General features: G+C 36.7%; 2 protein-coding genes and 1 non-coding gene across 3 annotated transcripts; 1 reads left to right on the forward strand and 2 right to left on the reverse strand.

Moving 5' to 3' along the window:
• Positions 1-20,428: 20,428 nt before the first annotated feature.
• LOC131640452 (DEAD-box ATP-dependent RNA helicase 22-like) lies at positions 20,429-25,474 on the forward strand. Its single transcript, XM_058910844.1, has 8 exons — positions 20,429-20,888; positions 22,007-22,297; positions 22,408-22,521; positions 22,629-23,071; positions 23,561-23,888; positions 24,543-24,695; positions 24,917-24,968; positions 25,106-25,474. The coding sequence occupies exons 1-8, from the start codon at positions 20,550-20,552 to the stop codon at positions 25,159-25,161; spliced, it is 1,776 nt and encodes a 591-aa protein (XP_058766827.1). The 5' UTR covers positions 20,429-20,549; the 3' UTR covers positions 25,162-25,474.
• A 3,835-nt stretch (positions 25,475-29,309) lies between these two features.
• On the reverse strand, positions 29,310-29,382 carry TRNAR-ACG (transfer RNA arginine (anticodon ACG)). The gene has a single exon. It is a non-coding gene; the product is annotated as a tRNA-Arg (tRNA).
• Positions 29,383-62,583: 33,201 nt separating this feature from the next.
• On the reverse strand, positions 62,584-63,645 carry LOC131640453 (gibberellin-regulated protein 14-like). The gene is made up of 4 exons (XM_058910845.1): positions 63,541-63,645; positions 63,397-63,450; positions 63,119-63,158; positions 62,584-63,026 (listed from the first exon to the last, which is right to left on the reverse strand). Exons 1-4 carry the CDS (start codon positions 63,610-63,612, stop codon positions 62,842-62,844), a joined length of 351 nt encoding a protein of 116 aa, XP_058766828.1. The 5' UTR covers positions 63,613-63,645; the 3' UTR covers positions 62,584-62,841.
• Between the last annotated feature and the right edge of the window lie 8,444 nt (positions 63,646-72,089).

Below are 72,089 nucleotides of genomic sequence, written 5' to 3' on the forward strand. Positions count from 1 at the left end.
AACTGCATGGCCCTACAAATGATTCACTACGCCTTGGGCAGAGCATAGGAATTATGTCATGATAAGAAAAGTAAAAACAAGGAATTTACTCCTGAGCTTGTGTAACTTGGATGACATCTTCGATTGTCCAGTTGCTAGGCATCTCTCCAGGAATACTTGGACGAATCCAGCTATCAAAGTCACAATCACTATCCACTTCTTCACCATTGACAATGGCATGAACCTGACCGTCTTGAATGACACCACCACTCACAAACTTGATCGGGCTAAGGACACTAGACTTGGGCGATGCATTCTGCCTTCCAGGATTGAAACCGAGACCATTCTTGTCAAATTTGGGATGCACGTCAATTACTTGCCCCCAGCCTTCCACTCTTCCAGTCTCAACGACAACCTGAGCATCTTTCAAAGAGGACATAACCGTTTCTGGTTTCGTTATCTCATAAGGAGGAGTTCTCACAGCGTTCACAGCCTCAAACGCTTGGAACGGCGTCTCATGTATTTCACCTTCGATCTCTACATATCGGAAAGAGGACAAGTGACTCACGATATAATCTTCCTCACCACAAATTGTCATCACTTTACCGTCAACCGGATACTTCAATTTCTGATGAAGAGTGGATGTTACAGCCCCGGCTTTATGAATCCACGGTCGTCCCAACAAACAACAGTAAGCAGGTTGAATGTCCATCACATAGAAGGTTGTAGTAAAGATCTGAGGACCCACTTGGATTGGTAGATCTACCTCTCCGAACACAGACCTCCTTGAACCGTCAAAGGCGCGCACCACCAACTCACTAGGCCTTAACTCCACACCAGCATAGTCAATTCGCATGAGAGCAGATTTGGGAAGTACATTCAAAGAAGACCCAGTATCAACCAAAACACGGGACAAAGTCGTCCCCTTACACTCAATCGAAATATGCAAAGCCTTGTTATGGTTTCTTCCTTCTGGAGGAAGGTCACGATCAGTAAATCCCAAACCATTTCCAGCGGAGATATTATTGGCTACCGCCTCTAACTGATTCACAGATATTTCATGCGGAACGTAAGCACCATTCAGAATTCTCAAGAGAGCATCCCTATGACCTTCTGAACACATTAACAGTTGCAGGATGGAAATCTTTGACTAGGTCTGACCCAACTGCTCAATAACTTTGTAATCAGATTTCCTGATGATTCTCAACAATTCTTCCACATCCTTGGAAGATACAGCATTATCAGGTACCCCATTCTGAATCAGAGGATTCTGGCGAGGTCACATGGAATTTTGTAAGTGCTTTAGGGATTCGAGCAATGCAAATGATGCAATGCTCAAGATAGACAATGTCTTGCTTATCCCTCGTGCGGGAGCCCCAAGCAATTTCAAAGACTTGTAGATACTAACATCACGACCAGGTGCCCAGAATAGAACTCACACCTAGTGTCATCTTTATCAAGCATAGAATTTGTAGACATCCACACAGTATGGAGCTTAACCAGTTGCAAATAAAGCAAGCATGGAAGCAAATGAGCATAAGACATGAGAATCATATTAATTTTTCTTTCGGTCCTCTTTTGTCTTTGATAAGAACATGCCCCTTGAATTCATGAGAGAAAAAGAAGATTAGCCGCTGAAAAGGAGCTTCAGAAATCGCAAAATTGTGGAAGAGATCCACGAATTTCTCCCTGAGTCTTTCTTACTAAGAGTCCTTGAGCATGGGTCATAACTTGCATGTCTTCATAAACAACCCCAACTGAGCTTTCCTCTTGGCAAATCCCCACAAAGTTGTTTCATGACTGATCTTTGAACACACAGTAAGAACAAATCAAGTCTCTGAGTCTAGTGAGAATACCAAGTCTGAATAAGAAACCCTTGATCTTGAACACCTGTTATGCATGAGATGTATGAGATGCATGATATGAATGCAATGCCATGTTCATTCAATTTCCAAGGAATCCTCGTGTTTTGATTTTTTGACAAGCAAGAGATGGAAAAGCTCGACACGAGGCTTAAAGATATGATTCCTTTGAAATGGAAGGAACATGTATGCTAGTTAGTTATTTTTTGTACATCATATTTTGGAAAGTAAATATGCAATGATGCAAAGTGGTGGGACTTGTTGCCGCCCACCAGGCATTCTGGACTGACGGTGATACACATAGTACAGAGCCAAAGGTTCGGCCCCCAAATGGTATACCACACGGAACACGGAATGTCAATCCACAGAACCAAAGCCCGTAGTCAACAACACACTGGAACAGAACACAGACTACCACTCGAACAAGAACCATAGTACCCCACGAACAGGAACAATAGTACACTCGAACGAGAACAGCGGTAACCCACGAACAAGAACAGCGGTAACCCACGAATGAGAACAGCGGTAACCCACGAACAAGAACCAAAGTCACCATCAGTGTACCTGTTAAGCAATGATTGATTCCCGCCCCACTCACGGGTAAATCTAGGCCAAGGTAGGTCAAAAAGCCAACAGAGGATCGAATGTAGGCGCTATCATACGATATTGCCTCATTCCACCAAGCTCTGTCCGTGGATACGTGATCAGATCAATCAGGCATACGCCTTCTGTCCGTCACGGCCACTCTAGTCCTAGTTCCTATGGTATCACTCATAGCCTGGGTATTGGGCCTTTTACCTCTTGAAACACCCACCCACAGATAGAAATCCAGACAGTCCAGAATATGATGCAGAAAAGTAAAAGCGCACATAGAATGCAATGCAAATAGATAAATATGCAAAGCAGTAAAAACACCCAACGATAAACACACAAGCGCTAGGATCGACTCGCCGAGTCCGGACCCGCAATAGGTCGAGACGTCCCCAGCAGAGTCGCCAGCTGTCGCTACTGCGAAAATTAACAGAGTCGCCACTAACATATTTATCCTGAAAAGGAAGGGAATGCCAGCAAACCACAAAACAAAACAACGGTCTCACGACCAGAGAAAAAGGGTAAGGGAGTCGGTTACGCGAGGGGAAGGTATTAGCACCCCTCGCGCCCATCGTACTCGATGGTATCCACGCCTGTGTCTAAAACTATGGGTGTGTAACAAATCTACGCTAATCTGGACTAAAATGCATGCAAAATGTAGGGAAAAGAAAGAGTTATACTCGCACGGGCCCTACCCCGCTGCCTACGTATCCGTTTTGCGGAATCAGAGGTACCGTAGCTCGGCTAACTAATTTTTGTTTGTTTTGTGTTTTTTAGGTGAACGAGTTACATTCACACTCCGCTGCTCGACCTTTGGAGACTTATGCTTGGGAATGGAGCGGAAACAACAAGCTCTTAAGAAAAGAAAATCAAAGAGTGTGGTTTGTGTTTTAAAGAATGCATGAGGAAGACCTAAGCTAAGGGGGAAAGCTTGCTACCTAATGTTATCATACAAAGGGTACAAGTCTAAACTAAACTAACAACCTACGAGGAAAAGGGAAAGCACACAAGTATATCACACAAACGAGCTCCGCTCGTAAAGCAAACAAACCAACGGTACTGACCGAGTGGTAGAAAAGCGGTCCCGCCATAGCCAAGGGGAGCAGCTCAACCCAAGTCAACCAAGCATTAGACCTCGTGAAAATGATCGGGCCATAGACAAGAGGGCGGACCCCTCTCAGCAACCAAGCCGTCACGGATCGTAAAGGAAAACGGTGCGTGCGAACACCGAGCATCAACGTCGAGCGACGCGAGCTATAGGAAAGGCGGGGGTCCGATTGCATGAACCCTTTACCTAACATACTCGATAACAAGATCTTTTGCACGTTCGGAAGCAAGCAACGCGAGGCGTGCGCCTACCAAACAGACTCGATGAGACTAGGCGGGGGTTGATTACGAACCCTTGACCGCATGCCTTCCATGAGGACTTAACGGAGTGCCATATAGGACTTATTACACCGTGACTCCCTGCCGCAAAGCACAAATATAAACACATCGACAAAAACAGAGCCTCTTTCGAGGACTTGGCCAGATGCATGTCTAGGTCCCACTTCTCATGTTATTGGATGATGCGGTAAAGCGATAAAATGCGAGAAAAGTAAAATGAAACGAGATCAATACCAAACGGATGATGATCCGTAAACTAAGGCGAAGCAAAGCGAAGAAAGTGGAATCCCGCAAGCGAGCTAGCAAAGCAAAAGCAAATAGTCAGCACACCGATTAGCCATAAAGCGCACAAATGTCGACTCGCACGTCGAGCATAATCACGATACACCTGCAAGCGGAACAAGCAAACCAAACAAGCAGATATAAAGTAAAAGGATCGTGTCTCCAAGTCGAGAACACGATACAAGTGATATAGAATCGCCGCAAGTGAAGCGGAACACTCGAATGATAAGCGTCGATCGGTAACCATCCAAAAGCCTTGCATACTAGCACACAAGTTAGAGATAACAAACATCGCAATCGGAATTGCGTTATTGCATTATAAGCTAAAAGAAAATGAACAATTAACGCACGCACAAAAGGGGACAACAAATGTCAAGAGATAAACACACATGAATAACCTACAATCAATCAATATCAACCATTTCATGAGATAGTACGTTTCACTAGCTTTCCAACGATATAAAGAACATGCAAATCGGAGTTACGAGTAAAGAGATACGAAAGTTTGAAGTTAGAAAATAAAACACAAAAATAACACACAGGAACCGGTTCCCACCTAGGGACAACCCGGTTCCTGGTACAAAACACCAGAGAGGCAACATTTTGGAAAACTGGGAACCGGTTCCCACCTAGGGACAACCCGGTTCCCCATACAAAAACACAGAGAATGACCAAATTAGTAAGCTGGGAACCGGTTCCCACCTGGGACAACCCGGTTCCCCATACAAAAACACAGAGAATGACCAAATTAGCAAGCTGGGAACCGGTTCCCACCTGGGACAACCCGGTTCCCCATACAAAAACACAGAGAATGGCCATTTTGGATTGAGTGGGAACCGGTTCCCGCCTGGGACAACCCGGTTCCTGGCGTATAAAAACAGAATTTTGCACACTTTTGAAACCTTGGAGCCGTTCGCACTCAATCCAAAACGTACCAATTCGAGATTAATCACAAACTAACATCAAATATCATGGTACACATACATTCACACATCAAACAATTCACATATCAACAATTATGCCAAGTGCGACGCGTCAAACAAAACGAATATCAATCGAGAATATGGCACATGCATTTATACGAACACGTTGAGTACATCGCAAGCAACACAAATTATCAACAACAATTATACACACAAAATTACCAACAAATTACATATTCAACCACGAGTAACACAATTCATCATCAAATCCATATGAACACGATCAATTCGAGCAAAAAAATACGCAAATTCGCCGATCAATCATCATCAATCATCCATTAATCAAGAACAAGAGGTAGATCTAGATTTGAATTCACATATAGTCAACAATTAAGCACTTAATTCAAGGTTCAAGGCTTACCGGATGAAGATCCAAACCGAAGAGCGAACACGAACACGATCACGATACGAACGCGAACACGACACGAACTCGAAAACGAAATCCGAAGTGTGAGAGAGAGAGGGGCGCGCGAGTCTTGCAAGGGGGAGGAAGATAATTTCGAACTTCGATCCTTGAATCCTCAATCCATGTTCTTGATCTTGATCAAATTTGATGAATATTGATGAAAGTTTTATGTAATTTGTGGTTTTGATTCAAGAGAATTGAGAGAGAATTGAGAGAATGTGTTTATGAAGAAAATGGTGAATTGAAATTATGAGAGTTCCCCTTTGATTTGTGAAGAGAAAAATGTTTATATATTGTCAACGCGAAATGTCCAAATAGCCCTCGGCGCGTCTTACTTTAGCTCGTTTTTAAGGAAACTCGGTTCGGCTCCGAATTCCGGAACGAAACCAATGCCACTGTGAAGATGACCAAATTCGTGAGTCATCGCCGCAAGAATCACCTCAATCCGATAAGCGATGAAGAAAATACGCCCGTTTGAATGACGAGAAACGCCGATTCATCTGGTGCGACCGTGCAGAATTTTGTGAGTACCGCTCAAAGAACTCGATAAAACTCCATCTTCGGCTCAAAATCTGAACAAGCATGTGTGACGAAGAAACGAAGCTAACGAAATTTCCGAGAAGATGCCGCCGGAATGGACTTCATACGATAAAAATCGAAGAAGTTATGAATTTTCAAACTCGGCGCGACATACTCGAAAACACACTTTTTACCGAAACAACGCGACGATTCTTAAAATTCTGGGAATTTTCCGTGCATAATTGGCCTTCGGTCCGAACATATGAAATCTTGGTAATGATGGTACGGAGCTCCAGTTAAATTTTCAAGCGAATCCGACGAGCGGATTAGGAGATATGAATTTTCCGAGGTCCGAAACCCTACATTCAGCATTGTTTTTCACTACGAAACCTCAAGTAATTTGCAAATCTGGCGACCTTCCTCAAAGAATTGGCTTCCGAGCCGAACACAAAAGTTGTAGATATCGTCGAAACAGTCAAGACAACACGGGAATTAAGCTCATATCACCTTCCAAATATGACTTGCGAATTTTCTCGTATTTCCACTGTTTAAACCGTTTTTTCACGCCTTTCTTCTTAAACCCATGAAAGCTCTTTATTATTTTTCCATTTTTTGAATGACGAAATGAACGTCATTATTAACTTATAGCTCAAATAAAGAGGGCAAATTTTGGGGTGCAACAGATGAATGCCTTTGTTGCTTTTGATACTTTGGGTCTGCGCACCCGTGTTTGCTCGGCCTGCGTACCAAATTATTTTTCTTTCTGGATATTGGGCTTTGCCCGGTTTGTTTTAGGGGCCTGCGTGCCCGTCAATTTTTGTAACTTCTGAATACTACTGTCCATTTAGGTCGGGTTTTTAAAATATATTCCCGTTTCGCAATCTTTGTTCGTGTTTCGACTTTCTTTTATGCGTTTAGAATGTCCACGTTTCAGGAATATCTGTGATTGGACTATGCTCGGCGATCCGGGTAATTGATATTATACTTAGAATTATTTGTTACGGGATCGTGCTCGACAACTGATGGTCGTCAATATGTGCGAGGGTTACCTCACTTAGGAATATAATTCTTTAATGGGGTGTGCTCGACCTTGGTTGATTTTCCAGGCGTGTGGGGTACGAACCGGGTGCGCTGAGCAGGTGTGCGCTATGAACGAGTATGAGACCGCGGGTCGGGGCCAAGTGCTCGTGGCGTGAACGGTCCCATCACGAGGTAGGGTTCTTCCGTGCAGGTAATGCCATGGTAGATCTAGGTGTAGGGTTCCCTGTGTGGTCGGTTTTTTGCCTTGGTAAGGGATTCCGACTGTCGTTGTCATGGAGCGTTCGCATTCGTACCGTGACGCGCGTCCGTGCCCGATCACCTTCTTGTTTTTGAGGTTAGTGTTTTGGGAATGTTAGCTGTTTTTAGTTGTAATATCGTTTGAGTTTTTCAGCATTCCAGGGTCGAGCAAGTTTTTCACCGAGGAGGTTCTCGAGGTAGTAGGCGCCATTTTCGGTTTTATTGTAAACTCGGCATGGGCCTTCCCAGTTTGGGTCAAGTTTGCCCTCGCGCGAGTCTTTCATGTTCCTGCGCAGCACTAGAGCGCCGACTTCGAACTCACATTTGATGACTTTGGCGTTATGGCGCAGTGCTATCTGTTGCTTTAACTTTGCTTCACGAAGGGAAGACCCTGTTCGGATCTCCTCGACCATGTCGAGTTCTTCCCTCATAGCTTCGTCGTTGAGTTCTTCTTCGAGAGGTGACTCGGTCCGACGAGAAGGTTCTCGGATTTCCACGGGGATGACAGCTTCGGTGCCGTAGGTTAATCTAAACGGAGTTTCTCCAGCGCTCGAATACGGTGTCGTTCTGTACGCCCAGAGTACGCCGTGAAGCTCCTCGACCCAATCCCTTTTGGCTTCACCGAGCCTTCGTTTTAGTCCTTGGAGAATGACTCGGTTCGCGGCCTCGGCTTGTCCGTTGGTTTGGGGGTGTTCTACCGAAGTGAAGTGTTGCTTGGTGCCGAGCTTGGACACGAACTCTTGGAACTTTCTATCGGTGAATTGGGTGCCGTTGTCGGTTATTATCGCCTGAGGCACCCCAAACCGAGCGAGCACGTTTTGTTTATAAAAACGGAGCACGTTTTGAGCGGTGATCTTGGCGAGAGCTTCAGCCTCTATCCATTTAGTGAAGTAGTCTACAGCGACCACCAGGTATTTGTTTTGGTATGACCCTACCGGGAACGGTCCGAGGAGGTCCATTCCCCAAGTGGAGAATGGCCAGGGTGATGATAGGGATTTAAGCTCGTGCGGGGGAGCTAGGTGCATGTCCGCATGTCGTTGACACTTATCGCACTTCTAAACATGTTCTTTAGCATCTTGCTGCATGGTCGGCCAATAGTATCTGGCTCTGAGAGCCTTTCTCGCAAATAAGCGACCGCCGAGGTGTTGGTCGTTGATCCCCTCGTGAAGTTCCTGCAGTATCTCGAGCGCTTGGGAGGCGCCGACGCATTTGAGAAGGGGGATGGAAAATCCTCGTCAGTATAGTGTTTCTTCGACGATGACGTACGAACAGGCCCGTCTTTTGATTGTGGAGGCCTCCTTTGCGTCCGTCGGCAGTTCGTCCTTTGTGAGGAAATTATACATCGGGGTCATCCAGCAATAATCGTCGCCAATGGCGAGCACTTGCATCAGGGAAGCACTCTTATCCACACTTGGTTTTGAGAGGATTTCTTGGATCACTGACTTGTTCCCGCCTTTCTTCCTCGTGCTCGCGAGTTTGGAGAGGACGTCGGCCCGAGAATTATGCTCCCGGGGTATGTGCTCGACTTTTGCTCTTGCGAATTTTTTCTTTTTTTCTTTGACCAGCACGAGGTACTCGACGAGGATATCATTTTTGGCCTGGTAGTCGCCGTTAACTTGAGATGCAACGAGTTGGGAGTCAGTGTAAATCTTTACTTCCCGAGCGCCTACGTCCTCGGCAAGTCGCAGGCCGGCAAGGAAAGCCTCGTATTCGGCCTGGTTGTTTGAAGTGGTAAAGGATAAAACTAAGGACACCTCAATGATGAGTCCTTCATCGTTTTCCAAGATGACGCCGGCTCCGCTTCCAGAGCTGCTGGAAGCGCCATCTACGTAGATGGTCTATTTATTCTCGGCCGAAGGAGGGGAAGAGGTAATCGATGTCATCTCGGCCACGAAATCGGCCAGTGCCTGAGCTTTCAGTGCCTTCCTACTTTCGTACTGGATGTCGAATTCGGATAGCTCTAGGGACCATTTCAGCATTCTCCCAGCCATGTCAGGTCGGCCGACTGGTTGAGAAGAAAAAATATATATATAAAAAGTTGGCACCAGATGATGAAAAGGCGGTAAAAGGCAACCGGCTCGCTAAGTTGGGTAACCCTCACCCTGTTATTCCGTCCAAAGGAGGTTGATCCCCAAACGTCGTTCAAAAGGACAATAGATAACTGCGAAGTTTGAAAATTTCATTTGTAATAAAAAGGTAGCAAATGCTGCTCGTTTGGTGCCAGAAAAAGAAAATAAAAAGCCTTGATTTGTCTCATGCATGTGATGATTATTATAATAAATACAGTGCCTTAATGTGATTGTCCGAATGAAAGAGGAGGAAAATCGGAAAGAGACTTAAGTGCAAAGCATAGTTGGAGAGGTATCCGAAAAGGGAGCTTGAGGTTTAAATGTTGTAGCAGAAACTCGTCGCGTCATGTGAATGCCGGACCAACTGTTTCTTGATCAATACGAACGGATATCTCATGTATGAACACCAGTGTGCTCTGAAGGTCATTAACTCTTGTAATTGTCGCTTGAGGTCAAGCAACGGTTTAAGTTTGGGGGGTTTGATCAGTGGTTTTCACACATATATTTACAATTGTTTTTATTTACTTTTGAAGTAATTTATTTACTGTTTTATTTCCTTTTTCCGCATTTTATGCTTTGAGTGTATGTTTAAGTGTTTGCAGACTCAGATGAATGAAGTGGAGAGAATCAGTACGAAAAAGTGAAGAAAATGAAGAAAAAGTACATAGCCTGCCTAGACGCATCCCCACACGCGTTTGGAGTTTGTGAAAGCATCTCCTGCTGCTGATACGCGTCCTCAAACGCATGTGAAGGTGAAAAATATGGTCTACTGAGCAAACGCGTCCCCAGACGCGTCTCCTGACTTGCATGGAGCCAGAAATCATTCCTCTGCCCAGACGCGTGCCTGATCCCCAAACGCGTCCCAGAACGCGTGCCAGAAGCCCAGAATTGCAAAGGAAATCCTCACGCTGCTCAGACGCGTCTCTGGACGCGTGTCATCCTACCAGACGCGTTCCTAGACACGTGTGCACGGGCTATTTTGGGCCTGTTTTGCTGAAAAGCCTAGAATGACAAAAATAAAAGAACTAGAGTGCGTTTGGACAAGGGTGCGACAAATTTGGGAGCGAAAATACACTGTAGAAGGCTGAAGAACTCAGATTTGATGCAAGGATTGAAGAATTCTATGAGCTTTTGCCATTGAAGATTGGATTTCCTTCATGTATCTGTAATGTCTACAATTAACACTATGTTTTTTGTTATTTTTATGAGTAGCTAAACCCCCCATTGCTAGGGGGGTGACCCTGATTCTGATTGTGATGAATTTGTTCAATTGATGCAATAACTATTTTACTTTTCATATTTGTTAATTTGTTCTTCATCTGTTAGTAATTCTTTATCCGTCAGAAAAACAGATTCTGAATATGAATGAATAGTGTAGCTGGACAGCATATTATTTGTGGACATGATTAAGAACATATAATATTTATATCACCTAGGACTAGGGATATCATATTGTAATCGGAAATTCTTGTTATTGGAATGCTTGATCATAACCGCAATTATCTATGGACATAGTAATTTGGTTGTGAGGTCAAAGATCTCTTCACTAAGGCCTTAGGATTAGATACTCTAAAGAACCGGAAATTAACCATGAAAAGTATGTTGTTGCATTGAGAGAGAAAATTCGTTGCATGAAGAATCATTCACCATCCCTAGCAATCTACTCATCTCTGTTCATCGTTTTATTATTCTGCGTATTTACTTTATTTGCTAAACCAACCAAACCCCCTTTTGAACTTTTGTTTAATTGAAATACTGATAAAACTCTGTATCGTCAAGCAGTCCTTGAGATTCGACATTCGGGGAATTTCCCCTTTATTACTACAGAGGCAAAATAGTACACTTGCTATTTTACCGATCATGATCCCTAGAAGTTCTACAACCATGATCGAAAGATTGCCGCTCTTGTGCAGCCTACTGAGTCGTGGTTCCAGGATGTTCTCTCAGCTTCTGGGCTGAAGGACCTCTGTCAAGTCGGGTTCCACATGATACATAATGGGATGCTGATGGTATTTGCAGAGAGGTGGCATCCAGAGACTTCGTCATTTTATCTTCCTCATGGTGAGGTTAGCATCACTCTTGCTGATGCCGCACGCCTCCTACATATACCTATCAAGGGTACTCTCAAAAGGCATTCCGACATTTGATTCACGTTCACACTTATGCTTGATGCTTATGTCAGATGATTAGACTTTCTGACTTGCTTTACTATTGATGACAGCTTACGCGATGTTCTCTGGGTTTCTTGCTTTTGCTGTTTACTTACTACGGATTACTTTCTGTTCGGTAACGATTCTTATTCCCTTTTATTCTTTCTCGCATCATCCGTTGCCATGTAAAGTAGGATAGACATTAATTTCTTCCTTTTCGATGCCATGAGAAGTAGGATTGGGAGTCCTTGCCACTTGGCGAGCACATTGGAAGTGATGGGTCTGTAACGTATAGCCTAAATATAGTACTGCAAGTCCACAGCCTATCGAAGTAATATATAAGATTATCGAACCACAGAGACCAATCGTCAATCTATCAACACTATTGTTAAGGTGCTTATCTAAGGTGAAACAGGAATATTATTGTGAGTGCAGTGTAACAAGGTAATTGAGCAGAGTTAATAACAATTTAAAGCGACAGGTTGGAATGTAAATCATGAAACCATACTATGTTCTAGACATGCATAAGTGAAACGACTCATGGGGCAGTATTTTCTATTCGTAGCAAAGAACCAATTTAACAGGAACTTGTAGCTTTTGGCTACTAAGAACCGAATTTATTCTTTAATTTAACTTCCTTTATTGTCACATATAAAGGGTGCCTTCCGCGTTAAAGCAGTAAATTTATTTTTAAGAAATTGATAGTTTTGACTTAACAGAAAAGTGATTTTACTTGGAAAAATTAACTTAAAGAGACTCTTGGTTTTTGACCAAGAGTCGGATTTCAAACCTACAAACGCGTCTGAAAATAGTTTCAAAATCGTTTTCTAAAAGAGTTAATGATTCCTATTTAACCAACCAAATCGCTTTCGCTTCTTTTGTTTGGTTAAATAATAATCAAGTCCTATCTTTGATATGGACGACTTTCGATCTTACCCAATAAACATTTAAGCACAATTTGACTTAAGTTAAAAGTAAAACATCCCTAGAGTATTTTCACTAACACGACAATTAGAACACAGACATGATCACAATCATTACATTCAAACCTTTATAATTTAGCCAGACATAGTAATTGTGAGTCTATAACACATGTAGACTATGGTAAGTGCGAGTAATAAAAGGGTGCGAGTCTATAAAACTTGTAGACTATGGTAAGAGCAAGAAAATAAATAAAGCAAGTAAATTGAACCTTACTTCGATCGGAGATTGAATCTTGATACAAAGTGAAGGTTGGTATGATAAACTTCAACCAAAGTGCTCCAAGACTCGATTACAACTCAATCTACACCGTAGTAACTCCCCGATGTGAACAGGTTACTACTTTATAGAAACTGATAGTATATGGCTTAAGTTTGTACTAAGCTTGGATGAAAAACCGAAAATGAAAAACTAAACTATATATAGTGGATTTTGGATCAGCGTAAAGACAGGAGTGCCCCTAAACTCCTTTTGAGCGGGAGCCTTTTTGTGAAGGTCGCGGGCGCGGCAGCTCCACCGCAGGCGTGGTGAGGAGTAACGGACATGATCGTGGAAGTTGGCTCCATCATGAAGTGGGCCACGTCACGGCGTTCTCTATGGTCGGCGCGGTGCAGGACGCCATAAGTGTAGATCTCCTTGAAAAACCCTATTTTCCTGGCGTTTTGGCTCGTTTCTTCACTAGAGGCTCCGAAAGGTCAAGAATCTTGAAAACAAAGGAAATACAAGCATAATACGAGATAAAGATAATAAAAACTAAGGAATGTGATATTCGAGCCAGAAACATAGTGCGATTCAGTGTGATCAGGAAGTCCTCACAAGAGGCCATTTTTTTGCGTGTTTACTTTTGTGCTTGCAGGAGTCAATGGTGCCGTAAGACCTCGTCGAAGGCAATTTCATTAAGTCTTCTTTGGTAGGCAAGTGGGAAGGATCCGCAATCGACTCCCACCAATTTCATCGAGTCGTTCAGTAAGCGCATGTTACAAGTCATTGTTTTTGAATCATCCCCCAATCTTGTTATCAAGTCCGTCAAGTGGAAAAGGATCTTGCAATCAGATCCCCACGCTTTGTCTAGCACGCGTTTCCCGACGCTGATGCTTTGTGCATGAACACACATATTATTTCCCTTTCTTCCCATGATAGCTTGTTTTCCTCTGAGGACCTTCTCCGTTGGCTAAGGCTCCCCTTTTATTGATATCTTATTTTCCTCGGAGGACTTTCCCCTTTGGCTAAAGCTCCCCTTTTATTGATAGCATATTTGCCTCAAAGGACTTTCCCCGTTGGCTAAAGCTCCCATGTTACTGTCTCTTGCTTGTTTGCCTCGGAGGACTAGCCCCGTTGGCTAAAGCACCCCTTTCCCCAGGTTACTACCTCGGTGTCCTAGACTTCAGAAGTTGTTTGCTTAATAAGCGATTCTCGATTGTATGTTATCTGATTGTGATGCATGTTCACCTATTATCTGTTTGCGATTCTTACTCGCTTGTTATTTGTGATTCATGTTCACACATATCACATGTATTCCTGTTACATGTTTGCCTTACTAGTTGGATTTTTCATGCGTGTATGCCTGTTACATGTATGTTATTTGATTGAGATTCATGTTCAGATTTCACATGTATTCCTATTACATGTTTTCCTTACTGGTTGGCTTATTCATGCGTATATACCTGTTACATGTATGTTATCTAATTGTGATTCTTATTTATATCTTTCACATGTATTTTTGTTACATGTATTCCTGTTACATGTTTGCCTTACTTGTTGTTTTTCCCATGCGTGTATTCCTGTTACATGTATGTTAATGTTCTTGTGTAAAAAACTAGAATACTATGAAGCTTGTCCTCGAAGGTGAGGAGAGCTTGAATGAGATGATGTTTAGCGTAACTTTAGGGACTTGGAGGTTGTATTCTGAATACTTCTCCAAGAAGAGTGTCTTGTCTATCCCTCTTGCGGGAGCCCTTTATAGAGTTGCTTTGGTCTTCAATGCCTCATTTAAGAAACACCCTTTTGCCTTCCATCGTTACAAACGTTGTTTTAATCATTGAATACGAGGCTTAATGATGATGTATTTATTCATCAGTTACAACCGGTTTATGCGTAACTACCAGGTGTTATCCCCGAGTTGTGTTGTGGCCCCCCGTATTCCTTCTCTACGCAGCCTCTTCTGGTACCCGACCGATACGTGCTTATGACTCGTCGTTTTCCAGTTATGGCAACCTGGGTAGATTCGTGAGGCTACCTGCTCCGGTTTGTGTACTCAGCCATGCTCATAGGTTATCGTTGGGCCAGGTCGACGAGATGTGTTCTGAGAAATTGGTCTCTTCAGGACGCGGCTTGTAAGAATCTCGATCCCGGAACAATTTTCATTGTGATTCATGTTCACACACTCCACATGTATTCCGATTCTTGTTCGCTTGTTATTTGTGATTCATGTTCATACTTCACATGTATTCCTGTTACATGTTTGTCTTACTGGTTGGTGTAACATCCCATAATTTCAGTTTATTAATTTAATTTGGATTTAAATTAAATAATTGGAATTTTAGTATTTTATTTGGATTTAATTGGAAAATGATGGAGTAAGAGCTATTGGGCTTATGGTGTGATGTTAGTAAAAGAGGGGTGCTAATTGGTTAGGCCTTTTACTAAGTTGTGGTTAATTTATTTTATTTTATTTTTCATAAAATAAGAAAAAGGAATCATTTGGGAGAAAGGAAGAACACGTGAAAAGAGCAAAAGAAGAGAAAGAGGCAAGAACGTGGAACCGGAAGGAGAGCATTCAAGAGATTCATCGAGGTAAGGGGGGACTCTTCCTTTTAGTATCTCTTATGTGATCTTAGGTAATAGGTAGATTGATGTATGGTTTGATTCAATTAGACATTGGGGTTGTTAGGTTAGGTTGTTATAATTGGATTGAATTGATGATAATTGTGTGAACTATTTGGTTAATGATGCGTTAAATGATGTTTTGTGGTGTATAATTGAATATATGATGATTGTATGCCTGTATGTGATGTCTGGAATCGTTTTTTGGGTGAAAAGGGTGTGAAATCGCAGGGTCTGTCGCAGACTTGGGGTTTGCTGAAATCGCAGGTCCGCTGAGCGGAGGGGGTCCGCTGAGCGGAGGTCCTAACGTAGGTTGCTTCTGTTGGACGTCGTTAGAGGTCCGCTGAGCGGAGGTCTGAAGGGTTCGCTTCTGCCCTGCTTCGCTGAGCAAACCTTGCTGAGTGTGAATTTTTCTAAAACTTTAAAATGACGTATATTTTGATCCGTTAATCGTTTCTTAGTGCCGTTTTGGGCGTTGTGCAAGTAATTAAATGTTTTATATGATGAATGATGAATATGGGCGGTGGCCGACTTTATTATTTAAAACTCGATTAAATTACTTGATGAGAATTGAACATTGTGTGCATATGAGATAGGTGTAACAATGTGTTTGATGTGATGATGAATTGGTTGTGATTCATATTGTGATTGTGATGAATGCATGTCTATTTGAATGATGTTGAAAACATGTACATACTTATTCGGTGATGTGGTGTTGAGGTGAGTTGTTCATCGTGATTCGGTGATGTTTTTAAGTATGTTATGTGTGTTTCATTCATTCATTCATATGCATTTGATGATGGATCTCGTTGATGAGTGGATCGTTGGTGGCTAATTCCCATTGTGCGGAGATTAGTAAGCAGTCATCATATGCCCATGGGGGTGTGAGCGATGAGGTTAATCGTGTGCCCATGTGGGGTGTGAGCGATTAAAGGGCAGTATCGAGGAGAGAAGTCCTGTGAATGTGATTCACGAATTTTGGTACCACATGCATAGTGTCAGTTGTGTCATATGCATTTTGTCATAACATGATTGTATTGATTTCTGTGTTTGTGTTGTAATCTATTATGGTGTGATTTGATGAATAATAGATGGGGATCTGAATGTGTATAATTGGGTGAACGGTATATTATGATGCTTGTTGCTTATGAATTGCATAATATTTACTAATTGAGAATGAGACTCACCCTTACATGTTGTCATTTTCAGATTGAGGAGTAGCGGCATTAGTGCTCGGTGAGGATGACTCGTAGAGTTTATCCGTTTATGTTGGGTCGTGTCGGTCATGCTCTGATCTTGTAACACTGGGGGACGATAGTTATAGAGATTTATGAGAACTCTCTATTTTATTTGATGTTGGATTATATTTCCATTTTGTTATGTTGATTACGTTTCTTATTCCGCTGTGATAAACATAATTGTGTTTTTGGTAAATCGTTTCCTAATAAAGTATGACCTGACCATGATTGATTTATTTATTTTAAATAATTGTGGCACCCTTGTGTTTATGTTTTACTCTGATATATTTATTTAATTTGCCGCGGGGTTTAGAAGGGTGTTACAGTTGGCTTGTTCATGCCTGTATGCCTATTACTTGTATGATATTTGTGATTCCTGTTCACATTGTGATTTATGTTCACACATTTCACATGTATTCCTGTTACATGTTTGCCTTACTGGTTGGCTTGTTCATGCGTGTATACCTGTTACATGTATGTTATCTGTGATTTGTGTTCACATTGTGATTCTTGTTCACACACTTTACATGTATTCTTGTTACACGTTTGCCTTACTTGTTGGCTTTCTCATGCGTGTATTCCTATTACAAGTATGTTATCATTGTGATTCCTGTTCACACTCGCGCACATGTATGGCTGTTACATATTGTGTTTTTTATTCCTACTCGCATGTTATCTGTGATTTATGTTCACACCGTGATGCTTGTTCACACATCTGCACATGTATGCCTGTTACATGTTATGTTTGCATTTCCTATTTGCATGTTATCTGTGATCTCTATTCACGTGTTATATTCATGTATTCCTATTACATGTTATATTTGTCATTCCTATTCGCCTGTTCTTACTTGTGATGCCTGTTCACATGCTTAATCGCTACATGGTCACCATGCTTATCTACTTATTTGTGATTCCTCTTCACATGTTCACCTGATGTTTGCTAGGATCTTTGTGACGTTGTTTGTTCGTTGCATGCCTCATTAGGTGCTCGATTCCGTCTTACTAGGAGACGTGGATTGAGATAGAAATAAAACATAGTTAGTAAAACTACGAGGCTCTGATTTCTCCATTGCACGTTGGAGGTACGTAGACCCAGGGTATGAACGCCCTAGCGAGAGACTTTTCCTTTTTATTATGCTGTTCGTCTTTTTATTCCTTTTAAATTGTTTATCCTTGCATTGCATGTCCCCTTAGCACATTGCATGTTACACACACACACACCCTCAAATTAGAAACTAGCAAGAATGAATCTTGTGGAGTACCACAGACGTGAGGGGTGTTAATACCTCCCCCTTGCGTACCCGACACCCTTACCGTTTCTTTGAGACCTTTGCTTGTTTTCTGTTTGGTTTTCTTTGATGTTTTCCATTCCCACACGTAGGATAAATAAATGTTCAATGGCGACTTCATTATTTTTTATGAGTTTTCCAATTACTTCAGAGGCCTCCTTCGTCTTTTATAATTTTATCTATTTTTTTCATGATTGTTTATTTGTGTAATTGTTTCCCTTTTGGCATCTAAAATGAAATTAGAGCAGTTATCTCGATCACACAATAAAACTATGAAAAAACGTCATTCTTTTCAAACCTAAAGACTAAATGGGACCCTTTGAGTACAAGGGAGGTAAAGGGTCTCTAACACCTTTCTTTTACCTAATTGACCTCCTTATCCAGATATCTCAATTTTTAGGGTTTCCCACATTCACTGTCTTTTCATTAGGATAAAAACAAGTAGTGGGTGGCGACTCTCCTATTTAAACATAAATTTTTTAAAGTCGGTCGCGACAGCTGGCGATTCTTTTGGGGACGCTACCCTTAAATTATAGTCTACCCGATCTTTAGGTCTAGGTTTTTTGGGTTTTATTATTTTTGGATATTATTTTCTTCTTTGTGTATTTATTCTTTCATTTATTGCTTTTATTAGCATATTGTATGCCATTGGTGGGATCTTTTGTGTGGAGAAATAAATAAGGACCTTAGAAGGAGTGTCAATTGGCCACGAGGGTTTTAACAATCCTCGTGCGTTATTGCGACAACTTTACATAGAGTCGGTCGAATTCCGAGAAATATCTTTAGAAAGAGCTAGACTCTTTCGAGGATAAGAATTTGGATTTGACAAATAACTCTTTGTATAAACCAAAAATAAAATCTCATGGTGAGACCTTCTACGATCTACGAGACAAAAGTCTCGATCTACAAAGAGACTCCGCTTAAGGGAGGCCCTTGTGCCTTTTCCCTTTTGCGTTTTCCGTTATACCCTTATGAAAGCCACCCTTAGGGGGAATGGTAGAAAATTAGTAGGATGAACTTAAGAACCTACATACTAGGGTTATCTTCTATTTCTATCCCTAAATCTGTAAGGATTCTCTTTTGTCTATCCACCCCTAAACCTAAAAGGGCCTTCCTTTGTCTAGCCCATAGGACTTTCGTATGCCTGTCACAATCCCAAGTCTGTAGGGATTCCTTCTGTCTATCACAATTCATAGCCTGTAGGAAATTTCGTCTATCTGTCCCAATCCTTAGCCTATAAGGATTTCATTAAGTCCAACGCCATTGCTAAATCCATTTAGGTTTCTTTAAGTTTACCATAATCCCTAAAACTAAGCTTCCTCCCTCAACCCGTGTAGGGTACCATTATCTTTACCTTCATATTACGCCCGCGTTTCATTGCATTTCCATTTACATACATTTTTATATACACATTTCTACCTTCGCCCTTGTCCAACATTTATCTAGCTAGCAGATTTCCCGATGCTCAAGAACAAATTCCAAGCATGCTTCAAGAAAGTTGCGAAGGAATTCAAGAAAGTCCTAAGTTATTGAAGGTCAATCATTGAGCTTGGTCCTACAAGTCTTATTGAGGGGAGAAGGCAGCCCCTCATCATACAAGTCAAAGACCTAGGCAACGCCTCAAATACAACTATCATTGGTGAATAAAAAACAACGATATCAACGAGAATAATGCCCTCACATAATAGGTATGCCCTAGAAAAGTCAAAGAAGCTTCTACAAGTCCTAGAACTAAAGACTCTACTGAGGACGCTACCCATAAATTGGAGTCTACCCGACCTTTAGGTTTATGATTTTTGAGTTTTTATTATTTTTGGATATTATTTTCTTGTTTGTGTATATATGCTTTCATTTATTGTCTTTATTATCATATTGTATGCTATTGGTGGGATCTTTTGTGTGGAGAAATAAACAAGGAATCTTAGAAGGAGTAACAATCCCCCGTGCGACAACTTCGCCTAAAGTCGGTCGAATTTCGAGAAATATCTTTAGAAAGAGCTAGACTCTTTCGAGGATAAGACTTTGGATTTGACCAATAACTCTCTGTATAAACCAAAAGTAATTTATTATTTATTAGAAATATCTAACTTAAAATAGTAATGCCAATTATTATAGATGTTTAATATGTCAAAGTTAAAATTGTAATGCCAATTATCCTTCCGATCGCAGTTGCGGGGGATTGAACCGTGACCTCCTACTAAATAGGTGTCAATCACCACTTACCAACAAATAGGTGTCAATCACCACTTACCAAATAATAATTGATTAATATAACAGATGTAGTTGTAGTTGTACTTCTAGTAGTATAAATACCCCTTTTAATTCATGTAAAAATACACAATATAAGTAATATCATACTACTTTCTTCCTCATTATCTCTTAGTGTGATATATTATATACTCAACTTATAATATAATATAACTAGATTAATACTAACTTATATCATCGTATTAACAAAGTTTGATTCAAAAATCCTATTTTTCTTCTAGTTGGGGAAAAAAACTATCAAGTGATTTAGCAAGACAAAAGAATGAAAGATGTGAATTTGCTTAATCTAACGGTTTCAAAAGCTTGTTAGATTGGCACTTACCATCATCCACTTAAGTTTCACAACACCAAACCAAAACCTCACCACCAACAAAATCCTCTTCCTAAAACCCTATACCCTCTCCACTACACCATTTCACATTTTCCATTGCAGAACAAAATCCCAATGAATGTTACTCGTTCTGCTCTGAAGCTCCATCTTCAAACCTCCCCAATCCGCTACCAATTCTTCTTCTCACGCTTCAACAATGCTCTTCGCAATCCCAACTCGTCTTCTTCTCTGTTCAATTTCAGAGCAAAGCGCTTCTTTTCTCTGACCCTTCCGCGCCAAACGCAGACGCAACCCTTTGTTGGAAGCGCCGTTTCGTCGACCTCGTCGGAGGATTTCAAAGGCCGTGACAGTTTCTTTGCTGAAGATAACGTTTCGTGGAGCTCACTTGGTTTATCTGATACAGTCTCTGGTGCTCTCGCTAATATTGGTCTTAAAACACCATCTCTTGTTCAGGTCATTTTTCTCTCATTTTTAGTGTTTTTTGTACACCCTTTTCGATATTAGTGCTATCTTTGTGTTTACTTCAAATTCCATTAGTAAAAAATTTAATTTTTATTGTTTCACTATTATATATAGCTGGTTTGAGTTCGAAGAGACTAGGCCGCCTTTGACTATGTTTGAATTCGACTATGTTTGGATTGATGGACTAGAACTGAGCGGAGCAGAATAATGGAATGGAGTGTAATAAAGAGGAATGTATCATATTGTTTGAGTATTTTTGTTATTTTGACCGAATAAAACATAATTAATTAATTCATTGTGTTGCATACACTTCAATTTGGGCGAAATGAAAATTGAAGGATTGAATGGAATAGGATGGAGTGAATTCCATCATGTTCCATTCCGTCTTAGCTATTATTTGTAAATCCAAACAATAGAATCTGATTACTCACCATTCTATTCCATCATATACCACAAATCCAAACAAACCCTTATGTTGTGTTTGGATTGATGGAATGAAATGGAATAGTATAAACTTATGCTCCATTGTTTGGATTAATTAAAAATGGATGGAATAGAGTGGGACCTGATGGAATGCATTCCATCCCATTCCGTCGCTTTCCATCATATTTTTAACCCTCCAATTTACGCGGAATGACAAAATTGCTCTATTCCGTCATGAAATAACCCAAACAATGGAATGAAATTTTTATTTCATTCCGCTCAGTTCTGCTTCATTCCATTCCGTTCCGTTCGTTTTACAATATCCAAAAGGTTCAATTTCGGTTGAGAGGGAAGAAGTCACCTTTTGTGCCCCAATGAGTTTCCAACTGTGATAAGTAATAGTTAAATGACAGTAGATGTTTTTCATCTTTAACATAGTTATAAAAATTTGCTTATGATGACAAAAAATATAAGAAAAGATTCCAAACATAGTTGTAGTCTTGTAGAATTGTGCCAGGAATGAAATTGGGAAGCTTCAGCTATATGTTAGAACTTGGAATGGAACATGATAAGTGATAACTGATTTTGTTTCCATTATTCTATTTGGGGTGTTGAGGATTATTATGATATGCACTGTGCACATTATTGGTTATGATTGTTTATTATTGTTGTGTGTGTGTGTTCAGGCTTCTTCTATACCGCCTGTTTTGTCAGGGATGGATGTAGTTATTGCTGCCGAGACCGGAAGTGGTAAGACATACAGTTATCTACTTCCTCTTATTGATAAGCTGAGGGAGGCACAAGAACAATCTCTGGATGTTGTATCTGACAAAGAAGTCTATCCACCGGCTGGAAAAGTTCTGCTTGTGCTTTGTCCGAATGTGCAACTGTGTGAGCAGGTAGTTAAGATGGCTAATAGTCTTTGTGTCGAGAATGGTGGAACCATTGTTAATGCGGCATCCATTTGTGGAAGACAGGTAGTGATGCTTTAGCTTTTTGTTTTTTAAATGTTTTTGACTCTGTTGTTGACTATATTATCAAATTTTTAGAGTCCAATTTTCAATACTAATAATCATTTTTGGACTAGGGATGGCCGATTCGGGAACCTGATATCATTGTGACGACACCTGCTGCTCTTCTCAATCATGTTGACGTTGATAGAAGGCGGCGCATGGAATTTATGCGTGGTGTCAAACATGTGGTATCTTTCTTGCTTTATGATCTTATGAAAGCTATGTTAGCCTATTACTGAAGACATAAATTGGACATTAACTCTTTTTTTTGTATGATTATATTTCTAATCGACAGGTGTTTGATGAAGCTGATATGCTTCTTTGTGGAAGCTTCCAGAATAAAGTAATCCGACTGATTCAATTGCTCCGCTATGATGAAAAACTTTTGTCTCGATCACAAACACCAGAATCAGAATTGGCACTGAAAGTGGAGGAATCTTCTTTGTTGTCGGATGATGCTTTGGAAGCTGAAGATGAATTTCCACCTGAAGCCATCTCAGATGAGGAGGATGATGATAAAGAGGATCTTGTCATTATTAATGATGAAGCTGAATCTGTTAAAAAAACAAGAAGAGAGTGGAGGAGAGTGAGGAAACATTATGAGCGTAGTAAACAGTATGTTTTTGTTGCAGCTACACTTCCAGTGAATGGAAAGAAAACAGCTGGAGCATTATTAAAACACATGTTTCCTGATGCTGTGTGGGTTAGTGGAAACTATCTTCACCGTCACAATCCAAGGTGCTTTTTATCAATTAAAAGTTTCATTATTTTTTTTCTACTTGTTCATTTGCTGTGATGGTAAAATAATGGAATGTATCCATCAAGATATTAAAATTGGAAAGCCGTCACATCTCTTCATGACGGCCATTGATTATGAACTGGAAATAACATGATAGGAGTGTATGGAGAAAATTAAGCCAAACATTACTAATTTACTATAGTAATGAATATGTTACCATTTTCAAAAATCGAGTTTTGAGTTTAGGGTTCATGAGAAACTTAGATGAATGCCTAAAGAGTATGATTATTAGTGAAGATCTTCAGTCTGTCACACAAATAATTCAGGCTTACAATTAAAGTCAATCCAAAATGATTAATTGGACATCTCATGGCTCAACTAGTTTCCAAAGGCTATGCTCAGACGTATGATGTTGACCACTTTTAAACTTTCTGTCCGATATAGCTAAGTATGCTTCTATCTGTTTGTTGTGGCTTTTCAATTTTCAGATTGAAGCAAAGATGGATAGAAGTGAGCGTTGATACACAGGTGAAAGAACTCATAAAGGCTGTGAATCACGGTTTAGAATCTGAAGATTTGGATAGTGATGGTGGCATTTGTAGAACAATGGTGTTTGCCAATACTGTTGAAGCTGCTGAAGCTGTGGCAAAGATATTGAACTTTACTGGGCTTGAATGTTTACGTTATCATAAGAATTGCACATTGGAAGAGCGAGCACAGACATTAGTTGATTTCCACGAGAAAGGTGGTGTTCTTGTATGTACTGATGCAGCTGCTCGTGGTGTGGATATTCCAAACGTCTTGCATGTTATTCAGGTATACTTCTCCTTTTTACATGTTATACTTTTTTATGGAGCAGCAAAAACTTTATAAATCCTAAACAAACAGAAATAGGGAGGATCGGATATCAATTAGAATACGAAAGTGTGTCGATGAAATGAAAATGTCACATTATACTCAGAAAAATAGAAACTATGCACGCAAACATGATAGAAACAAAGTTCCCTAATCATTTCACTCTAGTGTTGCATCTGTGAGAAAACCTCCATGAATTCGAAGTCATGAGACTCAAACCCTTTTTCACCTAAGGTCATCTATGCGAACAAATACTTTCTCCTTTGCTTCTTCTAATGATTCTTTAGATGATGATAGTCCAGCGGAGAAGGGGAAGTAAATCGGGGAGTGGTGAATCTGAGCATCCGAAGAGGAGGTTGAGATGCTTTCTAGGAGAGATGAGAAAGAATCAAACAAGATGACCATTTAACCCTTAATTATAAAACTCAATCTGGACTATTGCGTAATAACAAATTTTAAAAAGGTTAGATCCAGTGCTATAAATTGATGTGATACATCCATTTAATTAACCAATTTGAACTGGTGCATCTGATTAATGTCTTGTGTTTGTTTAATGTTTATATATTATTAGGTGTTATATATGTGTTCATTCTCAATGTGGTGCATGTATTTCAGGCGGATTTTGCTACTTCTGCTGTAGACTTTTTGCATAGGATTGGTCGTACAGCTAGAGCTGGTCAAAACGGACTAGTTACTAGCATGTACACCGAGTCCAACAGGGAGCTTGTACAGGCAGTTCGTCAAGCTGGGGAACTCGGTCTACCTGTGGTAAATTTTTAAACTATATTTAAGGGCCTTAAACCTGCACATTTTCTATACACATTGAGATATTCGAAAAAATGTTTAAAAAACATACTTACATTGGTAAAAAATTAGATGCTGGCCATGTATGATAAGAGTAACTATGGGCTGAATAACATACACATAATTCCATATATGCAAGTCATCGATTGATCTTTGATAGATTCCAACATGATATATTAATGCAGGAGACTGCATTTAGCAGGAAAAGAAGCTTCCGTAACAAGCTCAAAAAGAAAGGTAAAGTTTAATATTTGATTCCTCAGAGCTTTGTATGGATATGTAATTATGCATATATTCCTAAGTGATGATGTTTAGCTACTTCAACAATGATATGAAACTTGACCTAACCAGTAACCATCATTTTGTATTTGTAGCAAATGCTGACAAAGCTAGAGATTCAGCAGCCATTGAAGAGACTGTTACAGCTTGAGAACACACGGCCGTTGCAAGTAAGTCAGAAAATGGCATAGGTGCAGCAACATAACATATATTGAATCCTAACATTTTATGGGGATTGTGTAAGTTATAGATTATCATTGTTACATTTTTTTCTCCTTCATCTTCCAAAAAGATAATGTGCTCATACGTAACTGATAACTTTGTTCTTTCCTCTTCCCTCGTGTAAATTATTATAAGATTTATACTATTCTCTTTCTTATCTCTTCATTCCTTATGATTATAGGCAAAACGGTAGCAGGGAAGTTTAAACTCAATATAAAGTTTGAAACAAGTTCTTTATTTAATTTTTTCGTCTCAAATTAGTTTCTATCTTTCAACAAATTTACAATGTTGAGCTAGTTACCATTCTTAGTGTTTGTTATATTACAAATTGATACGTACACTACAAAGACTATTTCATAATTCAACACCACAGTAAGATTCTTTTGTTAATTATGAGAGCAAAATCTTAGATAAAGACTAAAAAGTTATACTAATAATTTTTTTTTTTTTTGTAATTCACATGGAAGGAAAATTAAATTAAATTGACAAACTAGCAAAGATAGAAACAATAAAATGTCACTTTAGAAATAATCCCCGAATCCAAAACAGAAAAACCATTATATACACCATGCCAAAATATACTGTGGCTGGTGGGTGATTAGCAGGTGGCCTAGAAAATCTTTCATAAACTCTAATATCATCTAAAAATTGTAGTTGGTCTTATCTCAAAATTTACAAAATTGATTTTTAAGGTGAGAATTGTACTCACTTATAAACGCTTGTTTAGATCACATAATTCCAATGTGAATGTATGTTTAGATCACACATTTCCAATGTGAGACTCTTACATGTTACAATTAAAATCAATTAATTAAATCTTATTTTAGTTAGTTTATTATGTTAATTAAGATTGATTAGTTTTGCTAATAAATTTTTATTAGCTTAATTACCTGATTCAATCAAGTTTTAATAAATCGATTAAATGATTTAATCCACTATTTATTTGTTAATGGGTTTGTATCTTAATCGCTTTATTATCCCTATTCGATTAAAATGTAGCCCATTTCAATGACGTGTAATAATTTCACCGCTTTCCTTTATGTTTGTTTTAGATAGTTGTTAATTCAAGATAACGTAAAATCAACCATTTTTTAAAAAGAACAAAAATAAAACTCGACCCAGCATCAAGCCTTTTTCCCAAATCTTTTTCAAAATAAACTTGGAATGAAAAAGAATTGGTTGAACGTATTTGTCCCTCTGGTTCCCGAGTACTTGGGTTGTTGGCCGTACCTAGCTTGTGGTTCAATGCTTGGCTTCCATACTTAATACACGTTATATAAATGAATCTTGATTCGTCTAACAAATTTCCTAAAAAACTTTTGGGATGAAAAAGAATTGGCTGAACGCACTTGTCCCTGCAATTCTCAAGTTCTTGGATTGTTGGCCATACCTAGCTTGTGGTCCGATGCTCGTTTCCCACATAAAAACAATCTCAACTCATTACATTTTTTTTTCCCTTGGGCGACTCCGAATATCTTTTTCAGAAACGAGTGTGTTTTAGCCATTTCAAAGCGAAACAAACAAAAGCTTTAGTCTCCAAGAGCGGGCAACAAGCAATGTTTAATCGCTAAAAAGTGATCCATTTGACGCAAAACAAACGCTTTAGCCTCCAAGAGCGAGTAGCAAGCAAAGGTTTAATCGCTCGAAATGTCTAACACATCACTCTCTAAAACCAACCAACAAATTCATGGTTTTCTACCATGAACTACAGAGCTTTGATTTTCTTATTTCACCTGAGGATACGTAGGCACAATATTTTGAAATCTTGGCGAGCACAATAATAAAAAATATAAAAAAACCCTTTCTTTCTCTTTTCTCGCAATAAGTAGAAGATCACAAACGATTCACGCTAACACTCATACGCATAACTAACTAAATGGACCCCGTTGAGTACAACAGATGTGATGGGTGTTAATATCTTCCCCTTGCATAACCGACTCCCGTACCCACTCTTGGTTGCGATGACCAATTTTATTTCCTTTTGTGGATTTTATCGATCTTTTCCCTTTTCTTTAGGAATAAATAAAGATCGGTGGCGACTCTGTTGTATTTCGAGCGGTCCTTATGCTCAGGTATTTTTTGTGCCGCGAAAATAAGTGACTGAGACAACGAGACATGAAGCATTGACATTCTCAAGAGAGTTTGGAAGCGGTCGTGGAGAATCACTTGATAATTGAAAGTATCTCAAGGAACATATTTTTTTCTCGACGAAGAGAAAAGTAGGCTTAAAGCCATGTAATCGATTGCGTTGATCAGAAGAAGATAATGAAAGCTCAACATTTATCTTCAAAGAACATGGTGGCTTCTCTTAAGTCAGAAAATGCACTTTTGAAGAAACATTATGGCCAAGTTAGATTCGTGGAAGCTGAAAACAAAGTTGCTTTGCAGGTTTTAGAGAATAACGAATTAAAGAAGCTTCATCAAGATGCTTTCCAGTTATATTTTGAATATGAGAGAGATTACTACCATCAATGTCCAAATCTTCAAAACTGTCATTGCTTAAATTCAGGGACTAAATCCTAGTATAAATTTGAAGAGGGGTAAGTGCAAATTGTAGCTATTTTTGCATATACTTTTTAGTGCACTTATCGACTCTTGTTAATTTCGATTGAATAAACTCAAATTTTGTGTAAATACGTTTAGTTTGTTTATACTCGTGTTTTGATTCCTTTATGTACCATTTGATAGTTTTCTATTCATTTATAGGTATTGAGGCGTATGGTTTTGGGGTATTTGTTCCCAACTCCATCAACCTTCATTTTTTGGTAGAGGGGGGGTTTAGAAACATTAAATGGGGTTGCATCTTGATGATCGGAGGTTGAATTTTTCATCGATTGGTGTTGACAAACCAAGAAATGTTTGGTTCCTCTTCTTCTCTTCTCTTTGTATACTCTATTTTTTGGGTATGTTTGTATATTTACTTTGAACATATGTATATGTATTGAATATGGTGTTGTATAATATATGCTTTACAAATCAATTTTGTGCTTTCCTTGATCTTTTTGCATTTATGTTTGGATTTGTGTTGTTGTAGAGATAGACCTCACAAATCTTGATTAGGGAAGGAAATCTATTAGTTTCTAGATTCTAGAGATAGATTTAGAGCTAATAATCACGTGGGTATCGAAGCTTAATGCTTCCGTGTTGTTTGAGTCGGTTGAGAGATCGTCGACAAGAGTAATATGGTTATTCTCTCAACTCAGTGTTGCAGAGATGGGCACTATTGTGAGCGATATGTGATGATTTTGATGAGTATTGTATGTTGAGTGCGATTTATCGATATGTTTAAGTTTGTTTTGAGTAGTGTAAATTCATGCTTGATAGTTTCTCCTCTCCAAAGAATGTATTCTTTATTGTTCATTTATTTAATTCCCATATTTACTTTTTACCAATTCGATCCAAATTCATAACTGTGGAAACTGTCGAACGACAGTTCAATGCACTAGTCCCTGTGAAGACGATAATTTCTCAGATAAATATTTCTAAAATTTTTGTTGCTTGCCGCGCCAACAAAGAGCACATGTTTAAATGTTTGTAAAAGCGTGATAGATGGTAGGATTGAATGAATACATGTGTTGGTTTTTTATTCGACGTGCCTCTGAGGTTTATGCATGGATTTCTAAATTTTGTTATAAAGAAAATAATTATGCGGGGATTATACTAGTTCAAGATTATTAGTTTTGTAACTCACAATAACTTTTTGACCAGTTAACACATATTAAAACAAATGTTTAAATAAAATGATTTAATTTATAGACAGCAATATTGTAAAAAAAATTACACATATTTTTAGTTACTTTTTATTTATTTTGATACCACGTTTTTAGTTTAGTTTCTATAATTTCTTTGTATATATTTATTTGTCATGAATTGGTTGAAAATATATTGAAAAAGACGACATGATTTGATAAAAATACGAAAAGCATTGTACTAAAAAACAGAAAACGTTGCAGAAAAAAAGAAAGGCTGTGTAAACAAGAATTCTGTACGAAAATAAAAGTTAACGCGAAGGGGTTTTCGTCTAATTCGTTAACAAAGCATGCACGAATTCTGTATAAAATAAAATATATGATAAAACGACTCCACTGGGGATCGAACCCAGAATCTCTGGTTCCGTAGACCAGCGCCTTATCCATTGGGCCATGGAGTCATTTCTTGGAAGTATTTTTACTTTTACTTAATTTAACACAGTAACTCTCTATCTCTCTCTCAACTAAACTAAGTACTAGTACTGAGTATTTTATTTTGATTCTGATTTTAGGAACAAATATGTCATTTTTATATTCCTCAGGCTTTAAAGACCATTGCTATTGGTGAATCCATACATGATACATCAATTAAAATTCAAATATTAATTCATCATATTGTAAAAGTTTAGTTTAGTATGTTCAACTAAATTTTAGTAATACTAAATTATTAAATATACTATATTTTAGTTGATGCCTCAAATATTAATTAGTAAAATATGTGATTAATGTTCCTACCTGGTTTGAATTTCAAATTTAAACTAATCAGAATGAGTCCAATATAGTCATGAAATCCAAAAGTAAAGATATTTATGATTGAGTGATATCAAGGGACAAAATATCTATATTGTTTGTCAAGCAGAAGGTACTACTAGTATATGTGGAGAGACATAGACCTGTAACAAAAAACACTTAATGTAGATAGGAACCAAAACAAGACCGGTAGATAACATAATCATATACCAACATTTATGTGCTTCGACGATAATGATTGAAGTTAATAAAATATTGTGTTCAATGGAAATACATGCATGTCGTAATGATTACATCTTATATAGGAAATAGTTTGAAAACTTGAATGAGTGCTTGAGGTTTGGAGAGTCACACTACAAGCAGAAGGACAATGATCTTGATGACGATAATGGTGTAACTAGCAAGTGTGTTCCTTCCAAGGTGATGTGGTAACTACCGATAATTCCAAGCTTCAAGCGATTATTTGCTAATGTTAATGACACAAAGAATACTAGATAACATGTAGATGAAAGAGTTTGTGATGGAAAAATTTGCCATGTAGCTGATTCATTGCAATGGAAAAAATTGATTCCTTGTTTCTAGATTTTTCCCTTGAACCGAGGAACCTTAGGCTTGGACTTGCCACCGACGAAATGAACCATTTTGGTAATTTGAGTACTAACCATACGTCATGGTCTGTTCTTCTCGTAGTTTACAACCAATCTCCATGGTAGTGCATTAAGCGCGAGTATATGATGCTTTCAATGATGATTTCAGGTTCAGGACAACCAGGAAACAACATAGATGATTATTTAACGCCATTGATTGAAAATTTAAGACTTTTGTGGGAGGAATGTGTTGATGTTAATGATGCGTATACATGTGATAACTTTAAGCTGCGTGCCATGTCATTTTGCACAATCAATGACTTTCCTACATATGGTAATTTTTCCGGGTACAACGTCAAGGGACATAAAGCGTCTTATATATGTGAATTTGACACATGTCATCACCAATTACAAAAACGAAAAGACATTTTATCTTGGACATCGAAAATTTCTAAGACCTAATCATCCATACCGCAGATTGCAGAAGGCTTTTAATGGAGAACAAACGTTTGATATCTCTCCAAAGCCCTTAAACGGGAAGGAAGTTTATAAAAGACAACAACACATTAATGTTGTCTTTAGAAAGAAACAAAAAAGCCCGCGGAGAAAAATATTTAGAAAAAGAGGTCGATGTTCTTTGATCTTCCATATTGATTTAGTCTAGATGTAAGACATTATCTTGATGTGATGCATGTGGAGAAAAATGCATGCGATAGTTTGATTGGAACACTTCTTAACATTAATGGAAAGACAAAAGATACTAAGAAATCCCGCGAAGATATGGTTGTAATGGGTATACGGGAAGAGTTAGCCTTAAAAGAAATAGGAAATAGAACCTATTTGCCCCCAACATGTCATACTCTAGTTAAAAAATAATTTTTTTTTACGAATGTATGCAGGTATCGAAGTTCCCCAAGGGTACTCATCAAATGTGAAGAAACTTGTATCAATGAATAATCTCAAGTTAGTTGGCTTAAGATCTCATGATTGTCATGTCTTTATGGAACAACTTCTACCAGTGGCTATTCGTGGTATTTTACCAAGAAATGTAAGGTTAACTATAACCAAATTATGCTTATTCGTCAATGCTATATGTAGTAAAGTTATTGATCCTAGAAATTCAGACGACTCTGAACATGAAGTTGTAGTTATCTTATGCCAATTAGAGATGTTTTTCCACCCATCATTCTTTGACATTATGATTCACTTAGTTATTGATAGTTGTTGATAGAGCATAACAAAACTTTTGTTGATAGAGCATAACAAAACTTTTGTAACTTGGTTTAATGAAAGTGTTTCTAAAGAGAGTAGCAAATCAGATACAATTAAATGGTTATCACGTATGCCTAAGTTTAATGTAATTACTTGGAGTGCATATGACATTTTTAAATATTCATTCTATAAAAAATATAAGGAATGATGGTAGTACCATGCAAAATAGTGGGGTTATGGTTGAGACTAAATACATGTATTTTTCTAATTCCAAAGATAACAATCCTGTACTAGCATCTAGAGCATACTATGAGGTCATTGAGGAGATTTTGGAGATTGACTATGTTGATTTTAAAGTGCTTAACAGTAACAGTGGTGTAGAAACTGATGATTTAAGATTCACACGGGTTGATCTTCGAAAGACAACTTATAAGAACGATCCATTCATTATGGCAATCCAAGAAAAACAAGTTTTTTATGTCACTGATCTTGCTAATACTAGATGATCAATTGTTCTTTAAGGAAAACATCTTCATGATATTAATGATGAAAATCAAAATTTGAACTATAAGATGCCTTGTTTAGCATCACATGTACGATAATCATTTGAAGAAATGATTCAAATGATGTGCATGTTATTCGTCATGATCATGAAGAGGGGATATGAGAAAACTAGTAAGTAAATATTTTATATCGCTTGGTAAATTATAATTATTCATTTTACTCTTTATTATTCCTTATAATATAAATTTAAAGTTGTTTTTGAATATCCTTATTGGTTTAAAATGTTGTTCAAATTATAGGTGCTTAACGACCAGTGACAAATCCTATTAGACAACCAACTTTCTAGTTTGGTTTTTGCTTTTGTTGGTTAATCATTTGTTTTAGTTTTGTTGTAAAATTATAAAGCGCGTGACATTTTGGGTTTGCATTTGATGTAAATAATGAATATTTATGGTACACTGTTTCAGATTGAGAAATTTGCAAAATGTACAATGTTTCTGTTTTAGGAATCTGCAAAATATGGTTCTGTAATATATGTGCATACGATAGTACTAAAAAAATTATCCTCTCGGTTTTTACCTAAAACCGAGGTAATAATACTGAGTCATTACCTCGATTATATACAACATCGAGAGTTAATATTGTCTGCGCCATACAATTCTCTCTCTCTCTCTCTCACTCTCTCTCTCTCTCTCTCTCTCCCCGTTTAGGATTTGACTATTCTCCTCATCTAGGTTAGCTGGACCTCTTTAAGGTGGTGTATTTTCTTGGAAACTTCTACAAGATGGGTTCCTATGTAGAGAGAATCTGTTTAAGTGAATGGTGATTTTTTATCTAGCTGTGATATTTACTCCTAAGTGTGTAATCTTGGTAGAGTCGGCTGGCCATTTGTTTGCAACTTTTGAAATAGTTTCGATTGTGTGATATGTGATTTATAAATGGTTAGGTGGTTAGTGTTTTTCCTAGGGACCATAAGTTTCTTTTTGATTTTTTTCTCTCCCAAGGTGGTAGAATGAAGATAATGAGTGAGAATGTTATGATTTGACATTATGTTATCTGAATTAATTGGAACATTCGAAATAATATTTTTTTTCCGGTTCATCAACAAATGTAAAAGAAGTGGAAGAAAAGAATATTTTTCTAACTTAAAAATGATATATTGGTAGATTAATGAAGAACTCATTTACTTTCTCATATTGACGTCGCAACTCTATTCTCTATCATAATCAATAGTGGTTCGTGAGTCTATAATCTAGTTCCTAAGATAAAATGGTGCTGGTGAATTGTGACTCTCCTAAGGAAATTTCTTTACACACCTCCTAACCTTTTTGGTCACCTCTGGTGAATTTACCAAAATATCCCTTGTTTCGGAAGTTCATTTCCGAAAACGTACTTTTATTGAAAAAAAAGGTGTTTTCGGAAATATATCTCCGAAAATGGGTTTTTTTAATGAAAAACATTGATTTCGGAGATGCATCTCCGAAATAAAGTTGTTTTTCAGAAAATTGGTGTATTCGGAAGTTCATCTCCGAATTCACCCCCTTGGAGGAATTCGGAAATGTCCTTCCGAAATAAGGTCTGGACAGAAGAAAAATAACAAACAAGAACGATTCACTTTATTTAATCGGATGAAGATTACATCGATCACATTACATAAGATTAAAGTTACATATTGTTTAACACGGGTAGGTGAGGATGAGTCAACATTTTGATAACGTCTGTCGTCCTCGGTTTTTTTTCGTGGGATACGAACTGACTCTTCTTTGAGTTTTGAAAATCAGAGAGTCGCCACCGACTTTTATTTTATCCAACTAAGGAAAGGTTTATAAAAGAAACAGAAAAAGACCTTTAAGAGATTTTGGGTTCGGGGGTAGGTTATACAAAGGGAAGGTGTTAGCACCCCTTTGTATCCATGGTTATCCATGGGCTCTTAATTGCTTAGCTCACTTGTTTGGATCATTTGTCTTGCTTTGAAATGCTTGTATGTGGTTTTAAAATACCTTTGTAAATTAACTTTATAATGATCCTTGTGCGGATGTATACAAAGTGCTTTATCTTTCGAAAGATGTTTTGAAAAAAAAGATCTTTAACTTCGTAATGATCCTTGTTTGGATATATACAAAATGTTGTATTTTTTTGAAAGTTTTGTTTTGGAAAAACAGTGATATGTGAAATATTTGTTGTTTTGTTTGATTTGAGCAAGCAATTAGGAGATCTACCCTAAATTTATAAGGTCCTTTCCTATTTTTCTTTTAGAAAATTTTCTTTGACTGGATACAGAAAGAAATTATTTGAATTGTATTTGAAACAGTAGAATTGATTTTGAAAAGAGTAACAGAGGGATTACCCTAAGAGGTGCAAGTGTGATTGTGTTTTATTTTCAGATATTTTTGTCTTTTGAAATTAGTGATCTAACGCTTCAGTTATTATCTTTGACATACACACAGTTTTATATGTACAGAATTTAAAGTGCGGGAATGTAAAATGCGGAAAATAAATCTACGCTATTACATCGATTGTGCGAGAAATGTAAACTACGCTATTTACATGAATTTGACAACCTATACACTTATCTATGAATTTAAATTGCAATAAGATAAAGGGAAGTATTTTTGGATTTTTGATGGTTGATTTTAATTAAAATTAATGCATAATTAATTTAATTAAAAGATTAGGAATTAGAAATAAAATTTAAACTTAAAAAATTAAGTCTAAAATATGTCCAAATTGTGTGTCAATTAATTTTAAAATAAAATTTAATTTTTTTGGGATTTTTGAATTTGTTTTGGAAATTATTAAGCTAATTAACATATAATTATATAAACAATTATACACATAAATTAAACTTAATGAGAAAAATATTCTAATTATGTACAAAATTAGTTTATAATATATAAACTTAATTTAATAAAAAGAAAATATTTTTTTCTGATTTTTTGATAGGTTAGAAATAATTAAAAGATAAATATAACAATATTATATAATTAATTAAACAAAATATTTTAATTATGAAGAAAAATAAAATATTTTTGTGTCAAAAAATAATATATTATTTTATCAACCTAAAAATATTTTTATTATATTTTTTTGATTTTTAAAACTATTTTAAATTAATTTTGCAAAGAAAATAAAATAAAATGGAAAATATATAATTTGTGATCTGGTGTGGTTGGCTGGAGAGTCTATGATATGGAAGGCGTGATCAGATGCGTTGGATTTTGAATTAATGAGATCTGAGGGCTTCAGATGATAGGGCGCATCATAGGTGTATGAGATTGAGAGCACTGGATCTATTAGTTTAAAAACATTTCACGTGGGGCCATAATTTTAACCAGAGCCAATCAGAACTCTCTATTTTGCCACGCCAGCCTTGACCTAGTCAAGGAAAGTCAGCGACGCCGGAGTCAAACCTCCGGTCGTCTTCTCCGGCGGCCTCAACCTCCCACCTGCAAAAATACGAGCAATAAACATTCAAAAGGAACCCTACCCCCTAATTCGAGGGCTGCGATTCCATTGGTGACGGTTTCGTGGCCTGAAAGTTCCTGGTTTATGAAATACGAAGCTTCTAACATCAACTCGGTCAAAAATGGTGGAGCTTGTTTCAGGCGTCTAACCCTACATGTTCCACGTTAGACCTGCTATATTTTACCTCATGAACATATTAAAATGGTTAGTTCTTATTAAAACAAAGTATACATATGAAAACGAAAATCAAATATGTATGAACATGAAGAACCATATATATGCGCTCAGGGTATTGTAGGGCTTAGTGAAGGTCTCAATCTTACTCTATATGATCCCAGAAGATGATTTGAATGATTGTTTTCTATTGATGTAAGCTAGAAATTACAAAACGAAAATTACAAAGTTTTTGATATTTTTGAGAATTTTTTTGAATTTCTTGGCTTTTCCTTTGATGGATCTTTGTGTGTGTGTGTTCCTACTGAAGTGTACTAAGTAATATATAAGCAATAGAGTGCTGCAAACTTAAGCTAAGAAGCTTTGATTGCTTTTGAACTTTTGGTTTTTTTAATATTAAAAAGTTTGAATTTCTTGGCCATGGCTTGATTTTTTTCATCCCTCTTGCTCAAGGCCTCCCATGTACTTCTATGCTGCAGAGTTTGGATCAATTTTGATGGCTCATGCTAAGGACAAAAGCTTTGAATCATTATCTTGCACCATTTCTCTTTTAATTTAACTTTAAATGGAATAAAATTAAATTAAAAAAAGAAATAAAAATGCCATGGGCCTCAAGTTGGTCGTGGCCTCTTTTGGAAAAAAACATTTTTGATAAATGTTGGTTTCATGCATTTTCCCAAAAAATAGCCAACTTCAACAAGGCATATCTCCCTCAATTTTGATCATATGAAGGAGTTCTTGTACTTTTTAGAAACCTCAAGATGTCCTTTACAAGCTACTTTGGAAACTTTTTTGCATTTGGAGAAGTTATCTTGATGTTATGGCCTTTGACAAAAAACCACTTTTTGTTGACTTTGAAAATGACCTGTAATGTCCTGGCTCATATTTTTCAAATGGTGAATCCAATGACCATGGGATCAATTTCATTTGAAAGATAATTTAATTCCCTTCAAAACAAGATTTGGTTGGAATTTTTTGAATGAACGAGGAGAGAGTTATGGCCGGTCAAAGTTCAGTTGACTTTTTAGGAGAAAACCCTAATTTTGAAACTTAGGGTTTTGTTGATTTCTGATCTTTTCTTGATGAATTATGATCAACCATTGATCAAATGATGAATCTTTTGACAAAATATGGATGTTGACAAAAAATTTCATTTTTGACTATCTGTTGACTTTCGGTCAAACTGGTCGTCTGTTGACTGTTTGAGTTGCTGACTGTGCGTCTGAGCGAATTTGAAGTTTGAAAATTTGTCTGGTGGTACTTTGAGACATATGGAGGTCCATGAAATCCATTTGAGGTCTCAAAAAACTTGTCCTCCTAAAAAAAACAAAAACCCTAGTTAGGGACTGTTTGTGTAGGAGACAGTTAAGCGTACCTGATTTTTGTGCAGTGTTGAGTCTCTGCTGATCATGTGATTATCAGAAGACTTCTAGAACAAAAATCTTGGAATTTTGAAATGCAAAAGATTAATTTGGATGGTGATACAAAACACGGAGAATCGTGCTGTCATCGGGTTTGACTATTAACTGGCTGTCCGGGCATTAACGTAACAGTTAAAGTTAATATTCAACTGTTAAAGTTAATTTTTTGTTTTTGTTTTTTGTTGTGTTAATGGTGAAAATTTATTTACCTGAGCTGTTAGAAAAACACAAACATAATAAATAAATAAAATATACTGTACGCGAATGAAATTACCGATAATAACCTTGAAAAATATTTAATGCACAGAAAAATAAATATTTAACTAGCAGAAAACACACATAATATTATCTTGATAATTAAACGACATTACGACAGATAGTACGACATTTAATACTGACAGTACAAATATTACATAATATAATGAACAGTACGATAAATAAAATAAACGGTACATTATTTGAAAGCGAAAGATACGACAAACTTTAAAAATGACGATTAAAAACCCATGCTATAAATAACAACATATATATGAACGGGAGTGTAAGCAACCCAGGTCCGCATTTTTCAGGACTATGCAGACAGAAAAAGGACATGATCACCACCAAAACAGTGATGACTATAAGAAAAAACGTATCCATCCACTTTGCCATTTTTGCCGGGGAAGAAGAGAAAATAATTATGAGGTAGAAGTTTGAGAAATGAGTGAAATTTGATGTGAGAATTTATGGAAAAAATGAGGGGTATTTATAGAGTGAAAAGAAGGATAGAGACGTTGGAGAATGAAGTGATACCGTACAAAAAAGGAAAATTTGAGTGGTAGTAGGATTTGAAAGAAAGTGTATGGTAGGGTTTGAAAAAGAGAGATGTATGGAATAAAGTTAGGATTTGATTTGAAAGAAAGAGATTTGAAAAGAAAGGAAAAGATTTGAAAATAATATAGTATAGTACAAAAATTAGTGGGAAACAAAACCAATAATAAATTAATTGTTACCAGTACAGTTTGAATCCCCGGACTCTGCGCCTACAAAAATTTAATTCTGTACCAATTGCGTCAGTACTATTTATCTGCAAATAAATCTCAAATAAACAGCGTGTGTGAAGTGACAAACAGTACTTGGCGTTTGTGTAAGAATAGATTCAACAGCGAACCAAAAATACCGTATAAGAAATATTCTAAAAACCGAGTATTCATAAAATCAGGATATTTATGAAATAAAATCCAAGATTATATGAAACTCCCAATTTTTAGACAGAAGTCTGTTGTCTTCTCTCTGAAAAAATGCGGGCAAATTTTGGGGTATAACAGTTGCCCCTATTCAATCTTCTTAAACCTGAAGAGACCGATTGAAATCTGAAGGTAGAAGATGATTGAATATTTAGATGCCCTGAAAATTTGCACTTACCTCCACCGGAAGTGATGTTGGAAATTGCTTTGAATGTGGCTTGAGAAATGTCGTTGGCGGATCAAAACATTACTTGAGATGGGCTTTCAGATGCCATCTGGCGAATGTGTTGATGGTTTGTTCATCAGAATGAAGCCATTGATTATATCTTGATGAAGAATTTGAAAACCTCTGCGTTGACCGTTACGGAACCGTCCGAGGTTACCGCTTTAAATCTTGGAGGCTGATCGTTACGGAACTGTCCAAAGTTTTTCCGCTTTAGATTTTGAATGTTGATCGTTGTGGAACCGTCTGAGGTATTTGCTTTAGATCTTTGAAGGTTGATCGTTGTGGAACCGTCTGAGGTATCCGCTTTAGATCTTGAAGATTGACTGCTTTAAGGAACCGTCTGAGGTATCAACTTAGATCTGAAGGTAGATCATTAAGGAACCGTTCAAGGTATCGACTTAGATCTGAAGGATTTGAAGTTGTTTGTTTTGAGTTGATAGGTGGTTCGGAAAGAGAGATCTCTTCAGAATGAATCTTTGGTTTGATTATATCTGAGAGGAATGTTTGTCTGAATAGAATCCAGGAGAATACTGCATGTGATTGAGAATAGCTTGTTGAGTATATTCGTCTACCTGAAAAACCAAGTTAGTGACATGTAATGTCATGATGCATGTAATGTATATGTTGAGATTCTCAATCTAAATGAGAACCGTGCATGTTATGTATGCGTTTGTCATGAAACATTATATGCTATGTATGAATATGCGTATGATGTATGCAGTATGGACATGACTTATGCAGTTTAGAGCGTATCAAACTTCTGGTTGGGAAAATAAATCCCTGCTTGCTATTTTGGAAATGAAGGCATTGTGATTGTTGATGATCTTTGCTATCTTGTTCGAGTGCACTCAGCTAGGGAACTTCCTTACGGACCAGGGTGCTCTGTTGAGGGATCTTTGACTACCGCTCGAGGATGAAAGGTAATTTGAAAGTTCTGATTTTGATGCACCTTGAATGGGAATGAGAAAGATGTGTAATCCTCCGATGCACTATTTGATCAAACCTTGGTGTGGAGGATCACACCTTCTGGGGATAGTGATCTTGAACAGCCCTGCTGGGGAATAAGGTTTCTCGAATCACTTTGTTGGAGAGAAAAATCTCATTGAGGAATCTGCTGAGAAACGTATCTCTGTTGGGGAAATTTTCTTCTGATGCTGGTTTCGGGATGATGTCCAGACGATTGGGACATTACCTGACTGCTATTCCTGTTTTTCTTATAAACATCAATCATATTCAAAAGCATATGTTCATTCAAAATTATCATTGGGACGTTTACGCGTTCAAAACAGAAAAAATGAAAACATTGATTTTGAGCATGAACTGTATTGATTTTGAAAGAGAGCCATAATAGGCGGATTAGTACAAGGAGACAAAAATCCTAGTAGTAGAAAATTGTCATAGAACTTTGAAAAGTACTTATAAAGGGAAATAGCTATGTGAAAACAATCCAGTCAAGTTTCAACTCTGCTATTGCCAATCTGTCTTCGAGTATCTCATCCCTCACTTGTTGGAAGAAAATGATTGGACTGATTGGTGCCTTTGATGTGTTGAACCTTGAAGGTGAGTGGGTAGCCAAACGGGACATAGTCGTACGCTTTATTCCCTAACTTTTGCCTAGGCTGCCTTTTCAGGTTTTCAGCCTACCGGGATAATTATTATTTTTTTTAGTCTCTAATTTTTGCCTGGATCGCCCTTTCAGGTTTTCAATCCACCGAGATGCTCATTTTTTGCCTAAGTCGCCCTTTCAGGTTTTCAACTTAGCGAGCTTTTCTTTAAGCGAAGTACTTTTTGACTATGTCCGCATTTACAGGGTGTGGGAAATCCTCGCCATCCATAGTGGTAAGCAACATGGCTCCGCCGGAGAATACTTTCTTGATTACAAATGGTCCCTCATAAGTGGGAGTCCACTTGCCCCTGGGGTCGCCCTGTGGTAAGATGATACGCTTGACAACCAAATCACTGGTTTGATATGCCTGACTTTTGACTTTCTTGTTGAAGGCTTTGATCATACGTTTCTGGTACAACTGACCATGACAAATAGCCGCAAGCCTCTTCTCATCAATCAAGTTTATCTGGTCCAACCGAGTCTGAATCCAATTGTCTTTGTCTAGATCAGCTTCTTTCATATTCCTTAGGGAAGGAATCTGAATTTCAATTGGAAGAACTGCCTCCATACCATAGACTAAGGAAAATGGAGTTGCCCCTGTTGAAGTATGCGCTGATGTGCGATAACCATGAAGAGAAAAAGGTAACATTTCATGCCAGTCTTTGTAGGTTACTGTCATTTTTTGTATGATCTTTTTGATGTTCTTGTTGGCAGCTTCCACGGCGCCATTCATCTTTGGTCGATATGGAGAAGAATTATGATGTTTGATCTGGAACTGCGTGCAGAGTTCAGTAATCATCCTATTGTTTAAATTTGTGCCATTGTCTGTGATGATCCTTTCAAGGATGCCATACCGACAAATGAGATTGTGCTTGATAAACCGGGCCACCATGTTCTTGGTGACTGAAGTAAACGAGGCTGCTTCTACCCACTTTGTGAAGTAGTCAATAGCGACCAGGATAAAGCGATGTCCGTTGGAGGCAGTAGGCTTGATTTCTCCAATCATATCAATACCCCACATTGCAAAAGGCCAAGGAGCCGTCAGAACGTTTAATGGGACTAGAGGTACATGTACTTTGTCGGCATATATCTGGCATTTGTGACAAGTTCTGGAGTGATGATGGCAGTCTGTCTCCATGGTAGACCAGTAATAACCTGCTCTTAAGATCTTTTTAGCCATTGTATGTCCACTTGAATGAGTACCAAAGGCACCATCGTGTATGTCTTCCATAATCTATTCCGCTTCCTTCTTGTTCACACAACGAAGCAAAGTCGAGTCATGGTTGCGCTTGTACAGGATTCCATTACTCAGAAAGAATTTGGCCGCAAATCTTCTTAGAAACTTTCTATCGTTAATGGATGCCCCTTCAGGATATTCCTGGGTTTCGAGATATCTTTTTACTTCATGGAACCATGGTTTTTCTTCCACTCCTTCGGTATCAATCTCATTGCAATAGGTTGGTTCATCTTGTCTGTAAATGGTAATCATTGGCGCCTCATTGTCCCACCTGACTTTGAACATAGATGATATGGTAGCTAGAGCATCAGCCAGTTGATTTTCTTCTCGCGGGATATGTTCAAAAGTGATTTCTTCAAAGTAAGGAATCAAACTCAGCACATATTCTTTGTATGGAATTAGATTCGGGTGCTTCGTGTCCCATTCCTCTTTGACTTGATAAATTACAAGGGCCGAGTCTCCATAGACTTCCAGGAACTTGATTATCGGATCGATTGCATCTTTGAGACCCAGAATACATGCTTCATACTCGGCTATATTGTTAGTGCAGTTGAAACATAATCTGGCAGTGAATGGTGTATGTCCTCCTGTAGGAGAAATGATCACAGCTCCGATGTCAATTCCAAACGCATTAGAGGCTCCATCAAAAACCATAGTCCATCGGGATCCTGGCTCGGGTCCTTCCTCCGGTCCTGGTTGTTTGTAGTCAGTAACTAGCATAATATCTTCATCTGGGAAGTCAAAGTTCAACGCTTGATAATCATCCACTGCTTGATGAGCCAGATGATCAGCTACCACACTTCCTTTGATCGCTTTTTGTGAAGTGTACTGGATGTCATACTCTGTTAAGATCATTTGCCATCTTGCTATTCTTCCAGAGAGAGCAGGTTTTTCGAACACATATTTGATAGGATCCATTTTGGAGATCAGGAAAGTGGTATGATTTAGCATATACTGTCTTAGTCGGCGAGCCGCCCATGCCAAGGCACAACAAGTTTTCTCGAGCAGTGAGTATCTTGTTTCACAATCAGTAAACTTTTTGCTAAGATAGTAGATTGCATGCTCTTTTCGGCCAGACTCGTCATGTTGCCCCAGTACACACCCCATTGAATCTTCTAACACTGTTAGGTACATTATCAGAGGTCTTCCTTCCACTGGTGGTAGTAAAATTGGCGGTTTTTGAAGATATTCTTTGATTTTATCAAAGGCTAATTGACATTTGTCTTTCCATCTTTCCACTTGATCTTTCTTCAACAGTTTGAAGATTGGCACACAAGTAGTAGTCATATGGGCAATAAATTTGGCGATGTAGTTCAGACGTCCCAAGAATCCTCTGACTTTTTTCTCGGTACGGGGTATGGGCATTTCTTGAATGGCTTTGACTTTGACAGGATCCACTTCAATACCCTTGCTGCTGACGATGAAACCTAAGAGTTTACCGGATCTTACTCCAAAGGTACACTTGTTCGGATTCAGTCGCAACCTGTACTTCTTGAGTCTGTCAAACAGCTTGTGTAGATGACCCAGATGTTCTTCTTCAGTGTTGGACTTTGCAATCATATCATCCACATAAACCTCTATTTCCTGATGAATCATATCATGGAACAGAGCTACCATTGCGCGCTGATATGTTGCTCCTGCATTCTTTAAACCAAAGGGCATCACTTTGTAACAAAAGGTTCCTAGGGTGTTGTGAAAGTTGTTTTTTCCATGTCTTCGGGCGCCATCTTGATTTGATTGTAACCTGAGAATCCGTCCATAAAGGAAAATACCTTGCATTGTGCAGTATTGTCAACCAGTACATCGATGTGAGGTAAAGGGAAATCATCTTTGGGGCTTGCCCGATTCAGATCTCTGTAGTCTACACACATTCTGACTTTCCCGTCTTTTTTAGGCACAGGCACGATGTTAGCTATCCATGGAGGATAACTCACAACTTTTAGAAAACCGGCGTTGAATTGCTTTTCAACCTCGTCTTTAATCTTCTTGGACATGTCGGGCCTACTTCTCTGCAGTTTCTGCTTAACTGGAGTGCTACCTTCTTTGATCGGCAGACGATGAACTACAATATCCGTGTCGAGGCCAGGCATGTCTTCATAGGACCAAGCAAATATCTCAACATAGTCTTGTAACATTTGAATCAGTCTTTGCTTGACACTGTCTTCTAAATCATCCCCTATCTTGACTTCTTTCTTTTCTTCGTCACTGCCCAGGTTGATAACCTCAATTGGTTCTTCATGCGGCTGTATAGTCTCTTCTTCTTGTTCTAATAGCCTTGCAAGTTCCCTAGGTACTTCACAATCTTCCTCACTTTCGTCCTCAGTTTGGTAGATCGGATTTTCAAAGTCATGACTGGCAATAGCATAATCGTTATCAACAGGTTCCAGAGTGAATGTGAATCTGCATTTATTATGTGGGTGTGTGTAAGAACACATAGCTATTTGAAAAGGAATAAAGTAAAGAAAGAAACGAAAAGGATCACAAAATTTGAATATGCAAACGTCCCATGATTTTATTGAATGAACATATGATCATGGTATGACAAACCCTTATAAAAAGGACCAGTGTGCTTCGGGCAAGGCACATGGCTTTTAAGTTCATGGTTCGATAGTACAGGAACCATTTTTATCTTTGAATATATAAACAACGAAAACAGGAAATTGCATTTACTCCTGATTAAAGGAGATAACATCTTCGGCTTCCCAGTTGTTCAATCCATTGTTGTGAGTAGGGAATATCCAGCTGCTCCAGTTGCAGTTGTCTTCTTCGTCTTCCACAGCATTGACTTCTTTGGTGGCGAGATGAGCTGTTGATCCTTCAGGATGAGCAAGATGCTCTGCTGGATACGAGAGCCCAGGCTGAGGTGCCTCTGTTGGCTGAGAGAGATACCCGATAAGATCGTCCCATCCAGTCGGGATGATATCTTTGATAGAGACTTGTGCATTATGGGGAGCAGTGTACTCCGCCAGAAAATCATTCTCGTCATTTGGTGTTTCCTAGAATTCTTCAGGAGTGACAGGGCTTGTGAGCGTCATATTATCTTCGAAATGGTTGTCCCATGCAGTTGGGGTGATGTCTTCAATAGCGATCTGCGAACTCAAGGGAGCGGAATACTTCACCATAAAGTCATATTTACCACTTGGTTCTCCCAGTGTATCCCAGACTTCTTTCGGACTAGATGGACTTTGGTATTGCTCAGTAATGGAACTTGTGAAACTTTTGCAATCTTCGAACTGATCATCCCATCCAGTTGGGACAATGTCTTCAATGGCAATAAAAGAACTCTGAGGAGCAGTGTACTTAACTAGAAAATCATACCTGCCGCTTGGTTCTCCCAAAGTATCCCAAACTTCCTTGGAAACAGGTGGAACTTTGTCGTCTTCAATAGAATTTACTCCTTGGCTGATGAAATGTGACATTAATCCTCCAGAACGAGGACTTTGATCATTCTTCTGAATTCCATTAGCATAGCCCAGACCTAGCTTATCGAACTTGTAAGGCACATCAAGGAGTTGTCCCCATACTGTGCAACCACCCTCTTCGATCACAGCTTTAGCATCTTTGAGAGAAGCCATAGTTGGAGTTACTCTTGTAGCAGGAGTAGCAGAAATATGTTTGGCAGTAGAGACATCTGGAGGGACCACCTCAAAATATTGGCAGGGGGTTTCGATGAATTCGCCATCCACCTCAACATACTTGGAGTTACTCAGGTGGCTAACCACATATTTTTCTTCGCCATAAACTGTGACGACCTTGCCTTTTACCGGAAACTTTAACTTCTGATGTAGGGTAGAAGTTACAGCGCTTGCCCCATGTATCCAATGGCGTCCTAGTAAACAGGAGTATGCTGGATGAATTTCCATCATGTAAAAGGTAGAATCAAAGATCTGAGAGCCCACTCTGATTGGGAGCTTAACTTCTCCGTATACTGTTCTTGTTGACCCGTCGAAGGCTCTTACCATAACATCGCTTGGTTGTAACACAACTCCTTCGAAGTCAAGTTTTTCCAGTACTACTTTTGGTAACACATTTAACGAGGAACCATTGTCTACCAGCACATGAGACAAAGTGGTGTCGTTACATTCGATAGAGATGTGCATGGCTTTATTGTGATTTTTCCCAGCAGGGGTTAAATCAGCATCAGAGAAACCGAGACCGTTATCCACTGTTAGATTGGCAATACAATTTTCAAATTGGTCGACTGAAATCTCCTGTGGTACATGTGCAGCTTTTAAGAACTTCATTAGGGCCTTAGCATGAGCTTCTGAATACTTTAGCAGAGACAGCATTGAAATCTTTGAAGCAGTGTGCCCCAGTTGTTCGACAATATTGTACTCACTTTTGCAGATGATTTTCAATATTTCCTCAATTTCTTGCCTCGACGGATCTTCAACAGTGACTTCCACCGGTATTTGAACTGATTCAACTAGTGGCTCTTTGCCTCGAGCGTTGATATCTAGATTAGGAACTGGAACCTGGACTGGGTTAGAAGCAACATTTGGAGAAATTTCTGGTGAAAAGATCCTTCCACTTCTTGTAATCTTACTAGTCCCCACGATATTATCAACAGCTGGATTAGTAAAATTCATGGCCTCTTCAGTCAAGGTGTCTTGCTTAACTCCATGGACATAAACATTAGTGTCATAACTCCACGGGACAGCTTTGTCTGAATAGTATGGAAATGGAGCCGGACTGGTGATGATTACAAATGCCACTCTGGGTGCAGCAGAAATTTTGAAAGAAGCTTTGGTAGGGATTTTCAATGGTATGTTAGAAACCACTGAGACGTCCTCTATCTTCATCCCATTTGAAAAAACTTCGCGTAAATTGTCTATAGAAGGGAGCTTCTCAAACATAATGATACGATGATCCATCCACTTTTAAATTCCTCTTTTCAGATTCTCACAACCATTGGGTAGGTGTGCACAATAAAAACAATCAGGGTCACAACCTGGGAATAAACCAGCATGTATTAGCTTTCTTTTGACTTCAAGGAGCGGAGTTGACAATTCTCTCACATCATAGATATAAACAGTGTCTATGATAGCATTAACACTCTTGTCGTGTTTTGGCATAGGTGCAGTGATGACATTTGGAGTCTCTGGAGGATCGAATTCAATTTCTCCATCATCTATCATGTCTTGGATTTTATTTTTCAGGGCCCAACAGTGATCTGCGTCATGTCCAGGACAGTTAGAATGGTATGCACATGTTGCATTGGGGCGATAACTAGGAGAGGAAGTGTTGACATTCTTTGGAGGGTCTTTCAATGTAATCAGATTTGCTTTTAACAAGTGTTGCAATGCTTGAGAGATTGGCATATTGATTCTGGTGAAGTTTCTTCTAGGTGCATCTGGTCGACTCGTATACTTCGGCGGTTGATCTTTTTGAGGTGCAGATGCAGAGATCAGAACAACCCCTACAGATTGGTGATGCTCACTTTTGTGACTTTTCTGACTGTGCATTGTATTGATATCATTTCTCCCACTGATGGGCCTCTTTGTAGTACCATAGGAGGAGCCTACTTGAATTTTTCCACTTTGAATGCCGCTTTCGACACGCTCTCCAGTTAATATCAGGTCAATGAAACCTGACGACGAGCTTCCCAGCAAATGACTGTAGAAAGGGCCAGTTAAAGTGCCCATGAACATGTCGACCAGCTCGCGATCAAATAAGGGTGGTTGAACCCTTCCAGCTAGATCTCTCCATTTTTGTGCGTACTCTTTAAAACTTTCTTTTGGTGTCATGGTCATGCCCCGTAATTGAGTACGGGTTGGTGCAAGGTCAGCGTTGTATTGATACTATTTGTAGAAAGCAGCAGCCAAATCTTCCCAGGTGTGAACTTTTGCACTTTCCAGTTGGTAGTACCACTCGAGTTGTGTACCCGACAGACTTTCCTGGAAGAAATGAATCCACAATTTGTTATCTGCCGTATGAGGTAGTATCTTCCTCACATAGGACCTTAGATGCAGCTTTGGGCAAGAGACTCCATCATACTTTGCAAAGACAGGAACTTTGAACTTTGGAGGGATAACAATATCTGAGACGAGTCCAAGATCATTGAAGTCTAAACCAGGTATTTTCTGTATCTCCATAGCTTTCATGCGTTCTTCCAACTGCTGGTATTTGCTATCACCCTGTTCGTCTTTGGAGTGATAATCTTCTTCATCAAGAGAGAGAGAGAGAGAGAGTTTGGCAGAACCCTGGTTGCTGTGGTTGTCTTCTTGATCACCTTCACCGACTACTTCAGGGATTGGCGCTTTTCGGGGCATCCTGGCTGGGACTCTGACTTTCCTCACGAGGTGGCTTAAACCTACAGATCCCTTGGGCTTCTTTTTTTTTTATCATCAGGGCTTTCAGTTCTTGTTGCCCCTTTGCTAGCTCCAAAATTGCTATCTGAACTTGGGCGTTTTGTGCCTCGAGATTCTTGATGCTTGTTTCGGAATCCATCCCTTCTAACTGAAATAAACAGCGAGGAGATGAGAAACCTGTCATGTGAACCTGTTATGCAATGTTTATGAATGAAATGTATATGCAATGTTTTCAAGGATCTTAGAATTTAAATTTGTTTAAACAAAAGAGAAACAAACATTTATTAGTCAAACAATTTATTTCTTTTTTTTTTGTCTTTCTTTTTTCTTTTTCCTTTTCTTTGCCTCTTTCGGGCTTACAAGATAAAATAAAGAAAATAAAGGATTCTTCAAGCCTCCCATGGACGCTTTCTCTTTGCTCCCAGGAACGTGTTGATCTGCTGTTCTTCATGGAGTTGTCTGGTGAGCTCCAACACTTTCCTCTCATAGTCTTGACAGTATGCTTTGAAGGTGTCCCTTTCTCCTCTTAGTTGAACCCAACATTTCTGCAACTCTTCCAGGTCAGTTGGCATGTCCGGATGTAAAATAACTCGAGGTTCCTCCCCTTCGACTTCTGGCTAAATGGTCACAGGCAGGATAGCGGGATATGGCATGACGAACTTCTGAGCGCGAGCACGCACCCATCTGAGGTAAGGCTCCATGGGAATAGAATTCCATTGTCCTAAAGTCTTGCTTTCTACTTTGTAGACACTGCCCCAAGCATGTATAAACCTTCGTCGATATCTTTGGGAATCATCTTCGTAGTCGAACACAATGCCATGGATAATCATGTCATGAGGACCATTTCTTCGTGCATATCCGAATTGGCGTAAAGCTAGAGAGGGGTTGTAGGTGATGCCTCCCCTAATGCCAAGGAGTGGTACATTAGGGTACTCCCCACAATGGTCAATGAGAGTGATGTCTCTTTGAAAGAAGTTGTTCCACCGGATATCTGAATGAGACAAAGACATAATCCTGCGAGACCATTGCATCCTTTGCTCGTTTCTCAACACTGATCGGGGAAGGTGTAATGTAAACCATCTAGCCAGTAGTGGTACACAGCACATAAGAGTTCCTCGTTTCTTCATGGTACGAGTATGTAGAGAATGTAGAATGTCTCCCAGCAAAGTAGGTACCGGATTGCGGGTTAAGAAAATGTTGATAATGTGCACACTTATGAATTGGTCGGGATTAGGGAATAAAACCAACCCATAAATCAAAAGAGCCACAACTTCTTCAAAAGCCTGGTAACTTCTGTCTTTTAATAGTGATCGAGCCTTTCCCATTAAGAACTTAGAAAGCAAACCCTTGACTCCACTCTTTGTTTCCCAATTGGACTCGATTTCTGACTTTCATAAATGTAAGGCAGCAGCAATGATTTCAGGCTTTGGAATCTTTTCTAAACCAGTGAAAGGTAATTGATCTCGAACCGGTAACCCAATTAGTTCAGAGAATTCTTCCAAGGTGGGTACTAGCTGGTAATCAGGAAATGTAAAACAATGATGTCCGGGATCAAAGAACTGGAACAGGACCCGTATCATGTCTTCTTCGAATTTTGAGGTAACCAAATGGAGTAGGTGACCGTGTTTTTCGGTGAATTGAGCATTTCTGGGAAATTCTGATATTAAGTCCTTAAGTTCAGATGGTACTGTTGAGATGTTGATCCGGATATAATCTCTGGTAGCGAGAGCCATTACCTGTAACAACAGAACAAAAGTAAACTCTTCGATCCTTGAAATGATTAGTGAGAAAATGATATGTTTATGATGCTTATGATGTCATGATGTCAAACATGTGGAAAACACAAACAAATCAAACAATAGCCTTAGGTTTAAAGGCTTGCATGAGGTTTATAGGTGATACCCTCCCTACTGAAGTTTGAGTTGGTTAAAACCTGTCTTAGAATGGTATTCAGGTTCTATGATCCTTGGAGACAACATTTCAATACGGCACTCGGACGGCCGATCAAAACATTCCTCGAGGATAACTAACTTCGATCAATTTCAAAGCCAGTCACTTAATAGGCCATAAGTCAAGTTCAACTAAAGGTTCTAAGACAAATTAGTGCTTAATGACATTTCGGAAGCCTAACATACTCCTTGATCGTTTTCAAGGGATATCAGTATAGACCAAAGAGTCGCACTAACGGTGACTACCAGATCAACCGTATCGGTACATGCCGTACAGTTTCCTTGGTCTACTGTCACATACTTAAGGTATCTCGAGATTCGGGTTAGAATCTTTCACACAAGTAAATCCAATACCCAAACAAACCTTTGAAAAATAGAGCAAACAAGACAAGCAATTGAAAACATCGAAGTGATCTAAACTCTAAGGTAACCCCTTTAAAAACATTTTGTTTTTTGAAGTCCCCAGCAGAGTCGCCAGTTCTGTCGTCCTCGGTTTTTTTTCGTGGGATACGAACAGACTCTTCATTGAGTTTTGAAAATCAGAGAGTCGCCACCGACTTTTATTTTATCCAACTAAGGAAAGGTTTATAAAAGAAACAGAAAAATACCTTTAAGAGATTTTGGGTTCGGGGGTAGGTTATACAAAGGGAAGGTGTTAGCACCCCTTTGTATCCATGGTTATCCATGGGCTCTTAATTGCTTAGCTCACTTGTTTGGATCATTTGTCTTGCTTTGAAATGCTTGTATGTGGTTTTAAAATACCTTTGTAAATTAACTTTATAATGATCCTTGTGCGGATGTATACAAAGTGCTTTATCTTTCGAAAGATGTTTTGAAAAAAAAGATCTTTAACTTCGTAATGATCCTTGTTTGGATATATACAAAATGTTGTATTTTTTTGAAAGTTTTGTTTTGGAAAAACAGTGATATGTGAAATATTTGTTGTTTTGTTTGATTTGAGCAAGCAATTAGGAGATCTACCCTAAATTTATAAGGTCCTTTCCTATTTTTCTTTTAGAAAATTTTCTTTGACTGGATACAGAAAGAAATTATTTGAATTGTATTTGAAACAGTAGAATTGATTTTGAAAAGAGTAACAGAGGGATTACCCTAAGAGGTGCAAGTGTGATTGTGTTTTATTTTCAGATATTTTTGTCTTTTGAAATTAGTGATCTAACGCTTCAGTTATTATCTTTGACATACACGCAGTTTTATATGTACAGAATTTAAAGTGCGGGAATGTAAAATGCGGAAAATAAATCTACGCTATTACATCGATTGTGCGAGAAATGTAAACTACGCTATTTACATGAATTTGACAACCTATACACTTATCTATGAATTTAAATTGCAATAAGATAAAGGGAAGTATTTTTGGATTTTTGATGGTTGATTTTAATTAAAATTAATGCATAATTAATTTAATTAAAAGATTAGGAATTAGAAATAAAATTTAAACTTAAAAAATTAAGTCTAAAATATGTCCAAATTGTGTGTCAATTAATTTTAAAATAAAATTTAATTTTTTTGGGATTTTTGAATTTGTTTTGGAAATTATTAAGCTAATTAACATATAATTATATAAACAATTATACACATAAATTAAACTTAATGAGAAAAATATTCTAATTATGTACAAAATTAGTTTATAATATATAAACTTAATTTAATAAAAAGAAAATATTTTTTTCTGATTTTTTGATAGGTTAGAAATAATTAAAAGATAAATATAACAATATTATATAATTAATTAAACAAAATATTTTAATTATGAAGAAAAATAAAATATTTTTGTGTCAAAAAATAATATATTATTTTATCAACCTAAAAATATTTTTATTATATTTTTTTGATTTTTAAAACTATTTTAAATTAATTTTGCAAAGAAAATAAAATAAAATGGAAAATATATAATTTGTGATCTGGTGTGGTTGGCTGGAGAGTCTATGATATGGAAGGCGTGATCAGATGCGTTGGATTTTGAATTAATGAGATCTGAGGGCTTCAGATGATAGGGCGCATCATAGGTGTATGAGATTGAGAGCACTGGATCTATTAGTTTAAAAACATTTCACGTGGGGCCATAATTTTAACCAGAGCCAATCAGAACTCTCTATTTTGCCACGCCAGCCTTGACCTAGTCAAGGAAAGTCAGCGACGCCGGAGTCAAACCTCCGGTCGTCTTCTCCGGCGGCCTCAACCTCCCACCTGCAAAAATACGAGCAATAAACATTCAAAAGGAACCCTACCCCCTAATTCGAGGGCTGCGATTCCATTGGTGACGGTTTCGTGGCCTGAAAGTTCCTGGTTTATGAAATACGAAGCTTCTAACATCAACTCGGTCAAAAATGGTGGAGCTTGTTTCAGGCGTCTAACCCTACATGTTCCACGTTAGACCTGCTATATTTTACCTCATGAACATATTAAAATGGTTAGTTCTTATTAAAACAAAGTATACATATGAAAACGAAAATCAAATATGTATGAACATGAAGAACCATATATATGCGCTCAGGGTATTGTAGGGCTTAGTGAAGGTCTCAATCTTACTCTATATGATCCCAGAAGATGATTTGAATGATTGTTTTCTATTGATGTAAGCTAGAAATTACAAAACGAAAATTACAAAGTTTTTGATATTTTTGAGAATTTTTTTGAATTTCTTGGCTTTTCCTTTGATGGATCTTTGTGTGTGTGTTCCTACTGAAGTGTACTAAGTAATATATAAGCAATAGAATGCTGCAAACTTAAGCTAAGAAGCTTTGATTGCTTTTGAACTTTTGGTTTTTTTAATATTAAAAAGTTTGAATTTCTTGGCCATGGCTTGATTTTTTTCATCCCTCTTGCTCAAGGCCTCCCATGTACTTCTATGCTGCAGAGTTTGGATCAATTTTGATGGCTCATGCTAAGGACAAAAGCTTTGAATCATTATCTTGCACCATTTCTCTTTTAATTTAACTTTAAATGGAATAAAATTAAATTAAAAAAAGAAATAAAAATGCCATGGGCCTCAAGTTGGTCGTGGTAGCCCTTTAGTATCATTAGAAACATGTTTGGATCATAAATACTTGGCCTCTTTTGGAAAAAAAACATTTTTGATCAATGTTGGTTTCATGCATTTTCCCAAAAAATAGCCAACTTCAACAAGGCATATCTCCCTAAATTTTGATCATATGAAGGAGTTCTTGTACTTTTTAGAAACCTCAATATGTCCTCTACAAGCTACTTTGGAAACTTTTTTGCATTTGGAGAAGTTATCTTGATGTTATGGCCTTTGACAAAAAACCACTTTTTGTTGATTTTGAAAATGACTTGTAATGTCCTGGCTCATATTTTTAAAATGGTGTATCAAATGACCATGGGATCAATTTCATTTGAAAGATAATTGAATTCCCTTCAAAACAAGCTTTGGTTGGAATTTTTTGAATGAACGAGGAGAGAGTTATGGCCAGTCAAAGTTCAGTTGACTTTTTAGGAGAAAACCCTAATTTTGAAACTTAGGATTTTGTTGATTTCTGATCTTTTCTTGATGAATTATGATCAACCATTGATCAAATGATGAATCTTTTGACAAAATATGGATGTTGACAAAAAATTTCATATTTGACTGTCTGTTGACTTTTCGGTCAAACTGGTCGTCTGTTGACTGTTTGAGTTGCTGACTGTGCGTCTGAGCGAATTTGAAGTTTGAAAATTTGTCTGGTGGTACTTTGAGACATATGGAGGTCCATTAAATCCATTTGAGGTCTCAAAAAACTTGTTCTCCTGAAAAAAAACAAAAACCCTAGTTAGGGACTGTTTGTGTAGGAGACAGTTAAGCGTACCTGATTTTTGTGCAGTGTTGAGTCTCTGCTGATCATGTGATTATCAGAAGACTTCTAGAACAAAAATCTTGGAATTTTGAAATGCAAAAGATTAATTTGGATGGTGATACAAAACACGGAGAATCGTGTTGTCATCGGGTTTGACTGTTAACTGGCTGTCCGGGCATTAACGTAACAGTTAAAGTAAAAATTCAACAGTTAAAGTTAATTTTTTTTCTTTTTGTTTTTTGTTGTGTTAATGGTGAAAATTTATTTACCAGAGCTGTTAGAAAAACACAAACATAATAAATAAATAAAATATACTGTACGCGAACGAAATTACCGATAATAACCTTGAAAAATATTTAATGCACAGAAAAATAAATATTTAACTAGCAGAAAACACACATAATATTATCTTGATAATTAAACGACAGTACGACATTTAATACTGACCGTACAAATATTACATAATATAATGAACAGTACGACAAATAAAATAAACGGTACATTATTTGAAAGCGAAAGATACGACAAACTTTAAAAATGACGATTAAAAACCCATGCTATAAATAACAACATATAGATGAACGGGAGTGTAAGCAACCCAGGTCCGCATTTTTCAGGACTATGTAGACAGAAAAAGGACATGATCACCACCAAAACAGTGATGACCATAAGAAAAAACGTATCCATCCACTTTGCCATTTTTGCCGGGGAAGAAGAGAAAATAATTATGAGGTAGAAGTTTGAGAAATGAGTGAAATTTGATGTGAGAATTTATGGAAAAAATGAGGGGTATTTATAGAGTGAATAGAAGGATAGAGACGTTGGGGAATGAAGTGATACCGTACAAAAAAGGAAAATTTGAGTGGTAGTAGGATTTGAAAGAAAGTGTATGGTAGGGTTTGAAAAAGAGAGATGTATGGAATAAAGTTAGGATTTGATTTGAAAGAAAGAGATTTGAAAAGAAAGGAAAAGATTTGAAAATAATATAGTATAGTACAAAAATTAGTGGGAAACAAAACCAATAATAAATTAATTGTTACCAGTACAGTTTGAATCCCCGGACTCTGTAGGGGTGGCAAAGCGGGCAGCCCGCCCCGTTTAGGCCCATCCAAAAGCGGGGTGGGGCGGGGCGGGCCTACTTAGGTGTCCGAGCTCAAAAGTCATGCCCGCCCCGTTTACTAACGAGTTGGCGGGTTGGCGGGCCGGCCCGCCAATTTTTATATATTTTTTTGTTTTACAATTTGATTTACCACATAATTTACAAAAAAAAAAATAATTATAACCAAAAAGGTCGATATATTTTTTTAAAAAACGCACAATATAACTTCAACATATCTTAAGTCCAAACAGTTAAAAAAAATAAAACAAATAAAGATCAATTATAACAAAAAAATGAAATAAACTCAACCACAATAAAAAAGCGTATCAAAATAAATAAATAAATAATACATATCACTTAATCCTATTTAAAAACTAACTACTAAAAAACCCAATTAAGAATTTACATAAAACAGACAGTGATAACAATTACACCGCATAATACATCATGGTGCATAAAATATCAACACCTAACTTTCTCACTAATGAGTAATTACTTCATATAAACTTTTATATTAAGCGATTCCTTAATAGTTAAATCCAAAATTTGTCACACTTATAGACTCATCAAATCCCTCTTTTTCTTAAAATCAACATCGATTTCTAAAGAAAACATGTGAGCTAATGTATTACCAACTTAATAATTATGCATGTTATACAACTGTTCTTTTATTTCAAGCTTTTCCAATCAACACATGTATTAGAAAGTTATAGAAAGAACGTTACAATTATAATTCAATTTGTATGTATAATAATTTAGAATACAATTCAATCAATATAATTCTAAGAGAAGAGTGATATTTTTATAGTTAAACTTATTTTAATTCTAAATAAAAAATATTTTTTTTTAACAAAAAGCCCGCGGGCAAAACCCGCCCCGCCTCGGCCCGGTTTTTTAGGCGGGTTAGGCGGGGCGGGCCAACTTAAGGTACCGAGCCGAAAACCTCAGCCCAGCCCGCCCAAAATGGCGGGTCAAACGGGCCGACCCGGCGGGCCTGACCCGTTTTGCCACCCCTAGGACTCTGCGCCTACAAAAATTTAATTCTGTACCAATTGCGTCAGTACTATTTATCTGCAAATAAATCTTAAATAAACAGCGTGTGTGAAGTGACAAACAGTATTTGGCGTTTGTGTAAGAATAGATTCAACAGCGAACCAAAAATACCGTATAAGAAATATTCTAAAAACCGAGTATTCATAAAATCAGGATATTTATGAAATAAAATCCAAGATTATATGAAACTCCCAATTTTTAGATAGAAGTCTGTTGTCTTCTCTCTGAAAAAATGCGGGCAAATTTTGGGGTATAACAACGTCGTCCCCCGATCTTTGAAGTTTCGCGTCCAACTCGATCGGACCCTTCGAAGAAAATCGGTCGAACGTTGTCCACAAAACCGCTAAATCTTCGTCGTTCTTGATCTCAAAAGGTGTGAACTCAATGTCTCCCTCGTCGTTAAGAGATGGCAAGCGGTACTCGAGCTTGACAACCTTTCGATTTTCGGGATATTGCAATAGCGTGTTGAGCAACGTTATCAACTCCGCAAATGGCGTGTCGCACGAGAAGCGAAATTGGAACGACATCGGGTAGCCGGTGGTAAGTAGACGAATGCTAGGTGGGGGTAGGTTTGTGTCATTTGTGTTTTCTGGTGTGAAGAGGATGAATAAGAGTGTGTTCTATTTATAGACTTATTGGAGCAATGATGGCCCAACAAACCTTATCCTGCTCAGTGGTCTTTTCGGAAATGAACTTCCAAAAATTGGAGGCAGACAAGTATATTTCGGAAGTTCATTTCCGAATTATGCAGAAACAGATGTAAATTTTGCATTTTGTTGATTGCTTAGTGTTTTGTGTAAAAAATACAAAAGGAATTCAAAATAGACATAAATTAGACAATGATGACATAAAACATACTTATATTATATATGTATTGAATCGGTCCGATTTTACATGATAAACAACAATACATACAAAAATGGTCATTACAAACAAAAAACGATCCGGAACAAACTAAAATTCGCTGAACCAATCGGTGGATCCTAAGTCCAAAATAGGTATGTTCTTCGACCGCTCTCTATTTTGCTCGCGCTCTTGGCTCATCATTTCTTCAAACTCCGCCATTCTTGAAACAAAAGGATCCGGCCAAGACTCCGCCTCATTTGAATGATGTGCCGTCCATTGACAAGAAGTAGCCGGTATAGGACACCCCGGTTTCAAAAACACTTGGACGAAGTGCCGCGATCGTAGATACCCGATGCATATGATGCGGCTCGACGCGTCCAATGGCGGTCGACTATGAAGCGGAAAGAAAGTCTCACATAGTCCAAACCTCGTCAAATCGACACACACCCGATCATATGCACTTGCTATTAGATGACCCATATCGGGGAATGACATCCACTTCGAAACCGGAGCGATACCGGTAAGTGATGGAACAAGTGAATCATGAATTTTCGCAAACTTTTCTTGATTTTCATATAGTCGGCCGTAGATGTCCCGATACGAAGTCAACTCCGCAATAAGTTCCCGTCGAACTAAAGTGTGATTATTTTCCCCTTTACCGAGCAAACCCGCAACGACCCGATATCCACAATTGCCGTCGCCTTCAACATCAACGATGTTATCGATATATTTGTGCATAAAAAGTGGCATCTCATCAATGTAGACAATGGGTGACTTTTTGATCGACGGTGTGCGAGGTGGCTTCGAAATACGGGCTCCTTTGTTACCACTACACTTGGACTTCGGTGTCGGTGAATCCGAGAATGATGCATCAACATGTTTAAAGTAGGAAGGAGATCGTTTTGTTGATGTGTCTTCTTGTGTATTTTTGGACTTTTTCGGTGCACCTTTCGTTTTAACCGGTTGAGATGGCGGTTTCAAATCGGTGGTCTCCGGAAATGCAATTTTTCGCAATTGTTCTTTTATGTGCATTTTCATTGTGTCATCCGCTTTAGCAAACTTCTCCATTATCACTTCCAACTCGTCGGAGATGGTGATTTTGGAGTCATTTTCTTTCGGCGGGTCAAAATCATCAAAACGAAGCTTCTTCCAATGGTCGACTACCTCATCCATGCGTATTGGTGAGTTCAAATTCTTCTTTTTTGAAAGTATACAAGCACATGGAAGGCCGTATGTCTTTCTAATGGTGCACCCACATAATGAACTATCCGGCCCCGTGGTCTCCGACCGCTTCGCTTCATGAAACAAAAAATTCAAACCCGATCGGGATATGTTGTAAATCAATTGGGAGAATAGAATTTGGACCTTGTGTTGATTTTCAAGCATTTGGTTCACGGTGTCCCATCCCCGACACAAATCTCCCTTGCTATCACCCAACCACCTCTTCAAGACCGCATGTGCGGATTCAACTCGGTTAGTCGTGGTGCAACCAAGATGTCTAACTCGATTTATCCAAGCGCACACGACTTTTTCCTTGACTTTGTCAAGAATGGTGGATTCGACGTAATGACAAAAAGTCTTAATGGAACCACACAAAGACCTAAAGTGTACCAATTTCTCGGTATACACCTCTTCGGAGTATGCATCTAAAATTTCCCTCCATGCCGCCATTATCCTATCAACCACAACACCGGCTTTGATAACTTTACCGTTTTCATCCGGCCTATCTTTTGTCCCAACCGCGGGTTTCAACTTACTTCTCACGTTGCAAGTTATGTGATACCGACAAAGTAACGCGGTAGATGTCGGGAAGACGGTATCAACCGCATTCATCAAAGCATTGTCTCGGTCGGTGACAATGACGTTTGGCATAACCTTTTGATCCACTAACAAAGACTTGCATATTCCCAAAGCCCATGTAAAGTTTTCTTCTTTTTCACACTCCAAAAAAGCAAACCCGACCGAATAAGTCTTGTCCGTCGAGGTCACACCGACTATCACTAGAAGAGGAAGCCTGTATTTGTTTGTCTTGTACGTCGAATCCATGACTAGAACGGTTGGAAATGTGTTGAATAATTTGATACTTTCGGGATGAGTCCAAAAAATATCACGCACCGTAACTTTGTCCTCGGACGTTCGGAAGCTTGACACATATTTGTTATCGCCTAATAGTTTCAAAAGTTGTTGCATTTCCGACCGATGCCCCATTTTCAAAACTTTGAGATTGTGTCGTTCATTGTAAACTTGCTTGATATTTGAAACGTTATCCGATTTTTTCCGTTTCAAATCAGCAAGTATGTTGCGAGGCGCCACTTTAACTATCGATAAATCCGAAATCACAATCTTCTCTTCACAGGACAAACGACACGCAATTGGATGCCCGTGTAACTTGGCATCCAAGGCATGATTATGAACTCCACAAATGACGCTTAAACGCCACAAATCATCAACCCTCCGAGTAGCACACAACTTAAATGGACACCCGCACTTTCTCGATCCCGTGTCTTCGTGTTTTAGCACCCGATTTGATTGTGCATAACTCCCACCCCGTTTGCAATTCAAAACAACGAAAGCTTTCCGCCTACTATTTCCATTGTCGGACCTTAAAATAACAATTCCAAATCCAAGTTTACTAGCTTCGTTCCGAACCCAATCAAGCAATTGTTCACGACTACCGAAGCTCCGATCATTTGTAAATTCTTGCCGTACATCAACCGCATTGATCATAGATTTAACATCGATAACCGGATCGTTATTAACGTTGACAACTTCCGGAACTACTATGTCATCGTCTTGCACAATGTTGTCCGGATGCACCATACCTAACATATGCAAAAATTAGCAAAATTGGCCAAAACTGTTTTTTTAATTGCCAGGGCATATTTCGGAAGTTAATTTCCGAAATTTGTTAGGTAATATATTTCGGAAATGAACTTCCGAACCATCGCAGGTTTCAGCATAAATTTGTTGAATCAATGTAGTGAAATAGGGGATGAAATGAGAGATGTTTACCTCAAATTGTAGCTTTCTATGCTCTCTTTAACGTGATCAACGGTTTGAAACTTGATTTTGAGACGAAAAATGGATGGAGATTGATTGAGTTTTGGAGAGGGTTTGGAGAAGTTTTGGAGAAAAAATGATGAAATAGTGAAGGAGGGAAAATTTTATATGCAGAAATGTTTTCGGAAATGAACTTCCGAAATATTCACAGTTTTGAATTTTTTTTGACTTCGGAAATGCATCTCCGAAAACACCACTTTTTTGGTGTTTTCGGAGATGCATTTCCGAAGTAAAAAAAAATTCAAAAAAAAAAACTTCGGAGATGCATCTCCGAAGCAGGGGCAATTGGGGGATTTCGCTGGGGGTAACCCCATAGGGAGGTGGGTAAAGAAATTTTCCTCTCCTAAAGATTTATGTTTTATTATTTGTAGTTGTGGTGGTTGAGCTCTAGCTTGAACTCCTTTAAAAGAGGAGTTTTTGTTGCTTGAATTTTTCTGTATAGTTGTTTTTTCTATGAAAATTTCTATTTACATCCATATACTTTCTTACAGATCTGCTGTGAAAGTCTTAAAATATTTCTAATTTCGGATGTGTATCTCTGAAAACATCTTTTTCTAAAAAAATGGGGTGATTTCAGATGTGCATATCCGAAGACACATTTTTTTATAAAAAAAAGTTGACTTCAAATATGCATATCGGAAGTCACCTTTTTTTTTTGGGAAAGAGGTATCTTCGGAGATGCATATCCGAAATATTCCAATTTTTGATGTTGGAATTTTTCGGATATGTATATCCGAAATAACTCAATATTTATTAAAAAAATTAAAATCAAGGTGAATCAATACAATTAATAGTATATTTAATTATATTAAAATGTATTATTAAATATATAATATTATAATCAAGATATAATAATAATATTAGCCTAATAAATATTTAAATCAACACATTTTTTTATATAAAATTAATTAAAGAAAATTATAACAAAATTAAAATTTATAATTAATTAAAGAAAATTATTGAGAAAATAAATTATTTGGTTCTTCTAGATTTTAGATAATAATATATACTATCTTTGTAAAATTAAATATAAAATATTGCATTTTTCAAAAAGAAAATTTTGTTTAAAAAAAATAATTTTTAAATTCTTAAAAAGTTAAGTAATTTTTAAATATAATTTTTTTTATATATTTTCTCAATAAATATCTTATAAATATCTTAAAGTAAGTTATTAATTCCCCAACTTTTAAATGAAACCATTTGATTAAAACTAACAAAGATAGTATATATTATGACAATAATTTTAAATAATAATTAAAATGAATTAAAGAAAATATATAATTTAAAGAATAAATATTTAAAATAAATTTAAAGAAATTTGAGATTTTGGTTAATTCGGATATGCATATCTGAATTAACCAATATCCAAAAAATTTTAATTTCTTTGGAATTTTTTTGGATATGCATATCCGAAAAAATCTCACACAATTTTTTTGGGTGTCTTCGCATATGCATATCTAAATTAACCAAAATCTCAAATATTTTTAGGGTTCCTTCGGATATGCATGTCCGAAGGTATTTTGAAAATATAAGAGGTATTTTTCCCTTATATAGGTGCATAAAGAAATTGCCTTTTTCTATTGACTTTTTGTTAGTTGGAATTTTTTGTTGGCTCTTTTATTGTGTTTTTCTTTCTTTAATATTTCGACTTGACACACTTTGTGCTATCTAAAACCACTCTTTATTTACTTTGTTGGATATCAATTCTTCGACTCCACAACAACTTATTTATTTGTAAATGTTTTTATGATATAATATATTAATATTGATTGTATTAACTTTTAAATCAATGGTAAAGTCATACAATTGACTTGCTTTGGTGATTAATATTGCAATTAAATTTCTAACAAATTGAAAGTAAAAAAATTATTATTTTTATATTATTTTTTAATTTTAATTCTATCTATTAAAAAAAGTCATCCCCACGAATCTGAATGAGAATTTTTCTCTACCATACATGAAACATGTGTGTTTGATCAAAATACAAAGTAAGTTCCACATATAAACCAAAATCATATTCATATATACTAATTTTTTTTATGTAGTGAGACACGTTATCGATTACACCGATTGAACTCAAAATTGCATAATCGTGTTGTATAGTGAAGCTCTGCTACATAATAGTTCGGTGTGATTGTCTTTGACAGTGCGACGATAGAAAAATAAATAAATAAATAGAAAAATAAATAAATAAATCACCTTTTTTTTATCTTAAATTTATCTAATTACAATAAAAAATAAATTACTTAAGTAAAATTGTCATTTAAATTATAAAATTAATTTTGTCAAATAAAAATTATTGTCTCAATTAAATTTAAATAAAAATTATTTTTAGTTTTTAATTATTATTAACGGAAGACTAATATACAATTTCATATAAAAGACTCACCATAATTTTTCTGCACTATAAAATGTGGTATATGATGTTATTTTATTGATCAATTAAAATAACTTCGTCAAAGAAGTCAATTGTGTGACTTCACCATAGAAGTTCCCAAAACATATACCATTCCTTACTAACCATATGGACCAAATCGTGGCTAGCTAAATCACATCTAATTTCTTCACATCCACCTTTTTAGCTTTACAAACGAGTGCCAATAAAAGCCCACTTAATTTGGTTTTATTTTTCAAATGAATTTGCAATTAATTTAAGGAAAATGATATTCCCACACCAAAATTTTACACTATACCGTATTTTACTATGGTGAACAGTAAAATATTATAATAATAAAAAATTTAAAAAATAAAAAACAAAAAAATATTTTTATTAATTTATAATTTTTTTTATATTAAGAGGTAAGGATATAAAATTATGAGATTAACTAACCAATATTTTATATTTCATTATCCAGAACTACATGAGAGGGAGACACCACATCTCAACCCAAAACTTTAAGGTAATAGATAAATAAGTTATCTCTCTTATAAATCTAACATTCAATCCATTCATAGATAATATGAGATTTTAACTATTCACACTTGCAGTCAACATGATGGTAGTGTAGGAATAGCATTGTTGTTACTTTAAATAGATAATAAACATTAACAGCCCTACCCAATCTCAGAAAATCTAAACTAATTTAATTTGTTATCAAAATAAAATTATCACAAGTACATCATAAAAGACATTACTATCTCACATAATCCATAAACTCATAAAGGACATATCTATCTCATTAAGGATAATACCTATAACTCGCAAAAAGTACACAAACTAATACAAATACTTATAATGCATAGAAGCTAATCTTGATCAAAACGCCACTAATATTCTTAATGCATGAATCACTGACCACAGGGAAACCCAGTCCCGGTTGAATTAAGGGCACTTAGGCTTGTTTCCATGAGTGGTCATACCAGTGTAACACGTTCCACACAATTCTCTGTTACCATAAGTACCCGGAGGAACACACTTGCATCTCAAACAACATGTTCCACAAGCTCTCATGCAAACGTTTTTCCTTGAATGCATACTGCACCTCACACTGCACATTGTTCTACAGTCTTTAAACCAAAAAAAAAAGTGAGAAAATTATAGATGATAGAGTAGTGTGATAATTCATGAAGTGAAGAAATTAAGCAAATTGAAATCATACCAACAAATAACAAAAGCCTTCTATTGGGTCCTTTTACCACCTTCAACACAAAATAACCTAAGGTTAGAATATAAAATTAATGCTTGCTCTGATCTTGTCCTTATTATTAAAGAAAATTAATTTTTTAAATTTATTAAATAATTTCTGTATTTGAATTTATATATAGACTAGATACATTGATTATTCAATAAATTTAAAAAATAATTTTGTTCTTCTTAATATATAGACCAGAGAGAATACAAAGTGTGAATAAGTAGCTGGATAAGAAGGCATGCAACCTCAAAATCAGTAATTTGGTCTTGAATGTGGACACTAGAATCATCACATGATACCTGTAAATTAAGCTCAAATCCTCAACAAAAGTAATTTTTATCAATTAAAAGAATATAGAGGAATGGATTATAAGTTTTGGAGCACTTTACCTTAGCCATGCAGAACAACAATAATGCAGTTATCATAAGCAAAAATGTCAAACACATCCTATTTTTCTCCATCTCGAAAGTAACACTATCAATATTATGTTATGTTAAGGAACAAAGACATGGTTTTATATTAGTGATTCTGTTGTTGAAAGTACCATAATACCCTATCTCTATTTGTCATTGTTTAGACTTTAGAGAGCTTCTTGGGATTTGTAAGCTAAAAGATAATCTAGTCATCTAGCAAAAGTGCTTTGATTGTGGTGATTTTCTGTTTTTCTATTCCTATTTTACCCTCTTATGTTTTCATGCAATTTAGCTATGATGTTAATATGATTGATGTTGGTTGCATATTGGACCAATTGATGAAGGGATGGGGCCAGGTGAGTAATTCAGCTCTGTCATATCTCATACGGGGCAGCTTCTCCTTCCTCGTATGGTCTCAACTTTCATGGCTTGACATGGCATTTATTAATGCTAGCTGTATAGTTAATGACAGAGAGTTTCTTTCATTTGTTTTTGATAATTTTGATCGACATTTGTCGTTTTGAAGCTTTCAATATGCATGCATGCAATGCAATGCAAACGATACCTTCTAGAGATACTATTATTTTTAATTCGAAGTAATGTTTTCATCTACTTATTTTAGAAAAGGGTAATCAAAACTTTAGGCCAGTCCTGTGGGGGTGCAAGGAGTGCTATCGTATAGGGCCTCCGATTTTTAGGCCCCAAATTTGAAAAATCGGCTTAATATAAATTGAAACATTTATATTATATACCTTTAATTCTATTTTTTTATCATATGTTGTAGTCACTACAAAAAAATTGACTTTCGGTGACACTCATTTATAGTGATGGCTCAATATTTGTCACTAAATACCTCTTTTACCAACAGTTTTACTAAATCACTAATATTTGTCACTAAATACCACTTTTTCCTACAGTTTTACTCTATCACTAATATTTGTCACTAAATACCCCTTTTACCTACAGTTTTACTCCATCACTATTGTCCTATTAGACAAAAAAAATATAGAATTGATTTTTACTCTTAAGCAAACAATATTAACTTTATACTTTTAAAAAATATTACTATTTCCATTAAAAATAATTACATTATTTATGATAACAAAAAATTAAAATAATTTTTTTATTTAAACAAAAATTAATTTTGCTCACAAAATAATTTTTGACCAAAATTAATTGTAGATTGTAAAACAATTAGTCAATTATTATAAATAAAATATTATTTTAATTTATTCTCATCATAACAATTTTTACTTATTACTAAAATATGTTTTTATTTAATATATTTTTTCCTTTTATTTAATTTTATAAAATTTTAATAATTAATTATTCAATATTAATTAATTTTTTAATGTGAATTGTGTTATTTTTAAATTTAAATTTTAGTTTTAAACTTAATTTTTTTAATAAAGTAAAAGCTATGAGAATTTTGAAAAAAAAAAATCTAATAAAACTCAAATTATGGGTATCAAACCCTTGTTTGTATATATGTCTACCAAGGAACCAACCACTAAGACAATAACTTTAGATTTTAAAATTCTGAAACAAAACTTATATATAATCTATTAATTACTCTTTTAAAATCATTTTCCACTAATAGTTACTTTGATTAACCTAATGGTTTCCGAAATCGCTTCTCACTTATCGCGCCTCTCACAGTCTCACCTTCGTTACTAAAATGCTTCTCATTTCTGCACATTCTTGTTCGAGAGCTTCTCACTTCCAAATTTCTTCTTCGAGCATAATCTTGACGCCAATTAAACAGTGGTAATATTGTTTCTTTCTCATCCTATTCATTTCTGTAGTTCATCACAAAAGCACTTTAATTAATCGATTACTGAACGTGGTTTTGTGTCTAGTGACCTTCAACTACTGAACGTGGATACCGTCGTAGTTCAAAAGGAATTTACTAGGAGCAGCAATCAAGTGACTTGTCCTTGTAAGTTGTTGTTGTTCTTAATCGATTCTCGCTTTCTGTTGTTAGCTTGTGTTTTGTTCCGCCATAGCAAAATTGATTTGAAGAGAATAATTATGTTTTGATGTTTTCATGCTAAATTGTGTTGAAAATAATTGAAAAACTGATTTTTGTAAACAAGGTGTTTGTTGAAATGCCACAATGAGTTTACTTATATTGATTTTGAATATAACTCGATTATAATTGTCCTACCAACCAAATTCAAAGCAAACATCTACTACGAGTGTCTTTCCATCCTTATGTTGAGTCTTACAAATCTTTAGTGTTTTTTGACCTATATATTAGTGATGTCTGGACTTGTGGATATATGGACATAAGGTGAGATATTGCTCACTCTTCACTGCATAGATTATTATGCAATATATGCAAGGACTATATTCATATCCTTGAAATGTGGAAATTTAACTACTTGTTCATTAATGTTGGTCCCTGTGTTAGACTTGAAATTTGCAACTGGTGTAACCGTACCTGTTGGAGCTGTATTGGTTGTTCCGGTTCAATTGGTACAGAAGGATTATGTCTACTACCATGACGTGCCTTTATTGCAATACTCGATACCATCGCTAATCTTTTGATATTGATATCTCATCTAGGTTCTAAAAAATAGCTTGATTATGGAATCAGCTCGTCTGCATTAAACGATCCAAGTGAAAATGCAACATTTCTTCCTTTTGGATCTGGTACACATTCTTCCATTTTAATCATTTAGAACATCATCAACCTAAAATCAAGTTAAAGTTATGCACATTCTCTTAATGTATTCAGCTGACAGTTGCCAAACGCTGTAAATCTGCAACTTTGCCTAGTTTTTTCGGCTTTGTTGGGTATGCTGGTCAACAAGAACCCATATCCACCCCTTCTAAATTAAATTATTTTATACTTCTTGTTGAATTAGATTTCCAGCATCTATATTTGTTTAACTTCATTTGTTAATACCGCTAGTTTTGTTTCGTTTTACTATTTTAAAAAAAGTCAATAAATTGTGTTAGTTCAATTTTCCCAGGGCAGAGTTTGTTTAAAAAATGGTGAGATTTTCCCATATACTCATTTATGCCATGTTTGTAGAAAGGGATATACCTTAAAGTGAACAATTCTTCCATGAAAGTGGTTAGCTAGTCAACTACCATCCAAAAAAAACTGCACAGAATGATGAAAGATAGAAATTTTCAAAAGCCAAAAAGAATCAAAATGCAAAACGAAGAGATAGTTTCAGTAATCTTTAAAGAAGAAAATATAGACATATTTAGAAACTAACTAGCATCTCATATTCAACATTAAAGAATTAAAAAATACTAAAAAAAAAAAGATGTGATGTTCTAATCTTTGTTCAGAATCTTAAATGAAAACATTAAAGCCTCGAAGCTTCAAGAGCCCCCCTTAAAATTTCATAATATTAGAAAATTTTACTTTAGAATTTCTAAGAAATGAATGCAGAACCAAGCCCTTTTACTACTATTCTGTTGAGACATAATATTTAGTGGAAAATTTTTTTTGTACACATAAAGCAAGCTAATTTATTGATGGAGACCATTTCAATGAAAAATCACATGATGCAAAGGGGACCTAATTAAGAGGATCTATTACAAGAAACATATTTACTAAACACATATAACATGTTTCCAATTAATATACAAATATACAATGTTTTTATTTGAGTGTCTTAATAGAGATTAAAATAACAAAAGAAAACTAAAACAAATAAAGAAGTTTCAATGGTCAAAGATAAAACAACTATCGTACCTGAAGTAAGAGAGACAAGCATTACGATTGTGACTCAAAACAAACAAAGTCAAGTTAGATTTTGATGTGAGTATACTAGTAGTGAAAAATCTGGTAGGACAAACACTTACTCGGTTTGGATGTTAGGGTTTTACGTTCTAATTGAAAGCGAGCTACTCGAACTTCTCACTTTCAGAAGAAACGTGTGTTGGCATCTTGAAGAAAGGCATGGAAACTTTGCATTGTGAAACTTTGCATTCTCACTTTAACTTCGGCAATTATAAGTGAGAAAGATATCAGGGCAGAGTTTGTGTACTAAATGGTGAGCTTTTCTCAAGAATGTTTTGGTTATATATGTATGTGGTTTTAGTATTCAAAAGTGGTGATGTGTGGTTTTTATTTTTGTAGAAACACGAGCATGAAGTGTATGCGAGAAACTCTCACAAGCGACATGTGATAAAGGTTGGAACCACGATACAGTTTTTGGTCAAGAGGTGACATACTCTTAAATCGACTCAAATAAGATTAGATTTGTTCAATGCATCTTTTTGCCTTATGATTGCGTGAAAATCTGTTTTGATATCATGATAGGTCTCTAGTTTAGTGATATATTCTCTCTGTGTATTTGATACTGTGCATAAATGTTTATAAGAACTTACAAAAAAGACTTAGGATCCATAAGCAAACTACTGTTTTCAGCTTATGCAGAGCTTAAACAAATTCCTGCTTGATTATAGAAACAAATAGGTTATACTATAATCACTTATTGAATAAGCACTTAAGTTGAATATTTTCAAGTCCCCTAATCCAGTCCTATATGGGCTTTTAGTTGTTAACTAATACTTACATACATATACCTATATATACACTTGCAGGGTGTGAACAAGGGGTTTATGAGACTAATATTACTAATTTGCTGAATTTGGATTACTTGGATTCAATTAACAAATGGAGTGAATTTAAAACAGAGGTGAAAGATATTAGTTTTTCAGATTGTTGATGCAATATTGGACCTTTCTTTTCTCTTTAATGAAATATTAGTTTCATTTCTTTTGAAAAAAATATGATAATAGTAGTGAGAGAGAGATGAAGAACTATAGTAGATGAAGAACTATTATACTCTTTCTATTTTCAATTTTGAATATAAACTGAGTCGTATCCTTCTAAAGAAGGTGTGTGATATTGTTATGCATAGTTTATTTAGTTTTGTATGTATATTGATCAATATTTATTTATTATTTCAGGAAAAATTTAGATGCAGAGACATGGAAGTGAAGATAGCAGGACATTCAAAGTTATGGATACATCAATATACAAATATAAAAAAAATATTTTTATTTTATTTTATGTGAAAATTTGGATATATACTAAGATGTTAAGGATATGATTTATTTTGTAATTAGTTTTTATCAATATAATATGAAATCAATCTTTTTGTATTGAACTATTTGAATTTATTTAATAGAAAATGATATAATAGTTTAATTTTAGTTATTTAGCTCTGTCATGGTTCAAAATGTAATGGAAAATATTTTAAACGAGTAATTTTATTTGAAGTTCTAGTGACAGCTAAAAGAAAACAATCCGTAGCTAGAGTTTCTATTATTTGTAATACTAGCATACTATATTGTGACACCGTAGGAAAAAACTTAACCGTAGCTAAAAGTTATTGTGACGATCAATTTGGTGTCACACTACGCCCCCTTAAAGTTGACGCCAAAGGTGGGTGTCACTCAAAGTCCAATAGACATTTACCTACAGATTATTGGCTTTTAGTGACACTTTTTGAGTGTCACCGAAAGTCATTTTTCTTGTAGTGAATCTAGTAGAGCGGTAACTAATTTGGCTTCAAAGCTACAGAACTTGTCCTTCGATTCTTAAGTGAGGCAACATTAGATTAAGTGAAGCAATAAATTAAAAAAAAAAATTGTTTATAATATGGAATAGAGGAAATATATTATTTTGTCACTAAAAAAATTTTATAAAAAGAAAAAAAGAATGGTCACAAAAAGTAGGATCACTTGTGCGACCGCAAATTTTGAGAGGCTAAATTAATTTGTATAATTATAAAAACATTAGATTGTACAATCGTTTTTACAAAATAAATATATAAAATAATTATTTATTTTGAAGCACCTATCATTTTATACCGATTTTTTAAAAACAGGTGTAAAATCATAATTTAAAAAAAAATTTTTAATTTAGCCAAAATAAAATAAGGATTCCATACCGATTGGGTCAACCCTGACAAAAATTAATTTACTTAAAATGCCTACGGTGGACCAATTTTTATAATCATCATAAACATGTTATAATGGTGGATAAGTATGAATTACAATAGTTATGATCCACTGTAATTCAGACTCGTTTAATACCATTAATTTAATTTTTTTTGTAAGCAAGAGATATATTGATATGAGAACCCAAGTTCTCCAAATTTGTTACAAAAAACCTCGAAAGATGATTCGAGAGAAAATCACGCACAAAAGCTCGAAAAAATTACACACCTCGAAAAAATTACACACCTCGAAAAAATTACACACCAATTGATACCTATGATAAGTTAAACAAAGGATTTTTGTTGAACCCGTAGAAGTCACAATTGGGATGGTTAATTTTTTCGATAAAAGCCCATCTCGAAACCAAAACTTTAGTCTCCCAAACGATATCCGAAATATTCCACGTGTCTCCTCTAAAGACAGTACCGTTTCTAACCGTCCGTAGAGTCCAACACAAAGCCAACCAAATAACTCCCTCCTTAACTTTCTTGATCTTTCTCGACTTACAAAACGAAGACCAATTCAAAAAAATTCCTTAAAATCTTCCGGTTTGTACTCTTCCATTCAAATCCACATTGCCAATTCTTTCCAAACCAAACCAGTAGAACAACACAGGAGGAAGGTATGAAGTGAAGATTCTTCACTTGATTTACAAAAAACACATACAGTAGATGTGGAAGGAAACGTACCTCTAGAAGCTAGGCAATCGTAAGTAGGTAAGATATTAGTAAAACACCGCCATCTGCAAACTTTAATTTTAACAGGAACTTCCATCTTCCACAATGTCTCTAGAGCTTTATCAAATTGATTCTTCGGACCATAGGGGCAGTTCTGAATGTTGATACATTTGTAGAAATTTCCCACCGATAATTCCTTTGAATCTGCATAATTTCACACGGCCTTGTCAGGGCGATCAGCATCGATGTGGACCTGCCGCAGCAGATCAGTAAGCTGCAACATTTCAGCTGCTGCGACGCCGTTCAACAGAGGAACAGAAGCAGTCCCGAGATCCCCCCATTTCCATGTGCCACCAGACCATCCTCCCATTACGGTGACATAAACTTCCTGTAAGAGAGAAATAGAAAACAGAGTAGGAAACAAGTCCTTGATCTTTCCCTTATCCATCCAAGAAGACTGCCAAAACGGTATTGAAAATCCATTTCCAACAAAAAAACAACAGTCTTTTGGAAAAACTTCCTCCATTAGACCATTCTCTATCGATACTAAATCCTCTCACCAAGCCGAAGAAGATTCCTTTCCTTTTATACAACGTCCTCCTTTGAAAATCCTTATAGTTAAATCTTCGTATCTCGCCTTCAACACATTGTGCCATAAAGTACCTGACTCCTCTAAAATTCTCCATTTCCATTTGCTAAGAAGGGCCACATTGAAATCTTCGATCCTTCTCAAACCCAATCCCCTGTTAGCTACCGGTAAACACACGGTTTTCCATCTTGCCCAATGAATGCACCTTTTATCCATCTTCCCTCCCCATAAAAAATTACTTTGGATCTTGGTGATCTCCTTAATAGTGAATTTCGGAGCTTTATAGAAAGAGAGTAAAGATGGCTAAACTCCCTAAAACTGATTTAAGAAGTGTTAGTCTTCCTCCAAAACTGATATGTCTCCCTTCCCAACAAGACAACCTCTTTCTAATTTTCCTCAAAAGTGGATTCCAAGTACTAATTCTTCTAGGATTGCTTCCAATTGGAATTCCTAGAAAAATAAATTCGTTTTCTTCACGCCTACACCCTAAAAAAGTTGTTGCAACTTCCAAAAAAGAATTACTTATGTTGATTCCTATAAGTTTTCTTTTGTGAAAGTTGATACCAAGTCCCGATATAAGTTCAAAACCCCTTAAGACCGCATTAATTTAATATATTATAGAATTAGGGATTGAGATTGAAGATTAGTCACTATTAATAATTTATTATCAATGTTTTAAAATTTTCATATTTTATATTAAATGATATTTTTGATTAATTTAGGTCATTAATTCTTTTTTTTAGATGTAGCTTTGAACCTAATAAATATGAACATTATTTTAATCAATTTTTATAGAACTAACAAAGTTGAAATTATATTAAAACCAAACATTCATCTTCAAACATCAACCTCTCTCAAACTTTCATTTTCTCCATCTTCAAACATTCATCTTTTTCATCTTCATTCTGTTGAAAAACACAAAAAATTACAATACCGAAAAATTGGACAAAGTCGAACATAAAAATTACAATAACGAAAAATTGGACAAAGTTGATTATATCTATATTTAAACGATTTCACTTTGTTTCTCTCATCGACTTTCTTCCAATTATTTTGATCTATAAATTTAACTTGGTAACGTTTCAATTTTTTCATTGAAAACAAGACTTAGCAAGAAATCATGGTAATTTTATTGGGTTTAAGGTTTCATTTTTTTCCATCTGTTCTTCAAAGAATTATTAATCTTATCATGTTTTTATTCTAAAAGTTTAGATCTAGAAAATTACAACAATGCGGAAAAATTTCCTTAGCAAGTTTGCAGTTTTATTTATCTCAACTTTGCCTAG

The sequence above is a fragment of the Vicia villosa genome, unplaced genomic scaffold (assembly GCF_029867415.1).
Source record: "Vicia villosa cultivar HV-30 ecotype Madison, WI unplaced genomic scaffold, Vvil1.0 ctg.003142F_1_1, whole genome shotgun sequence".
Classification (NCBI taxonomy): Eukaryota; Viridiplantae; Streptophyta; class Magnoliopsida; order Fabales; family Fabaceae; genus Vicia; species Vicia villosa.

Coding starts and splice junctions, on each gene's coding strand:
- LOC131640452 (XM_058910844.1), top strand. CDS start 20,550: ATGAATGTTACTCGTTCTGCTCTGAAGCTCCATCTTCAAACCTCCCCA. Junction 22,522..22,628: donor TGCGTGGTGTCAAACATGTG/GTATCTTTCTTG, acceptor TCTAATCGACAG/GTGTTTGATGAAGCTGATAT. Junction 24,696..24,916: donor GGGAACTCGGTCTACCTGTG/GTAAATTTTTAA, acceptor ATATTAATGCAG/GAGACTGCATTTAGCAGGAA.
- LOC131640453 (XM_058910845.1), bottom strand. CDS start 63,612: ATGGAGAAAAATAGGATGTGTTTGACATTTTTGCTTATGATAACTGCA. Junction 63,451..63,540: donor TGTTGTTCTGCATGGCTAAG/GTAAAGTGCTCC, acceptor CTTAATTTACAG/GTATCATGTGATGATTCTAG. Junction 63,027..63,118: donor AAGGCTTTTGTTATTTGTTG/GTATGATTTCAA, acceptor TTTGGTTTAAAG/ACTGTAGAACAATGTGCAGT.